Below are 72,089 nucleotides of genomic sequence, written 5' to 3'. Positions count from 1 at the left end.
GTGTTTGAGTGCATTGAACTCAGGCAATACTGGGCTTACAACTGGTGTGCTTGCCTGGGCACATTAGTGTGGCATGAGACTGGGACGCGGGTGGCGCTGTGGTCTAAACCACTGAGCCTCTTGGGCTTGCTCATCAGAAGGTCGGCAGTTCAAATCCCCGCGACGGGGTGAGCTCCCATTGTTCTGTTCCAGCTCCTGCCAACCTAGCAGTTCAAAAGCACGCCAGTGCAAGTAGATAAATAGGTACAACTCCGGCGGGAAGGTAAACAGTGTTTCCGTGCGCTCTGGCTTCTGTCATGGTGTCCCGTTGTGCCAGAAGCGGTTTAGTTATGCTGGCCACATGTCCCGGAAAGCTGTCTGTGGACAACCACTGGCTCTCTCAGCCTGAAAGCGAAATGAGTGCCACAACCCCATAGTTGCCTTTGAGAGGACTTTACCGTCCAGGGGTCCTTTACCTTTTACTTTTGTGGCATGGTGGAATTTGTTCATGCACTGCTAGAAATAAGTTAACTAATTCATTACGTTCCAATGAATCAAAATCTCTATGCATGCAGACAGCTGTCCAATGTGTTTTGCCACATCCTGTTTTAACTTTGCCTCTTTCCAATTAATCTGCCCTTGGGGTGGATTATGTTGTCCTCTGTCTGCATCAGGTGCAATTGGAACATTCATCCATTCCCACAGCAGACACACTGTTGTTACCTGTGCTCAAAGGATCTCCATCTGCATCCATTGTATCTCTTCATGAGTCACTGCTCAGACTTTCCTATCATAAGTAATCTTTGGAACAACGAAACATGGAGTGTAGGCCAGTGGCACTGGCATGGCAGGGCTTTGGGGCAGGGTCCCACTCAACAGGATGAACAGGAAGGCGCCCACAGGAGAAGGAGGAGTTTGGATTTGATATCCCGCTTTACCACTACCCGAAGGAGTCTCAAAGCGGCTAACATTCTCCTTTCCCTTCCTCCCCCACAACAAACACTCTGTGAGGTGAGTGGGGCTGAGAGACTTCAGGGAAGTGTGACTAGCCCAAGGTCACCCAGCAGCTGCATGTGGAGGAGTGGAAACGTGAACCCGGTTCCCCAGATTACGAATCTCCCACTCTTAACCACTACACCACACTGGCTCTCAGGAGAGTTGGCTAGGCACATTTTGAATTAAGTGAACTTGTACCCAAAATACCCTGCAAGACCATTACCCAGTGTCTAAAAATACCTAAGTGCACCAGTAGGGGTGGTTTCCTCTGAGACCAGGATTTTTTTTACTTAATTACACTCCCAAATTAAACCTTTTCAAACTGCCAAATGTAGCATGACTCCGATTGAATTTCAGAAACCAGTAAATAAATGTGTCAACTATGACACATTTGAGAAACACAGACCTGGGTTACATGTGTATTAATGATTAGTTTAGAAATCTGTTACTTAAAAGGGGGGAGATAAGGCAACATTAACAGTCTTTTCAATGTTATTTCAAACTAAGGAATGAACATTGCCAACTCAGAATGTCACTGAAAATGTTGTCCCCAGATTCCATTGACAAAGGTTTTTTATAACTCTGCATGTTTCATGTCATCTTAAAAAGATAAGAAAAAGAAACAGGGAGAAAAAGCTGCTAGTGGTTAGGTTCTCAATTGTACTGGACTACTTGAGTCTATGGCAGCACAAGCTGCATTTGAATTCCAGATCCAATGTTACCATTATTAGGGATTCAAAACAGATACACATATCACTTAAAAACACAGATAAAATCCAAGTGCTTTTGGTACTAGTTTTTTGTATTCAGGATACATCTTAGTGAAATCTGAGAAACTGAAGGGGGGAAGTTAGTAACTTTTCTGAACACTTAGGGTGTAATCTCACTGTATACAAGTTGTACAAGTGACAATAAAGTATTTCAATTTAGGGACTTGGCCAAATCATCCAAAGAAACAGATGAGCAGCAAGTCTAATGTTAATAATAATGAAAACGTGTACACTTTCTTTATTTACCTGAGGTTTGCAGCTCATGATTTGATTAATTTCAAAAAAAATAGGAGGAATGCTAATTTTGTCAAATCGCTTTTTGCTTCAAGAAAAGAAACAAAAAACCTCATGGAACTCACTTAAAGAGGAACCACCAATTGTGTTTCTACTTTTGTTGTGGGCAAAATCTCCAAAACCAAAATTAGATATTTCTGTATAGGATAGAAATTATACAACCAGGAAGAGTCAAACATATTCAGCAAAAGGGATATGAATAGAGAGTGGGATTGCATAAATGCAACTGAACTCTGCATTATATGCAGACTTTGGCAGAAACACAAATTAGTGTGTGGGCTTCTCAAACAGAAATTTGGATGAGCTTATTTGCTATTGTGTTGTGGGAAAGAGGTTTCTTTTCTCAGCTTTTTTTTAAATTGCACACAAGTTACTGGTATATTTGGTGCTCAGAACCTCTAACTTCACCCTAAAATATTGAAAATTTTCCAGTTCTGTATTGGATATTACTGGAACTCCACAATGATTTCATATATACTCTTATGTAGTTTTAATCTGCCATTAGGAAATTAGCCTGATCTCTTAAAAATGTAAGTGCATTCAATTTGATGCAAACTAGTTAACACAACTTTTTAAAAAATCATTACTGGTTGCCATTTAGAGAATGGCAGTTGGCCAACAAAGTACTCAATGAAATATTCTATATGTGCATCTTCCACTGAATCAGGTTTCCAATTTTTTAAAAAATTCTTCTTTGTAATGCAAATGTTCTTCCTCTCTTTTCTCTCTCCCTCTCCCCTCTCTCCCTGCCTCCCACCCACCATTCGGTTTCAAATTTTAGTAGAACATAAACAAACTTCAGGGGTCTAAACGGTATTGCAAAAGCTAACTGACAGAATTCAAACATGTCAATGAACTAGGAAATTATGTAAAGCATAATTAAGGCTTTCTGGGAGATGATATATAATGAAATGAAAAAGGTATTTAAATATACCTTCCTGAAGAAACCAGAGGCCTTTCTCCTGGGCATGGTCGGCCAATTGGTGCCAAAGAAGGATAGAACTTTATTTATGTACGCAACAACAGCAGCAAGAATACTCATCACAAAGTATTGGAAGACACAAGATTTACCCACCCTGGAAGAATGGCAGATGAAAGTGATAGACTATATGGAACTGGCGGAAATGACTGGCAGAATCCGAGACCAGGGAGAAGAGTCGGTGGAAGAAGATTGGAAGAAATTTAAAGACTATTTGCAGAAACATTGTAAAATTAATGAATGTTAAAATGATGTTGGATTGAAATTAAGCGGCCTTAGCAACAAGGTTAACAAGAATATGTAAAAAATAGATTGATATTGGATGAAAATATAAAGTTATAAAATGTTGAGATATAGAATTAAGATAAAAAGAAAGAGGGTAAGGATTTGCTGAATTAACCATGTGAACGGGAATACAAAAAAGGGAGGTGTGAGGAGGTCGGGAAAATAAACGAAATTTAAGATATGAAAAGATTGATTTGTTTTTAACTATTTTCTATTTATTTTTTCTGTACTCTGTATTTTTTTCTTTTTTTCTTTTTCCTTTTTTATTATGTAACTTTTTTCTTTTTGTAAAACCTTAATAAAAAATTTATTTAAAAAAAAGGAAATTATGTAAAGCAGTCTGGGGTTGGGTAGGGGGAGTTAAGGCAGGATAGCAGAGGTTACACATCAAAGGGAAGCACATAAACAATAACTTTTAAAAAATGTTCTGAGAAAAGAAGGAAGCAGTATGGAAGACTCAATTGAATATTTAGCTATCAGGCCTCTCAAATCTTAAAACAGTCATTGACTGATATGTCATCTTGTGTGGATGCTATGCATTAATTTATACTGGTATTGAGAACATGGCTGATGAAACTCAGCGAGTTTCTTAGGTTTATGCTCACCATGTATTCAATAAATAAAAGTAAAAAGATAAAAGACCCCTGGACGGTTAAGTCCAGTCAAAGGCGACTCTGGGGTTGCGGTGCTCATCTTGCTTTCAGGTTGAGGGACCTGGCATTTGTCCACAGACAGTTTTCTGGATCATGTGGCCAGCAAGACTAAACCGCTTCTGGCACAATGGAACACCGTGACAGAAACCAGAGCACACAGAAATGCCGTTTACCTTCCCACTGCAGTGGTACCTATTTATCTACTTGCACTGGTGTTCTTTCAAACTGCTATGCTGGCAAGAACTGGGACAGAGCAACGGGAGCTCACCACGTTGCGGGGATTTGAGCTGCTGACCTGCTGATCAGCAAGCCCAAGAGGCTCAGTGGTTTAGACCACAGGACCACCATCATATCAATAAATACCAGGGGTGGGGAGGAGATCATATTGTTTGGCCTGCTTCTTACCTTGGCATGGCAAGAATGGGCTTCTGCATGTGTAAAACTACATATGCATGGACCTCCCACATGACTGAAAATGATAACAATGACAGGTATTTTGGTTTTGGCCAGCTAAATATTTATTGTTATTGTTAAATGTATTTCTCTTCTATTGTTAACAATCTGGGAAGTTCCATTTGTGACCAACAGATGGGATAAAAATATAAGTAGTACAGATGCCATCCTGACTGATGCTGTGCAGAAGTCCAGTAAACAGAAGAGACAAAGACAAGCAAATCCACCATGTCTTTTCAACATCTGCCTCAGTACTCATACACCGCAGCATGCCAACTGTGAACCAAAAGTGAAGATTGGCAGTACTCCTATTTCTGTATCCAATGCTCCCTCACTGTCTAGCCCATGGTTCTGGCTAAGGATTTACTCTGGCTCAAAATAAATTCAGAGATAGTTTATGGAATTCTTGGCCTAGCTTGTTGAAAGAAGGCTGGGTGGAGAAGGAGAATGTCAAGTGGTCACCTCTTTTGTGGTTGTTGTTGTTGGTTGTTTAGTCATTTAGTTGTGTTGTTGTTGTTTAGTCGTTTAGTCATGTCTGACTCTTCGTGACCCCATGGACCAGAGCACGCCAGGCACTCCTGTCTTCCACTGCCTCCCACAGTTTGGTCAGACTCATGCTTGTAGCTTCGAAAACACTGTCCAACCATCTCATCCTCTGTCGTCCCCTTCTTCTTGTGCCCTCCTTCTTTCCCAACATCAGGGTCTTTTCCAGGGAGTCTTCTCTTCTCATGAGGTGGCCAAAGTATTGGAGCCTCAGCTTCAGGATCTGTCCTTCCAGTGAGCACTCAGGGCTGATTTCCTTAAGAATGGATAGGTTTGATCTTCTTGCAGTCCATGGGACTCTCAAGAGTCTCCTCCAGCACCATAATTCAAAAGCATCAATTCTTCGGCAATCAGCCTTCTTTATGGTCCAGCTCTCACTTCCATACATCACTACTGGGAAAACCATGGCTTTAACTATACGGACCTTTGTTGGCAAGGTGATGTCTCTGCTTTTGTGGTTGGTGCAATACAAGTTGTGTGCACGCATGCACACAAATAGGAGGGATGAGTTCATCTTAAAGAGGTATCACGCCTCAAATTAGAAACAATGGCAACAACAACTATTATCTTGGCCACCGTTTCCCACCTCCAAAGTTTTGTACTCCATCAATGCCAATGGTCAGGCATGATGGGAGTTGTAGTCCAAAACTTCTGCTGGACACCAGGTTGAGGAGGAAGACTGATCTCGACCCTTTACCGGTGATTTATCCAATAGATCACTGTACATCCACCTTGCCAATCATGGTGGTTTTCCAGTGTGTTTCATCAGGTCATTCCACTCTTCTACTTTGTCCCAATTACTGTTGGACATAACAATGCTGTGTAGTATAGACAGGGCTGAGGCTTAAAGAGGGAAACTCCATTCTGAATATCACTACACTGAGAAATTACAATGATGAAGACTTTCTTCCATTGCTGATGATTGTCATGCTATTTGCTATGTAAGAGTGTGACTGAATAGAAATGCTGCAAGATCGGTACTTCAAAATCGTGATGGATAATTTTATAAAGGCAAAGAATATGATTACTAGATTATTTTACCCTAGTTTTCTGAGTGACAGGCCATTCTCAAAAGGCATATGGATTAATGAATATATCTTGGGACTGCTTCTCCCCCCCCCCCTCCAGAAGGGCATGGCCATATTTGGTTTGCTTCAAGTGGTGTTTTTCAGTCTCATAATGCTATCTTTTGATGTGAAGTGAATGATTTGATGAACACTAATGTAGACCCATTGAGGACAATGTGACGTAAAACAAAAAAGCAAAAACCTGGTATACTGTATTTCTGATTACAGCAGAAATAGGAATGATTCATAAGTGAAACATTGACTTCTATTGCCCCATTCAACTGCTAGAAAAGAATATATGAATAATGTAATGATGATAAAGATAAGATAAGATGTCAACTGGCAGTCAACATCTGATGCAATTATCCAAAAGTACACTCTTCAATAAGGCAGAACATTTGACTAAATTGTCACCTAGAAAGCTGAGTAAAAGTCACCAGGCATATATGGTAGACCACCAGCGGCTCAGCAAACATCCTGTTTTTTCTTGCCTGAAACTGCAACAAATGGACATGATTATCACCTTCATTGTTAGCTTTTTGGCCGCTTTTCCATTGAAAACCACGCCCGATGCAGCTCAAAGGCTTGGCAAACATCAGGCAGGGCACAATACATGATTGGTAATCTGCATTCAGTTTGGTAGATCACACGTTATAGGCCTGTTTTAGAGGAAATGAGTGGGTTCTGCAATTGCAGAAATGCACATCAATTACTTAAAGTACAAGTTTTCTGCCAATATAAAGAGTAGGAAAATATCCCTGCAATTTTGCTGCCAGGTGCGGTGAGACATGGAAACATACTGTAGGAACAAAGGAAGATGCCTTATATTCCTCCATCTTACATAATGTTCTCTACACTGACTGGTAGTGGCTCTCTAGCATTTTAGAAAAGAGTGTTTTTCAATCCTACCTGAAGATGCCAGGAATTGAACCTAGAATTTTCTACATGCCAATCAGATGCTCTACCATTGAGTTACAACCCTTCCCCAATAGTATATGCTTAATATAAAGTACTTTGCTGGGAGGTGGTAATCAAAACTATTCAATATGCAATTTTTAACTGTTGACTTTGAGCTAATATGGGTTCCGGATGAAAGGCTGGCCTCAGATAAGAAAGATCTGAATTCAGGTCCTTGCCAAGTAAAGAATTCTCTCACTAGCTCTGGGCAGTTTGCAGTCTCTTGCCCATAGTTGTTCCTCCTCCTCCTCCTCCTCCTCCTCCTCCTCCTCCTCCTCCCAGTGGCGTAGCGTGGGGGGTGCAGGGGGGGGCCGGCCGCACCGGGCGCAACATCTGGGGTTAGGGCAAATCCATGGGTTAGGGGGCGCAAATCCACGGGTTAGGGGGCGCAAATCCACGGGTTAGGGGGCGCAAATTACTTGCCTTGCCCCGGGTGCTGACAACCCACGCTACGCCACTGCCTCCTCCTCCTCCTCCTCCTCCTTCTTCTTCTTCTTTTGTAAAATTGGGATTTACCAGGAGTCTTACAGGGTTTATCTGAGGATGATTGAGGTAATGCAAATAATTAAAGTGCTCTAGAAATGATTTATCATCACACCATCTGGGTTTCTTCTCTCAACTCTGAGTCCAGCTGCCACGGAAATTGAAAGATAGGCCAAAATATATGTTAGAATCAGGAAGCGAGCAACTAGTGATTTGCTAAGTCAGGAATCAACCTTGTTGTGCCCTCTAGATGCTGTAGATGACAACCCCTAGCCTGGACCATTAGGTCCAGTTGCAGACGTCTCTGGGGTTGCGGTGCTCATCTCGCTTTACTGGCCAAGGAAGCCAGCGTACAGCTTCCGGGTCATGTGGCCAGCATGACTAAGCTGCTTCTGGCAAACCAGAGCAGCGCACGGAAACACCGTTTACCTTCCCACCGGAGCGGTACCTATTTATCTACTTGCACTTGGCATGCTTTTGAACTGCTAGGTTGGCAGGAGCTGGGACTGAACAACGGGAGCTCACCCCATCGCGGGGATTCGAACCGCTGACCTTCTGATCGACAAGCCCTAGGCTCTGTGATTTAACCCACAGCGCTACCCGCTTGGTAGTGGTCTAAACAGCAGCAGTGGTCTAAGCAGCCCCATCCTGCATCCTCAGGATTGCAGCATTGAATTAGCAAGTTGTCTAACGTTAAAGGTGTCTCTCTCAGTTGGCCTAAGGCAATGCCTTTGCTTGCCTACACTGCAAAAATCCACAAGGTGGGTCGCCCTCAATTTGGTCTAATTTGGGATTAAGATCGGCAGCTATAGTTATGGAAATGCCTCTGAGTCTGAATTAGTATGGTAGTCATGAAAAAATACACCCTTTTTTGTAAAATCAAAGCTGGTGTTTAATAATAAAATGTCTGAAATTCTCCTTTCATGAGAAGTTGCAGAAGCCCCATTAAAGAAGACATTTAAATGGATTTGTGTGTGTATTTAAAATATATGTGTGTGAAAGGCAACTGCTTTAAAAGCAGGAGAGAGGAGAAATCCCTCACATCCCATTTGACTTAAATTTGAATTGAGACAGATTAAAAAAGACAGGGGAGCAGGCAGGGAATGACTGGTCAGCTTTTAAAATTGCATATATTTTGTTAAAAGACATACAGTTTGTTCCTGATGACCCAAGGATATGCATGTTCTCAAATGTTGCATTAACAGAATTGTTGATGATGTACTGCCATCTTTTGGCTATACAAATAACAAAAAATGGAGGGGGGGAGAGACGTTGCTGTTTCAGAAAGGTATGCTTCATTTGAATTGAAGATGTGAGTTTCTTTCCTGTGATATAAGTTAAATTAAATTTACTAGCAATTACTTTGGGGGCAAAAGGCTCTACAAACATCTTACAGACACAAAAGGAAGCAGTATGGCTCCATTCAGTGTGAGTGAATAAAATGGTAGCAATGCTCCACAGGCATAGATGGGGAATGGTCTTTGTCCAGAATACTGATTTTTAGACAGATATTTTGAGGCAAAATAGAGCAGTGTACATTATTCTGTCCCTCAGAGTTGCATGGAGCCCATGTGTGCCAAGCTGTGTCCCCCACACGACAATTAGAAGAACAGAAGTCCTGACTAAAGTTGCCTACAAAATTTGGCTTCAAACACTTGGTGGGTTCTTCCTCGGGCAAAATATCTGAGGAAGCCAATAATATTTTTATGAGATGAGGAGAGTTTCTCAGGGGAATTTCATAAACACAATAAATAAATTGATTTCATTGATTGTACTTTTGTATCATCTTTCTTTTGTATTAATATGCTTTTCACTGCTCTGGAGGGCTTTGGACCAAAAAAAGCGGTACATAAACAAATCATAACCTAATCATATAATCTGGAGTTACCAATTTATTTATTTTTCAAGGGATTAATGCATAGCCGACTGTTCATCTTGGAAGTAGCTGAGCATGTGTGAGTGATGCAACTGAACTCTTAACAGTGACATTGGTTGCTTTCAAAAGCGTGGATGAAGTCCTCACAAAACATCAGGACCCTTCCTCTGAATGCATACATACCCTCCAACATTTTTCTGGTGAGAATATTCAACAACAACAATAATTTTATTATTTATACTCTGCCCATCTGACTGGATTGCCCTAGCCACTCTGGGAGGTTTCCAACATATATAAAAACATAATAAGACATTAAACATTTTAAAAAACTCCACTATACAGGCCTGCCTTGAGATGTCTTCTAAAGGTTCTTATTTATCTCCTAAACTCGAGGGTCGGATAACTCCATACCCTCCAATATTTCTCTGATGAAAATAGGACATTTAAGGAAAAGGGGGACATTCCAGGATCAAATCAGAAACTGGGATGGCTTCTGTAAATCCAGGACTGTCCCTAGAAAATACGGACACTTGGAGGGTCTGCACATAGTTGTTGGAATGCAACGTAGATGGGGATGGCAGGATTAGTCCTGACCCATCCACCATATATTGGATGTAATTGTTGAGGGTGGCACTTGAACACCCCTATGGTTGTTCACAGTCCCTTGCCCCATGTTACTGCTTCTCTGCACTTGATTTTCAGAGCTACAGCTCTTCACTACTTAACCTGAGAAGGACTTGATATCTTCACTTCATATTTCTACCAATCTTAGTGGAACTAACATGCATACCTTTCAAGGTAAAGCACCCTTTTGTGTTTCTCATATTTCCCTAGCCTTCAATACAGCTGCAAGCTGTTATTTCAGGACAGCAGAATTTGCCAAAATGTTGTTAAATCCACCCTCAACCTTTTTATTCTTTCTAATGGCCTCTGTGTTTAATTTTGTCAATTAAATCACATTCAGTAATTGGGGGGAAATGCAAGAACTTATTCTAATGTGCACATTCTTTCTACATTAGACAGATACAAGCACCAACTAAATCACCAAGGTTGCATCAAGTACAAAACACAATTATGCCATTAATTGTGCTAGAATGGTAAAATTTTAAGTGCAATAGCCCACTATGACAGCTTTCGTTGTCACACCTACAAGGAGATTCCACAAGTGTACATCAGTATATGATGCACATACAACAGCAAATAGCAAAACAAAATCCAGAAATTAAAATCCTCTGACAATCATAGAATTGTGAACTAGCAAAGGGTATTTCAGCATGCTGCTGTAATCTGACTGGAGAGACCTGGCTTCTTCATATTCCCGATGAAACATGTGGCACAATTGCAATCCTATCCATTGTTACCTGGGAATAAGCTTCATTGAACTCAGTGGTGCTTAAATCCAATTGCTTAGGTTCAACCTTTAACAAATATTAAGCTTTAGCAAAGTGTACCCTTTAGCTTTGCGTGAGAAATACGAACAACCTTGTCATAAAGTGCTAGCATTTAATGTGCTAACATGAAGTAGGAATGCCAACAAAAGAACGGACACAAGTAACTAGCCTTTGCTTGATTATTTTCCTCATTATTGGGTTTACTGTATGCTAATGTGTCACAAACAATAGGAAAAATCGAAGCTTCGTTGTCACCTCATTAATTTGCCAGAGCAACAAGAGCCTGTCAATTATACTGGTTCTCTGGCAGAGGACATAATCACTTTTGTACTAAAAAAATAATCCGGGAACTCATCCTGCTCTCTTCATTCTTGCAACACTAATTGGGGTGTTTAGTTCTACTGTCAATCTTTTTTTCTTACCTTGAAATTCCTTGGATGTTTTGAGCAATGACTTAGCCTTTCCCAAGCTCTTTCGGGCTGTCAAAATATCACAGGTGTTCTGCCTGAGCAAGAATCTCAAAGTTTGCCACAAAACATACCTTCAGCCAAAATCTCTGTTCCCAAGTACTGCTAAAGGGATGTTTAGACAACCAGACATGAGAGAGAAGAGGTGGGGGCAGACTGGGCATCACCAACTATGTTGGCTTTACGGTTGGTTTATTTTAAAATTTGATTTGTATGTCATTTTGAATATTTACACATAAATAGACCAACCAGCCAGTCCTTCTGTTGATCTGGCATAATAAAATTAGCAGTGAATTCTAAAACCCAGTCCTGTCACATCTCTGAATGCCCATTTCAGAGAATCACATGTTCAGGTCCTGCTTTGATGCTTCCCATATGCATCTGGTTGGCAATTGAGAAAACAAGGGCTGAACTGCATTGGTACATTTCCAAAACAACATCAAACTTTACGTTACGTGAAATACATTCGACAAACACACAAGACGTAACCGGCTGTGCATTCACATAAACAATACTCTTCTATATATCCTTATCACAATATCAAATGTTCATCTTGCACATAAACAACACATAAAGTGCAATAAAATAGACGGAAGTCCCAATAAATCAGTTCATTCATAAAGACCAAATATCTGCTGGTTTCTGTTCCACATATGTTCATAAAGCCCAAATTGGAGCCTACTACAATAAAGGTCCGTATAGTAAAAGCTATGGTTTTCCCAGTAGTGATGTATGGAAGTGAGAGCTGGACCATAAAGAAGGCTGATCGCCGAAGAATTGATGCTTTTGAATTATGGTGTTGGAGGAGACTCTTGAGAGTCCCATGGACTGCAAGAAGATCAAACCTCTCCATTCTTAAGGAAATCAGCCCTGAGTGCTCACTGGAAGGACAGATCCTGAAGCTGAGACTCCAATACTTTGGCCAACTCATGAGAAGAGAAGACTGTCTGGAAAAAAACCTGATGTTGGGAAAGATGGAGGGCACAAGGAGAAGGGGACGACAGACGACTAGATGGTTGGATAGTGTTCTCGAAACTACCAGCATGAGTTTGACCAAACTGCGAGAGGCAGTGGAAGACAGGAGTGCCTGGCGTGCTCTGGTCCATGGGGTCACAAAGAGTCGGACACGACTAAACGACTAAACAACAACAACAACAACTGTTCCACAGTGTTCACAAGGATTTCCGGAATAATGCCTTGTTTCATCAGTGGTACATGTTCATATGTAGTATATCAAAGCCATGGAACTCGCCCTCCTGGGCTTCATTAGTTGTACATATTCTAAGTAATATAAATGAATATAATGTCGCAATTCAACATATTTTAACAAATTAAAATTATATAAACAATTGTGATATAGCAGTACATACCATATATGAAGTATCAAGATAATAGAACTTATTACATAGTGGTTTCTGCAGTGAACAACAACTGTTACAATGTAAGATGATATAGACAGGCGCAGCATTGATTTTGGTTACAGGCGACAGCAATCTGCAGCTGTAAGGTTTTCTTCTTAAAGTGACCCCTTTAAACAACAGATGTAAAACAAACTTTATCCATACACAGGTGTTATACATACAAGCATTAGTAATGACTCACAGAAAGCAACTATAATCAGTTACAGTATTCAAACCTGGGGGATTCAAAGAATCAAATAGAAAAATAAATCTAGTTTCTTTCTGCATAAGTATTTTCTTTGCTAGTTCTACAGGACCAAGATACACCCAAATTATGAAAAATGTCATATCTTCATCCAAATGCGACGCTTGAATGAAATGCTGTACTAAAGGAGCGTCAATTACATTGTTCCTTAATCCTAGACCGATGCTCTGATATTCTGAAGCCAGTGACGTCTTTAGTGTTTGTCGATTGGTACATTTCCAAGCACAATTCTAAGTGTTGGTGCTGACTTTAAAGCCCTAAACAATCTTGGTCGTGTATATCTCCACCCCCATCATTCACCCTGGCCACTGAGATCCAGTTCTTAGGGCCTTCTGGCAGTTTCCTCACTGAGAGAAGTGAGGTTACAGGGAACCAAGCATAGGGTCTTCTCAGTAGTGGCACCCACCCTGTGGAACGCCCTCCCATGAGATGTCAAGGAGATAAATAACTATCTGACTTTTAGAAGACATCTGAAGGGAAGTTTATAATGGTTGATGTCTTCTTGTGTTTAAATTTGTTGGAAGTTGCCCAGAGTGGCAAGGGTAACCCAGTCAAATGGGTGGCATATATATAATAAATTGTTGTTATTGTTGTTGTTAGCGTGGACCAGCAGGCTCTTCTTTCGCCCTGAAATTTTATTAGAGAGCATATTGACATCTCTTCTAGAAAGACTGGAGTATAGAGTAAGGTTACTCCACACATAAAAATATCTTCTGAAACTTGGTGGTCAAAGAAACTATATGAGTTCAGAGGGAAAAGAACACACACTAAATAATCCCAAGATCAAATAATTTTGTGCTTTGAGGTTCTGGACCAGTTTAACTTGCAACCACTAGAGCCATTTTAAAAATATGTGCTGTACAATTCTTGTGGCTGACAAAATCAGGAATCTGGGCGGTGAATTCTAGGCCAACACTGAACATCTTACAAGAGTCAAATTTAAAAGTTGCTGAGGTAGATATGACAGTAGCCCAGCAAGCTTTCCCCAAGAGAGGTTGCAACTTAACCTGATTCAGGCTAGGTTACCTGAAATTGTAGCTTTCATTTAATAAGTTACACTTGCCAACTTGTTATCACTGGCCAGCATTTATGGATCTGCCCCTGTTGTTAGCTCAAGCAGTTACCTGACAATAGGGGAACAAGTTGGAGGGTAATGAGCCTTTTACACATTTGGTGTCTTTTAAACTGATTGCTGGAATTTGTCCCTAGTCTCACTGAAGTTATCAAGGTTAGATAACCACCTACTCTTAACTGGTCTGCAGATCACAATAATATCATTTTAAAAAATAATAACAATAAAAAGCAGGTATTATTTAAGAAACAGTTATGCTGCTTGCACCCTGAAGCAGTATACAGACATGCTAACAAAGGAAATGAATCCCAGTGAATTGCAGGAAGAGAACTTCTGACGGTAGCGTATGGAGAAAAGACATCCAGCATACAATAAGGAAAGTTTTGCTCCAAACTATGCCTTTGCAGAGAATGTAGAAATAATCCAAAGAACTTTTCAGCAAAGCTTATTCTATGTCAAGAAACCATGTCTAAGAATACTTTTCAGAAGAGCTTATTCTGCGTCAAGAGACCATTTATAATACCTGGAGAAAGTGATACACACACATAGACACAAGTGAGACTTTCAAAAAAAAATGCTAGTGTGTTATCATTGGTCTTGATTGCATCTGCAGAAAATAGCAGCAGGAGACTCTTTCAGGTGGTTTGCAATTTAGTGGAACCACCTGCTCTATCGGGGCCCAGTACGGGCCACATGATCTCCTGCAGTGATTTTGCAAAGTTTTTTTGCAGATAAAATCGCTCAGATTTGGGAAGAGGTAGACTCCACTGTGGGAGCAGGGCCGGGGCAGGAGAGTGCTAGAGTCCTGTCTAGTAAAGTTGCATGGGATCAATTCCAATCTGCTACCTCTGAGGATGTGGACAGGCTGCTTGGACGAGTGAAACCAACCACCTGTCTCCATGATCCTTGCCCATCCTGGCTTATAAAAGCTAGTGGGGAAGGGCTGGGCGATGGGCTTTGCGGGGTGCTGAATGCTTCTCTCTGTGAGGGAGCCTTCCCAGACCTGCTGAAAGAGGCAGTCATTAAACCGCTTCTTAAAAAAACATCTCTAGACCCGGCCAATATGGCCAACTATTGCCCAGTCTCAAATCTTCCATTCTTGGGCAAGGTGATTGAGCAAGTGGTTGCTGAACAACTCCAGGCACGCATGTTAAAGAGAAAAACAACTACCAGACTTATAGAAGACATCTGAAGGCAGCCTGTTTAAAGGTAAAGGTAAAGGGACCCCTGACCATTAGGTCCAGTCGTGACCGACTCTGGGGTTGTGGCGCTCATCTCGCTTTATTGGCCGAGGGAGCTGGCGTACAGCTTCCAGGTCATGTGGCCAGCATGACTAAGCCACTTCTGGCAAACCAGAGCAGCACACGGAAACGCCGTTTACCTTCCCGCCAGTGCGGTACCTATTTATCTACTTGCACTTTGATGTGCTTTCGAACTGCTAGGTTGGCAGGAGCAGGGACCGAGCAATGGGAACCCACCTCGTCCCTGGGATTCGAACCGCCGACCTTCTGATCGGCAGGTCCTAGGCTCTGTGGTTTAACCCACAGTGCCACCCGTGTCCCTCTTTAGGAAAGCTTTTAATGTTTGACCGACTATTGTATTTTAATATTTTGTTAGAAGCCGCCCAAAGTGGCTGGGGAAACCTAGCCAGATGGGCAGTGTATAAATAATAAATAATAATAATAATAATAATAATAATAATAATAATAATAATAATTGTTATCATGCACTAATAGTTGTGTTCATGGTTCCACCCTAGCCAGCCAAGCTCTGCTTCATGTTACGCCATTCCACCTTTAACATCCCACTTGACCTTTCTCCATTTCCCATTATCTTCCTGTAGCTCATCGACAAGCTTCAGTTCTCATTCTGCTGGATTTGGGGTGGAGTGCTCTTTATTATTATTTGTATTATTATTATTTATAAAAATGTGTACACCTGCAAACCTCAGGGTTCCCCCAAGCATGCTGCTATTTCCCTTTTCTTTCTGAACAAGCTGAGAAAAGGACTTGAGTTCTCCATCACTTTCATCTTCCCTGCTGATAAAGCTTGATAAAGTGCATATGCTTAAAGTGAATCTTTCCTGTGTTCCATCTCTTCACCACCCTACAGCATGGTCAATAATTGGAAGAAAGGGGGTGCTTTCTTAGTTTCTCTATAATAAAAAAAACCAAATCACACCCCTAAACCCATGCTGCTGTCACCATCCCATTTCACTTACTCACCAATTAATTATTTGTATGCTAATTGTCCTAATTGATTAGATGTGTGTTATAGGAGTGGCACAAAGCTTGTCCGATACAGCTCTTATATTAAAGCTGTAAACATTTATCTGTTTCAAGATTGTGAAGTGTACATGTTTTTCTATGCACTTCTTATTCTGAGCTAATCTGAGGGCTCTGGAAAATTTCCAAGTGTTAGGGAGTTCCAGGAGTCCCTATGGTGGGCAAGCAAATGCTTCTGCTGCGGCTGAAGCCCTCACTCTTTAGACTTTGCCCACCATGCGAATTACTAAAGTGGTACATCAGTTTTCAAACGTAATCCGTTCTGGAAGACCGTTCGAGTTCTGAAACGTTCGAAATACAAAAACTCAATATGGAAGCCTCAAAACGGAAAGCTCAAAACGTAAAACTCAAATGGAAGCTGCGTGGCATGTTTGACTTCCAAAAAGCGTTTGAAAACCAAAGCATTGACTTCCGGGTTTACGGCATTCGAAAACCAAGACGTTCGTCAATGGAGACGTTCGAAAACCAAGGTACGACTGTACTATGGTCTCCTAACACAGCAGTTTGTAAAAGCTCTTGTGGACATCAGTAAGTAGGCACTGAAATATAGGATTCCAAAGAATCTGCTTGTGATAATTATCTTGGTAATTCTTATAATGTCTGATTGTACTTTGGAACAGGTCAAACAACCAGAATTCATTGTACAGTAGCACCTCAGGTTACGTTACCCTTGGGCAACGTAAACTTCAGGTTGTGAAAGCGGCAAACCCGGAAGCATTTTGCCACCTGCATGTGCAGAAGCGGTCTTCCGCTTCTCCTCGGGTTAAGGAAACCTCGGGATCTGGCTGGACCTCCGGAATGGATCCCATTCGCAACTGGAGGTACCACTGTATAAGAAACCAAAGATACCAGAAAAGCACAGAAAAGTAAAATAAAATGGGATAGTTTTCAACTGCTCTGTCTACCTCAACTGTTCTTGGTACGGAGGGCGGGGGGGATTGTTTTGCTAATTATTTCAGAAAATGTCTGGGAGGAAGATGCACTCTATAATTATTGATGCTCATTATATATTCACATTTCCTTGAACAGACTGAAGGGAAATTAAGGGGAGAAAGCACTATCAAAAGATACTCTGACTATGTGGTTGAAATGTAGTCAAGAGTGAAAATAAAAGTGAGCAGACAAAATCATCTCCTGCATCACTATATCATTCTGTGATTATCTTCACATAAAGCAGATGGAATATTTGTCTTCATTTGATGTGTGGAAAACATCTGTTTTATTCAACTTGCCTTCAAAGCTGGTGCATATTTTGAAATTAATACAGTGAGAAAGGGAACACAAACATATAAGAGACAGGCAAACATGTAATAAACAGACAAAATCAAATTTCCTTTCATTTCTTAGACTTTCTACTGAATTGTGCCTGATTTGTGAAATCCTGCTTAGGAAAAATATCAGTAGGATAGTTTCAAAGATAACTTGAAGAATGTTGATATAATTAGCAGAAATAAATACGTCAGTTATGCCATCTGAGGAGCCATGGGGTAAGGTAGAAGCCCAGATATGACAGTGAAATATGAGATAGTCTGTCACCATATATCATACAGCAGAAATTGAATTGGGGTAGAAAATGCACCCCCAAAACCATTACAGTGGTACCTCAGGTTACATACACTTCGGGTTTCATACACTTCAGGTTACAGACTCCGCTAACCCAGAAATATTCCCTCAGGTTAAGAACTTTGCTTCAGGATGAGAACAGAAATCATGCTCCGGTGATGCGGCAGCAGCAGGAGGCCCCATTAGCTAAAGTGGTGCTTCAGGTTAAGAACAGTTTCAGGTTAAGTACAGACCTCCGGAACGAATTAAGTACTTAACCTAAGGTACCACTGTAGTATGATCCTCTCCTCTCTTTTGTCCAGCATTAGATGAGGGTTAAAGTTTTTGTTTGCAGTTCTTTTTGGCAGGGCAGGGCTCTGTTTGCCCTAGGAAAACCAGTCTCCACTGAACTTGTGCCATGTTAACATTTTGAGGCAAATTGTCAGAGCTTTGAGGCAAATTTGTAGCAAAGTTTGTAGGACCTAACCCAGCAAAATATATGTAGGAACTATGTGGGAAGTTTAAGAGTTTCAATGAGATCAGTAACATTTCTCAGAGCAGGGGAATAAAATCTTTAAATGGAACTATTTTAAGTAGCTGAATATTTAACCTTGCCGAAGATGTGGGCAGCAAATGGATATGATGGTCAGACTGGATGCAAAATGTGTTAAATTGCTAATTAAACCTTAAATGCAAAATGCAGGCAGAAACAGAATATCATTTCCCCCCTCTGTGGATATTTCTCTCTCTCTGAGTGAGTCATGAGAGGGAAAGTAAAATGTGTAACTCTTAAAAATGGATGGCTACTCAAAATCAGATGCTGGCAGCCTGGTTCCCATGAAGTGTTCAATTTGCAAACACTTCCTGTTAGGGCGTACTACTTGTTGTGGTAAAGGTAAAGGTAAAGGACCACTGGACGGTTTGTTGTTGTTGTTTAGTCGTTAAGTTATGTCCGACTCTTCGTGACCCCATGGACCAGAGCATGCCAGGCACTCCTGTCTTCCACTACCTCCCGTAGTTTGGTCAAACTCATGCTGGTAGCTTCGAGAACACTGTCCAACCATCTCGTCCTCTGTCGTCCCCTTCTCCTTGTGCCCTCCATCTTTCCCAACATCAGGGTCTTTTCCAGGGAGTCTTCCTTCTCATGAGGTGGTCAAAGTATTGGAGTCTCAGCTTCAGGATCTGTCCTTCCAGTGAGCACTCAGGGCTGATTTCCTTAAGAATGGATAGGTTTGATCTTCTTGCAGTCCATGGGACTCTCAAGAGTCTCCTCCAACACCATAATTCAAAAGCATCAATTCTTCAGCGATCAGCCTTCTTTGTGGTCCAGCTCTTAACTGGACGGTTAAGCCCAGTCAAAGGTGACTATGGGCTTGTGGCACTCATCTCGCTTTCAGGTCGAGGGAGCTGGTGTTTGTCCACATACAGCTTTCCAGGTCATGTGGCCAGCAGGACTAAACTGCTTCTGGTGCAACAGAACACCGTGACGGAAACCAGAGTGCATGGAAATGCCGTTTACCTTCCCACCACAGAGGTACCTATTTACGTACTTGCACTGGCGAGCTTTCAAGCTGCTAGGTTGGCAGGAGCTGAGACAGAGCAACAGGAGCTCACTCTGTCATGGGGATTCGAACCGTCAACCTTCTGATCAGCAAGCCCAATAGCCTCAGTGGTTTAGACCACAGTGCCACAACATCAAGGGTCATGAGCATATGGCAGCATGAAGCAATCAGAATTTAGCTCCCTACAATAGTTCCTGCAACTGGACAAATTAACATGTGATGGTGCACCCCATCTCCATTGCCCTCTGCAAAACCAAGGGTGAATGTGTGAAGCAGGGAGTTTGCATCTGCTTGCAAAGATTCCTGCCATGATGCAGAAACATGGAAAACCAGGATTCCACTTCATGTGAAGAGCTTACATGAGCAGAAGCAGTCTTCCCAATGGAAACTGTTGGACTTGTTCCTCTAGCCCCTTACTTGTTAGTTTGGGACACTTGAAGAGAGGTTTTTATATTTCTGCCTCATTTTTCTCATTCATTCCTCATTCAAACACTTCAAGAAGACGGTTGCATACAATGACCGCTCCCCGCTTAAAACGGGGGGCGCCCTTTGCGTGGACGCGTGCAGCCCCTAGATCTGGAGCGGCTCCATCAGCATAGGCTTGGCTTTGCCTTCCCTTAGGTGGGATACCTGGAGGTCTCCGCCTACCTCAGTCAGTTGTCCAGTCCCACCTGGGGGAAGCGTTGCCAAGCAGACCAGGCCAGGTAGGGGAGGGATTACCTCCCCACACAATAGAGGGAGGATCTTACCTGGGAATCCTCACTTGGCTCCAGAGCTTCTCCCACCCTACCCACCCTCAGTTAATGTCTTATTTTGCAGGTTAACTTTTCTTCACAGGTTTTACAGGTTAACTTTTCTTCACAGGTATGCGGGCGCTGCTACGTTAAGGTCGCTGTTAAAGGGCCGGAAAGGAATTTCCCTGCATTGGCAGGTTTCGCCTTTCCCGTAGCAAAACGTCACAACTTTGGCGGTATCAGGCCTTGGGCGGAATCCTTTTGTCCATCTTCCTCTTTGCGGCGGCGATACCAGGGTTCCCCGTTAAAGGGGTTTTCTGAAGGGAGGCTTTGACCGTACGCCGAAAGGTCGTCATTGCTCTCCCCTGCGGCAGCGGCGTTACGGGGGCGGCTATCTCTGCTTGAACATATGTTCTCCAGAGCCGGCCCATCCCCCCCCCACACACTGGATAACCCTGATGCTCCCTAGGTCCCCGGCTGGGGACTGGGGAGGGAGAACGCCCAATGCCTGAGCCAAGGTCTACCCACATTTGAAATTTAATAAAGTTGTGGCCAATTTAATCCCATAGCACGTTGTCTTGAGTCGTTATTCCACATGACGGGGGGACCGCGCGGGATCTGGGGACTCCGCCTGTCCACGCAATCTCCACACTTCTTCTTTGGCGATCACTCGTAGCCGAGTAAGATTGTCTTCCATAGACACAGTTTTAACAGTGAGTCCGTAAGTGGCAGTGGAGGCCAATTCTGGACCCACACATCCTTCCACAGTGGGGACATTAGTTTTCGGGCAGGAGTTGATCACGGTGTGGATTTACCATGCGTGCCTTCCTCTTAGCGCGTTTCTCCCTTGCGTCCTGAGTTTGAGTGTCTTCAAAGCCCATGACACCTTTGGTAAAGGCTGTTCTCCAACTGGAGTGCTTGCAGGCCAGTATTTCCCAGTTGTCACTGTTTATACCATCATTTTTTTTAGATTTGCCTTTGCCTTTTTTAGATTTGCCTCCACACACACACACACACCAGCTACAATATTTGATTTGCATTAACTAAAGTGGGCTGACCAGAGGATGTCTCTTTAAGTTTTTCAACAGTGTAATTAAATTTCCTCCGTTTGCACCAGATAAGCAACTTGCCCAGTTATGAAAAGTACAAAATGGACATGCCTTGCAACTGTTATGACATGGGATAACTAAAATGGTTAGACTAAGTGAAATTTAATGGAAAATGCTACTAGAGTTATTTGGCCTCAGCACCTTTTTTTCAAAGTGAACTGACTTGCTGGAGGTAAATCAATTAGAGGTCACTGTTGACATGTCAGAGAGATTGGTGGTATCTTGAAATAGCAGCATGAGTTTTCGAGATAACGTTACTGTGGCACTACTAATCCTACTATCATCTATCAATATCCTACACACACACACACACCACAACTACATTTTAAGGTGACTTCTTGAGTTCTAAGACTGATCTGGAAAGTTCTGAGAAACCAGCCCTGTAATGAGATGCACAACCTACTCCTAGCTACGCTTACTTAGAAGTAGGATCCATTGATTTAAGTAAGATTGACTTCCATGTTTTTATGCATAGGAATGTAGATGTGAACCATAGATGGTTCCATAGATTTCCGCATAAGTGGGTACAGGTTTACATCTTTGATAGGATACATTGAAAAAGTATTAAATGACCTCTACAACTACTTGAAATGTTTGTTGTTGTTATCAGAAAACCATCAGAAGTGGCCAGAGGTACATAGAGAATGTTAAGAAATTATGGAATAATGTTGAGGTGGTGAGGAGGTCAGAGGAGGTCCTGTTGTGGTCAAAGAAGAGACTGGAAGGAGATATGATAGCCATATTCAAATATCTAAAGGGCTGTCACATGGAAGAGAGAACAAGTTTGTTTTCTTCTGCTCTGGAGGGTAGGACTCAAACCAATGGCTTCAAGTTACAAGGAAGGAGATTCCAACTTAACACATGGAAATACTTTCTGACAGTAAGAGCTGTTCAAGAGTGGAACAGTCTGCCTTGGGAGGTTGTGGACCCTCCTACCTTGGAGGTTTTTAAGCAGAGGTTGGACGACCATCTGTCATGGATGCTTTAGCTGAGATTCCTGCACTGCAAAGGGGTTGGACTAGATGATTCTTGGGTCCATTCCAGCTCTACGATTTTCTGATTCTATAATGCTATAACTCTTGAACATCCAGTGAAACTAGAACTCTTGAACATCCAATGATGGAGGATTCAGGACTGATAAACAAGTATTTATTCATATAGTGCATAGTTTTCATTCAATTCACTCCCATAAGAAACTGTGATGGCCACCCATGTCAATGCCTTTAAAAGAGAATTGGACAAATTCATGAAAGATAAGGCTATTAATGGCTACTAGTCACAATGGCTATGTTCTGCCCCCATGGTCAGAAGTGGTAATACTTCTGAATATCAGTTGTTGGAAGCCACAAAATGGGAGAGTGCTTTTGTGCTCAGGTCCTGTTTGCCAGTTCAATGCAGGGATCTGGTTGGCCAATGTGTGAACAGAATGCCGGATTAGATGAGACATTGGTGTGATCCAGCAAGCCTCTATGTTCTTCTACAGAAGATTTAATGCCTTCCGAAACAATCAGGCTTTTTTGAAAATTAGCATGCTAATCATGAGACTGTTGACATATGGGGATCCATATGGTAATCCATATAGACCAAAATAAAAACAAACATGTTTCTACCATATTTTGAAGTCACATAATGAGTTATTAAAATAATACTTAAATTTTTCATCCATGCTAATAATTGCTGAGTTAATAATTTATCCTGGAAAGCTGTACGTTAAACTTATGCAGTCAAAAGTACTGGAGGGCATGTATTTTGTGTCTAAATATGATACTCTTTGAAGAATTCAGTTTTCTGGTGGAGCTGTGCACCAGAATGGGGGGTAGTTCAAGAGTAGTATCAGAAAACTGGGTGTACCCCAAGGTTTTGCAAAGTGCAAAAAATATCAAATAGGAAACTTGTCTATATGGGACAAGGGATCCGATGTTGTGCACTACAGCCCAGGGCAATGGCAGAGATGGGCCATAATTCTTGACACGCAGAGTGTGGACAAATACAGGAATATTGAAACTGAACTTAGTAGACAAGGCAACAAAAAAGGCTTTTATGGGTATGTTCGTAGCAAAAGGAAGAACAAAGAAACAGTGGGATCACTCAGAGGAGAAGATGGTGAAATGCAAACAGGGGACACAGAAAGGGCTGAACTCCTCAATGCCTTCTTTGCCTCAGTCTTCTCCTATAAAGAAAACAATGCCCGACCTGAAGAATTTGGAGCAAATGATTCAGCAGAGGAAACACAGCCCAGAATAACTAAGGAGATAGTACAAGAATACTTGGCTAGTCTAGATGTATTCAAGTCTCCAGGGCCAGATGAACTGCATCCAAGAGTATTAAAAGAACTGGCAGATGTGATCTCAGAACCACTGGCAGTCATCTTTGAGAATTCCTGGAGAACAGGCGAAGTCCTGGCAGACTGGAGGAGGGCAAATGTTGTCCCTATTTTCAAAAAGGGGAAAAGAGAGGACCCAAATAATTACCGCCCAGTCAGTCTGACATCAATACCAGGGAAGATTCTGGAGCAGATCATTAAGCAAACAGTCTGTGAGCACCTAGAAAGGAATGCTGTGATCACCAATAGTCAGCATGGATTTCTGAAAAATAAGTCATGTCAGACTAACCTGATCTCGTTTTTTGACAGAATTACAAGCCTGGTAGATGAAGGGAACGCAGTGGATGTAGCCTACCTTGATTTCAGCAAGGCATTTGACAAGGTGCCCCATGATATTCTTGTAAAGAAGCTGGTAAAATGCGGTCTTGACTATGCTACCACTCAGTGGATTTGTAACTGGCTGACTGACCGAACCCAAAGGGTGCTCATCAATGGTTCCTCTTCATCCTGGAGAAGAGTGACTAGTGGGGTGCCACAGGGTTCTGTCTTGGGCCCGGTCTTATTCAACATCTTTATCAACGACTTGGATGATGGACTCAAGGGCATCCTGATCAAATTTGCAGACGACACCAAACTGGGAGGGGTGGCTAACACCCCAGAGGACAGGATCACACTTCAAAACGACCTTGACAGATTAGAGAACTGGGCCAAAACAAACAAGATGAATTTTAACAGGGAGAAATGTAAAGTATTGCACTTGGGCAAAAAAAATGAGAGGCACAAATACAAGATGGGTGACACCTGGCTTGAGAGCAGTACATGTGAAAAGGATCTAGGAGTCTTGGTTGACCACAAACTTGACATGAGCCAAGAGTGTGATGCGGCAGCTAAAAAAGCCAATGCAATTCTGGACTGCATCAATAGGAGTATAGCATCTAGATCAAGGGAAGTAATAGTGCCACTGTATTCTGCTCTGGTCAGACCTCACCTGGAGTACTGTGTCCAGTTCTGGGCAACACAGTTCAAGAAACTGGACAAACTGGAACGTGTCCAGAGGAGGGCAACCAAAATGGTCAAAGGCCTGGAAACGATGCCTTATGAGGAACGGCTAAGGGAGCTGGGCATGTTTAGCCTGGAGAAGAGGAGGTTAAGGGGTGATATGATAGCCATGTTCAAATATATAAAAGGATGTCACATAGAGGAGGGAGAAAGGTTGTTTTCTGCTGCTCCAGAGAAGCGGACACGGAGCAATGGATCCAAACTACAAGAAAGAAGATTCCACCTAAACATTAGGAAGAACTTCCTGACAGTAAGAGCTGTTCGACAGTGGAATTTGCTGCCAAGGAGTGTGGTGGAGTCTCCTTCTTTGGAGGTCTTTAAGCAGAGGCTTGACAACCATATGTCAGGAGTGCTCTGATGGTGTTTCCTGCTTGGCAGGGGGTTGGACTCAATGGCCCTTGTGGTCTCTTCCAACTCTATGATTCTATGATTCAATGAACAGCTTCTCTTTCTCATAAATTACAAGGGATAAACGTGTAGTTGGGGGCCCTGTGGATATGAGTTTCAGCTGCTGAATAGAGGCAACATCTCTGTCCTGATTTTCTTGAGAATCAAGGCCGCAAGGGCTGAATTTCAGTCCATTTCAATTGGACTTAGATTCACTTACTTTCACAGGATTGTACTCAAAGTTCTCAGAGTTCTGGCCGCCCATTGTTTCCAGTTACATGTAGCTTATATCTAGATCTCCCAGTCCCTTAAAGTAAGTGTAATATCATTCTGGCCTGTGCCATTTGCCAGAGGAACAATGGCCACTGGACTTCTCCCTGCTGAACCATCACAAGGGGAAAAAACAGTCTGACCTCAGACATTGGCCAAAGAGGGAGCAGTAGCAGATATCTTCTCCCTCCCTTCTAGTACTTGAATTATGAAGAAGAAAAAGAAGAGGAGGAGGAGGAGGAGGAGGAGGAGGAGGAGGAGGAGGAGGAGGAGGTTTGGACTTGATATCCCACCTTTCACTCCCCTTAAGGAGTTTCAAAGTGGCTAACAATCTCCTTTCCCTTCCTCCCCCACAACAAATACTCTGTGAGGTGAGTGAGGCTGAGAGACTTCAGAGGAGTGTGAGTAGCCCAAAGTCACCCAGCAGCTGCATGTGGAGGAGCGGGGAAGCAAACCCAGTTCACCAGATTACAAGTCCACCGCTCATAACCAAGAGCAAGAGGATTGACACCTGGCAAGGATTGTCACAAGATGGGTGACACCTGGCTTGAGAGCAGTACATGTGAAAAGGATCTAGGAGTCTTGGTTGACCACAAACTTGACATGAGCCAACAGTGTGACGCGGCAGCTAAAAAAGCCAATGCAATTCTGGGCTGCATCAATAGGAGTATATAGCATCTAGATCAAGGGAAGTAATAGTGCCACTGTATTCTGCTCTGGTCAGACCTCACCTGGAGTACTGTGTCCAGTTCTGGGCACCACAGTTCAAGAAGGACACTGACAAACTGGAACGTGTCCAGAGGAGGGCAACCAAAATGGTCAAAGGCCTGGAAACGATGCCTTATGAGGAACGGCTAAGGGAGCTGGGCATGTTTAGCCTGGAGAAGAGGAGGTTAAGGGGTGATATGATAGCCATGTTCAAATATATAAAAGGATGTCACATAGAGGAGGGAGAAAGGTTGTTTTCTGCTGCTCCAGAGAAGCGGACACGGAGCAATGGATCCAAACTACAAGAAAGAAGATTCCACCTAAACATTAGGAAGAACTTCCTGACAGTAAGAGCTGTTCGACAGTGGAATTTGCTGCCAAGGAGTGTGGTGGAGTCTCCTTCTTTGGAGGTCTTTAAGCAGAGGCTTGACAACCATATGTCAGGAGTGCTCTGATGGTGTTTCCTGCTTGGCAGGGGGTTGGACTCAATGGCCCTTGTGGTCTCTTCCAACTCTATAATTCTATGATTCTATGATTCTATGATTCTTATTGTCTGCTATCCTCTTTTGCTCACTGTTTTAGAAAGTTATACATTGGCTAAAATTGGGGGAAGTAAAGAAGCATCATATCATTGTCATGTTTCTACTACTTGTTGGAGGAGCAAGTCAAGCTTTTTTGGGGGGAGGGGTGTGTGTGGAGGACAACCTAGAAGTCATTTCCGTTATTTCAGAACTTCAGTGTCCATGAAGAACAAACATTAGATTTACAATCAGAAAGTAGAAAAATAGAAAGATGTTATAATACTGTCCAAAGAAAAGAGAAAGCCAGAGTCTTTGGAGCTATGAGGGATAAATCCCTAAACTTCAAAGCAACCATGTGGCTTTTAAAGGAGAAAATTGTTATATGAAGTAATGTAGCACAAAATCAGAAAGGTCATTTTATTAGTCCCTAGATGGATTTAACTAAAGTACACTGGAGGGTACTGGATAGCAATGGTGATTATTGATATAGCCATAAATGACTCCACAAGGTGCAAGGCAATAGGAGAGCAAGCCCTAGATCTTGAGACAGAGGATTGGGTGGGGAATGTCACTCGCTTGCTGTGAACACAGCTCTGAGCAATTTGAATCAATGATCTTGCTTCATGGTTAACCAAGAGAAAATCCGACACGTTTGTGGCTACAATAAAGAATATCACTTCTAAGTGACCTTCCCAGAAATTTGTATTTCTGAAAATCAAGCTAAACTGCAGGGGGTGGGGAAAATGATTCAGATTAAATTACCTTGGTTAAGAAGAAAGTAGAGAAAATGTGGACTAAGGGATGAGTTTCCAAGGGTTTGAAAGTGAAGCTATTACATGTATTTCTTCCACAGAGTGCAGGGGGGAAAGAATCCAAGGAAAAGAGTTGTATGTGTTCCTAGAAGGAGTTAGAGGAAGCTGTACCATTGTGTGGACAGGTAGGAGAATTTTGAGAGAGTCAATAGTGGTGAGGAAAGAGGACATATTGAAATATGTGACTGTGCTTGGAGAGCAGGGAACAGAAAGAAATGGAAACAGGAGACAGGAGAGTCACAGAGCTGTGGTAAACTAAGTTCTAACACTTTTCTGGAACTCATCTCCAGGTCCAGAAATAAAGAGGTAAGGCATGGGTTTAAATAAAGGCCACAATTTTATCCATTTTAAAGGGCTCTGAAACAAATCAAATCTAAATATTTAGGTTCAAAACTCACTTGAGTGGAGTGCCTTAATTACTGCAGACCCGACATTTAGAGTGACATCATCGTGCTTTAGTGTAATTTGTCATCCTGGCCTTTTCCAGCCACACCTTCTATGTGACAGAATCCCGTTCTCATCACCACAACCTGAACTTTGGATGAATGAGTCAGGCTGTCCTCAAAGTGCCTACTCCCTGACTTCCTGAGCCCAGTAGCTCTAAGTCTCTGATTAAGGCACCTTAACAGCTGCCTCTGGGTACATAGTGACATCTTTTCATCCAACACGACATTCTTTTATCTGTACTGACCCTGCCAATTGTGAGCTATTGCACCTTCCACTGATCTTCCCCAAACCAACACACTGGTCTCACAGCACAGAGCGAGCAACTTCTCCCGGTCCAATGGCAAATTTGAATCAAGAGGGAATCATTACTTGGCCCCATAAGTTCACACTTCAGCATTAGCTGGCTAGCTGGGAGGGGGCAGAATGCAATATTCTCAATTAGAGAGGGGTTAGGAATTCATGCTACCCTGGTGCCTGGCTTCTGTTGACCAGCCACTATGAGGTGAGAAGGCCATTGGATCCATTCCCATGTCCTGGCTACAGGATACGAGTGTACTTCCCCTTGAACTCTTCCACATACACTCAGGAGAAATGTCCACCCCCTCCATTCTAGTCACCCAGGAATGAAACTGTGTCTCAGTAAATTGACACAAGGCAAATCCAAATGACCAGTGAATTGTGAAAGAGATTGTGTGATGACAGTGACCGGTTGATATTTTGGCCCTTCAAATTACATTCAGCAAAAGGAATCAGCTATAAAGTAAGGGTAAGACCACCTCCTGTTTATGGCCATAGCAATTTGAAATTCTCTGAATTTCGCAACACAATTTCCCAGCAAAGTAATGTGTACATAAATGCATCTACCAATTAAAATAATCTACAGAAACACACTATAGTTAGGGAAATGGCTCTTCAAAAATATGCATGTCAGGCAAAATGTGCACTAAAATTCTAGAGAATTTCCACATGTTCTCTTCCCCCCGCCCCCGCAAAAAAAAAAATAATGAAGTGGAAATGCCAAGAACTGAATTAAAACAATTCATGGTTTCAGAACATGTTACTAAGCATAGAAATAATAACCATCTATTACAAAGGAACACCATGGAGGGGGAAAAAATAAATGCACTTAACAATGCTGACTTTTCTAGTTCGGCACTGATGTTGAAACACAAAGAGGATGTCGTCAATACAAAAATGAGCTTTTGAAATCAACACATTTTAAGCCAGTCAAGTGAATATAACCTTGCTCTCAGAAAGCAAATCAGATTCCAAGCTGCCAAATGGATCTAGAAAAAGGCTCTACTTGCAACATTTGCTTCTTATAGGCTTCAAAAAATTAAATCAAGTCACAGCCAGACATAGGGAGCAGTAAAGCACCTGGACACATTATGATACAATATGAAATAAATAAGCTTCTAGTTGCAATATCCAGACCCTTGTTAGCCAACAAGTAATGAAAAATGTCAAATTATCCTGAACAGCTGGGAGGAAGGAAACAGTTACAGCATTATTCTATTGAAAGAGTGTTTGCTTTTGATGTCAAGCATGTTATATCGTTGAGGGGTTTTATTGTACCCATTAGTCCTGAATTGTTGTTTCTGAAGGTTAAACTTTCTGTTGTGGAAGCAGTTTTGAGTTTGCATCTTCATTTGACACCTTCTATAAAGCTGGTCAAAAGGAGGGGCACTTTTTCTGAACATTTAGGTCCATGGAGAACAGCCTCCATGTTTTTAACAATATTTCAGCTACAATGGAGAAAGAGAGATGATGTGTTTGTCCACTGAAGGCTATGCTAGTCTGTGTCCTCAGTGATATCAACATACTGCCAGCTCTGGTTCTATGTTGACAAAGTGTCCTTTGGTTTTTCCCCACATGGCTGGTATTGTCCATGTGTCTATTCCCAGGAAGTAGAGCACAATAAACTATGATATCAAAGCAACAGCAGATCAGGGAAAGGAGAAAATTGGACAGTGAGAAGCATGCATGAAGAAGTCAATATTCATGTTGAGTAGGGTTGCTATACGTCTTCAATTTCCTAGAATGCAGTAGTCAGTAACAGTGTCAGGGTGGAAATCACTGAGATGTCTGGGAAAATTTGGTGAATTTCCTTAAAATGTTGAGGAAATCTTCCACTGTCCCAACAGTTCTGCTGTTACCCACAAACACAAAATGGGTGATATCTGGCATACTCCTAAGTACATATTGGCAGCTGCCAATATGATGCCTGCAGTTGTTGTTTGACTCCAATTCCCATCAGCCACAGCTACTATGTCCAATGGCCAAACATACAGAGCTGAGCTGACCTTCAACATCATCTTGAGGACACCCTATTGCTCCCCCTCAACTAAGGTCACTGGAGACCTTTCTGAACATTTTCCAGGGGAGGGGAGGAAATATATTTGAGTATTGTGATAGCTCATAGGCTGCTATGATTGGTAGCTCTTCTTCTGAGGCTATGATTATATATATATTTTTACAGTGTGTACTTTCTTTAATGGTCGGTTGACTGTGATAGATATCTGACAGACTGATTGATGCTCGGTCGGAACATTTAAATATTTTGACTCAGTGTGGTGAGCAAGTGTAGCATATTGGTTAAGCAGGTCAATTTAGGACTTGGGAGATTCTCTCTCAACCATGAAGCTCACAAGGCAGCCTTGGGACAGTCACTGTCTTCTAACCTAAGTTAGAGTCAGGTGATAGAGTTGCTGCGAATAAAATGGGCAGGGGGAGAGCCATGTGTGATATCTTGAACTCCTTGGCAGAAAGCAGGATGCAAAAGCAATAATTAATTAAAATAGATAAATATATTTCATCAAAATTTTAAACAGCAGAATTATTAGGGTGACCAGCTTTCCCTTAGTGTAGTAGTAGGGTGTGACCACTGAATGTCTAATCTACCTTGGGTGACCAGACACAGTTATTGACAGGGCTCCAGCCCCTTCCACATGTCTGGGACTCAAAGACTCAAAGAGAAAACATTATGGTCAAGGCTGGGACCTAGTATAGTGACTGGCGTTTCTGTGGGTTCAGCTATCAGAAGCTTCTTCAGATGCTCAGTGAATAGTAATTATTGTTACTCTGCATCTGTTTCATATATGAACATTTCTCATTATGCCCTTGGAGAGGAGAGAAACTGTACTAACACCAATATTAATGAAAATATTCCTGGAAGCAAATGTTTGTGTCTGTGTGCTACAGGTGTTAGGGCAATATAAAGATAGAACTTCTCAACATGTAATATAGCCAATACAGTGGAACATTTTAATTTGTGATTTATTTATTTATTACACCAATTGGTGTGTACAAAACTTTTAATTTGTGTAATTAATAAATCAAAATTTTTAGCACTCGTTGAAAAGTTAATATGCTTTGGATATACTGTAAGTTGAGAAGTTATCAATAGGTACCAACAAAATAAATAGGTTGGGGGCTGAGTAGTGGGATTCCCTAACCACAGACGTGCATCTGGCACCTTCACTTTACGGCTTTCAGAGAATGCCGAACAGCGTTTCCAAAACTTGGGTCCCCAGTAGTTTGAGGACTACAATTCCCATCATCCTTGACCACTGGCCTTGCTAGCTAGGGACGATGGGATCTGTAGTCCAAAAACAGCTGGGGACCCAAGTTTAGGAAACATTGGCGCTGAAGATGCACGTATTAATCTGTAATGTGTCTTTTCTGTTTCTGTGACTGTCATTTGTTTTAACTGCTTTTAATGCTGAATTTTAATTTTTTTGTAACTGAGCCTGGGACCTCCTGGTAATGGACTGGTTCTTAAATGAGGAGGAAGAGAAGGAATTAGGAATGGGGTAAAGAATCCCATATCATAGCTATTGTTCCTTTAACAAAGCAGTCACAAAAAAAGTGACTGTGCTGGTTTTTAGCTAGTGCTGGACCAAAATATTATGCCCAGGCCTTTTCCCCCCCTTTTTCTTTTTGCTGCAATGGTAGTTTAAAAATAAGAAAGCCAATCAGGTGCTTAGAGGAACCCATAAGCAAGACCTGAGTGCAACAGTGCTCTCCACACTTGTGATTCCTAGAAACTAGTATTCAGAAACATACTGTTCTTGATAGTGAAGACAGGGTCACACACCCCCTGCCCCCCCAAAGTTAATCTTTCTGAGATCAGAAACAATGGCCAAGCTTCTCTGCAAGACAGCTTGCCTTCCATTAGTGAACTTTCCCTATAATGTGTAGCGAAAGTGGAATGTCCTATTCTGGGGCAAACTTTCAGTTCATGCAGGGCAAAAGTGAGGTTCAACAGCTCTGGCCAATAATAATCCCCTTTGTGAACTGAGTGCACACCTTGGAATCCAATCCAGTATTGGCTGCAGAGTACGGAGGTTGTATAGGCCACAGGTTCATAAGAATGATCATTGTGGAAAAGATTCCTTTCAGGTAGAAAGTTTGAAAACCACTCTGTTGGAATGCCAACTCTCAAGAGGAGAGAGAAAACTGATGCAACCACGCTCTTCAAACAAGTAACATTTTTTGCTTATAAAAATATTTTGCAGCTGTGACTTTATATATTTCTCATTGCTTCGTGCTTCTTTTTGAAAATGCTCCTAATCTTACTCTCTGATTAGCCAACTTGAAAGCATCATAAGCACTTCATATTAATTTGCACAACATTTAAAAATATTGCCAAGATACCGTCATAGAAGGTCTCATATAGTAATATTATAAACCATTACCTCTCACCCTAGCATTCCTATTCCATTTGTCCAAATGTCTGGATGTCTGCTCTTTTATGATGGGTTTTATTTAGTGCAATAAGTCACAAATATCACGTAAGCCTGATTAAATGGGGGGTGACTTTTAATAAATGAGCACATATAAACTTGGGTTTTCTTGAATGGTACCAATAACAACTGTCATCTGAGTTGCAAATACAGGTGCCATAAATCATCTGGTTTACTTTGTGGATCTTTCAACCTTACCAATCACACGTTGATGCTCTTAGACTGTAAGCTGCATTAATATATAATTCAGGCAAGGATCTGTATGGCATGAGTTCTTATCCTAGATTTCTTATATGTCTTTCCCCTCAGTTTTCAGGCATTTAATGACAAATCACAACTCACTTTATGTGAGTCCCGATGTCTGCAGGTTAAACTCTTCATTTGACATTTCAAAGGGAAGAGCTTTAGGATTAGCATTCGTCTCCCTCAAACTTTTTGCAAAGTGGAGCAAGACTTTTTTCCCCCAAAGCAGCAAGGCTGAACATACAAACTTGGACCAAGTCAACCTTATAAAAACACAGCAAAAAAGGTCAGCCTGTCCGATGACACGGTTCAAATAGAGGAATTTACCTGCTGATCCTGGAATGTGTAAAGTGATCCTGTGTCCTACATTACTGAGGACAGTCTTTTCGTTAAAGAAGCCCTCTGTTTACATAGCTCTCTAGTCCACATCCAGTTTAAAGATATCGTAAGAAGGGAAACCAGGAACCTTGAAGTTGCTCATCAATGGTTAGCACCTAAATAGAGGGCCTTCTCAGTAGTGGCGCCCGCCATGTGGAATGCCCTCCCATCAGATGTCAAGGAAATAAACAACTATCTGACTTTTAGAAGACATCTGAAGGCAACCCTGTTTAGGGAAGTTTTTAATGTTTGATGTTTTATCGTGAGTTTAATATTCTGTTGGGAGCCACCCAGAGTGTCTGGGGAAACCCAGCCAGATGGGTGTGGTATAAATAATTATTAATTAATATTATAACAACAATAATTACTACAACAGCCCACAGACTAAACAGGCACATAGGTGATCTCATTCTTCCATACTTTGTGAAGATCTGTTTTTTTCTATATAAATTATTTCTAAATTTGCCTCTCTATATATGATAATCCTAATATTATGCAATTTTTGTTTGTCATGCATTTCCTAGACTTTGATTATATGTGAGTGGCACTCTAGATCTTGACAATTTTCCAGCCACTATGTTTCTTGATTCATTGTACATGCTTATACATGCACAATGTGTGTGTGGGGGGGCAGATTTGCCACAAGTGGGAGAACCAAGCGGGTGGCGCTGTGGTCTAAACCACTGAGCTTCTTGGGCTTGCCGATCAGAAGGCCGGTGGTTTGAATCCCCATGACGGAGTAAGCTCTGGTTGCTCTGTCCCAGCTCCTGCCAACCTAGCAGTTCGAAAGCACACCAGTGGGAGTAGATAAATAGGTACTGCTGTGGTGGGAAGGAAAACAGTGTTTCCGTGTGCTCTGGTTTCTGTCACGGTGTTTTGTTGTGCCAGAAGCAGTTTAGTCATGTTGGCCACATGACCTAGAAAGCTGTCTGTGGAAAAACGCCTGTTCCCTCGGCCTGAAGGCGAGATGAGCACTGCAACCCCATAGTTGCCTTTGACTGGACTTAAGTGTCCAGGCATCCTTTACCTTTCTTTTACCTTTTTACACATTTCTTAGTATAAGAAGAAATGGCAACTAAAACTAGGACACCAATAATGCCTGGAAACAATAGAGAAAGGTGTGGAGGCATGATGCAGAAAGGGTAGAAAGAGGTGGCTCAGCTGAGTAGCTGGGGAAATTACTGTAGATGTTCTGATGTGCAACTTTTAGATGAGCAGCGATTCTGTTGGGGGGTGGGCAAGGGACAATCTTGGATGGTACACCAATATCTGAAATATTTTTCAACATTCCTCTCCTGCTTTCTTTCTTTCTTTACCTGCACAATACTGGGGTATTATATTGAAGAAGGCATACAAAAGAGATGTTCTAATCATTGGCACTTAAGCCTTGTCCATATTCCTCTCTGGTTTTACAAGTCACCTGCTCACTGATCCTTCCATCATATTTATTTGAACCTAATGAAAATCTTGAAGGCTCTGATTGAAATAAAAATATAGCTTTCTTACTATGTGGATGGGTTGCCCCCTGGTTCAAATCAATATGTTCTGTGCTGCAAGGCAAAACACAGAATACTTGCACGAGCCTTTCCGAACCACAGGGAAAACATTAGTATACCACAATAAATCTTCATCAGCAATAGAGGAGCCAGGATTCCCTAGAAACTGGATCAGCCAGTTAATGGGAGCACAAAAAGAAAGCTAAATATCAGAAGAAAGTGCACCATTGACAAAATACTCAACAAGTTGGGAAATAAAGTGATGGCTTTTTTTCAATCTGGGAGACCTGAAGGCATAACCATTTTGAATATTCCTAGTTCATCTTCTGAGTTATGACAGATCAGTAGGAGACTTGCAGTCGCTTGAAGAGCTGGAACAACTTTTCTTGTCACACAAAGTGGCATGCTGAATTTCTACTTTGCAGGGTTGGCTGACATGCTTATTATATATATGATGTGTGTGTGTATATATATACACACACACACACACACAAATGCACCCCCTTTCAGCAGATATGTTACTACAATTTTATGATATCATTGGAGAATACTGCTATTAAACCCAATCATAATATGTTTAAAGTTTCATGTCCATCAGTTCAGGTTTTCAAGAAGCTGTAAGCCAAAGTTTTATTGTATACGCTGTTGCAGGTGTTATTGTTCATTTTGTTGAAGGCTATTGACTTAGGCTGAATGAATGAATGAATTTATTTATTATTTCAGTCCCAGACAAATTCCAGCTCACATACAATATCAGAGAAATCATAAAACACGATGGGGATGAATTTGAATATACAATTAGGTACAACAGGGACAATACAAATATGGCAAAAGTTAAAAATATAAAGGTTAAAACCTTAGTCACTAAAATATAACCTAAAATTGTTGTCTAAGACCTTAATCATTAATGTTAGCACAGCTTGTTCCCTAAGTTTTATGGCAATCGCACAGAATTTGGCCACTGAGGAGCTCCAGGGGATTTATTAATATTAATAATAAAGGAGATGAGCTGAGAATTTTATTTAAAATAATAATATTTGTAATATCTTGAGCTCTCCAGTGCCCCACAGGCAGTCTCCTGGTTGACTACCCTTTTCAGAAAGCCCCCTGGAGCTTATCCTGACGTAGTGTTTTGCCAAAAGAAAAAGGAAAAAAAGCATTCCAAGAAATGGGTAGAATGAGAAGCTGGCTGAGTAGCCAGGAGAAGTTACTGTTCCAAAATTGTTAAAAGCAAGAATATGTATCACAACACCCACTTCTTGTTAATGATTTTTAGGTAAGAGTAGCAGGAGATCCATGCCCATGCACACACACATCACCACTACACCATGAAAAAGTGATGGGGGGAAAACCACTGATTTCATTACCAGTGGCATAGCGTGGGGGGTGCAGGGGGGGCCGGCCACACCGGGCGCAACATCTGGGGGTTAGGGTTAGGGGGCGCAAATCCATGGGTTAGGGGGCGCAAATCCACAGGTTAGGGGGCGCAAATTACTTGCCTTGCCCCGGGTGCTGACAACCCATGCTACGCCACTGTTCATTACGGGTGAATAGCTTCACAAAATAGGATTTTAGGATTAAGGGCTACTTCAGGTGGTTCTCTGCAAATTTGTGGACAAAAGTCTGTACCAGCAACTGGGGAGAAGCTGGAGTGCTTAATCCACCCCTCAGATGTTAAGTGAAAGATACTCAGAGTTGAGTGTTGATTTCATTCTCTTTATTTCAGCTCATGGTAAACAGTGAGTGCTTTCTCCCAAAACCTCTGGTTATATATACATTATTTACACAATGGGTCCCGTGTGATTGGCTGATTCAACTCCCCTCCTGGAGCCTGATTGGACTTTTCCTGCAGGCCAATCAGGTTGCTGATTCAATTCCTCCTGGAGCCTGATTGGGCTGCTCCTGCAGACCAATCAGGTTGCTGCCTTCTAGCATCCTACCTGCCTATTGTTCTAGGATCCAAGCTCAGTACATGACATTAACTTTACCCCTAAGGTAGACAACTGAAGAGAACTACAGTAGCACTGTGGTCTTTTAAACCAGTTTTAGAACAGCCCCAGGGAATGAGCCTCTTCATGTTCAGTGAAAAACGAGGGCTGTCTTTAAGTTCTGTTGTGAACAGCTGTGAATTATTTTCAGCAAAAGCAGAAACACAGATAACATTCTGAAGAAAAGCCGCAGTTGAATCAGGATGGCATTAATATCTCTTTACCTAATGGAGGTTAGTCAACAAGCAATTATGGTATTCGTGATAAATGTGGCTCGTGAAGACAAATGAAATCAGTGGTTTGAATTGGACTGAAAGGTCTGAATTACAAGCTGAGGCATACATCCAGCAAAGACTTCCCTGTCTTTTCCATAACAAGGAATATGCGTTTTTTCATAAGGTGGCTTTTTCCAATCTCCTTCGACTTTTGAAAAAAATGTTGGTGATCTCAGAAAGCTTCATAATCTGCATGTGCCCAGTGAGGTGTAGCTGGGGAATAAAGTCATGCATTAGGATTTTCTACAGCTTATTTAAGTCTGTGTTGTGAACTGAAGTGGCAAGAAAATAGACATTCTAATCAACTGACATCATGTCACTTTTACCGGAAAGGTACAGCAACCCAACTTCTTACTTTTATTGATCATCCTAATGCATGTTTTATATTTTATGTGAACCACTTAGTATTTTTTTAAAAAATAAATAAATGGTACACTAATTACGTGGTTGTTGTTTTTTAAAAAGAAACCTAGTTCAGCAGTGCCTAGTTCAGAGTGGCTGAGGAAACTCAGCCAGATGGGTGGGGAATAAATAATAAATTATTATTATTATTATTATTATTATTATTATTATTATTATTATACACTCCTCCCTGCCATTACTTAGAAGGGAGTTCAGAAATGGAAGTGAATTGTGTGCATTATTAGGTGGAATGTGCTCCACCTAAATAATTCAGTTCAGAACCTGCTTCACCGCTTGAGAAAAGAGCAAGATTAAGTCCAAAGCATTTCAAAGACTGACTGACTGCATCAAAATCACAATTGGGGGGGGGAGACTCTGTTGCTTCCCCATTCATTGTTATGGAAAAATGAACACACTGTCTCTTTTTGGAAGCTAGACATTGTCCTTCACAAAAGAGTTAAGAGTTCTTTCTTCCCCTTCTTCCCATTTTCTTCCCAGCCTGGTGTTTATAAGGATATAACAAGCTTGGAGAGAAATGTTTAAATTTTTTTGTAGAAACAAAATCTGCACAGAAAGAAGAAAAAAATCCAAATCTTTGAGAAACTCCAAAGCAAGTCAGAGGTTGGGACACTTAGAGAGATCCCTCATTGGATAAGACAAGCCCCAAATGTGTCTGAAGTGGCCCCACTTTGCTTCATGATTTGGGATTCAACTAACTCTTTTGCACACTCCAGTTCATTAGCTTTGCTCTTTGATAGAATTCCCCTACTGCCAGTACAAACAATTCTGTTTTGAATCTTTATTGGAAGCAAATCTTTGCATGATGCTTCTTGTGATTTCCTAGTCTGCAGACATCTCTTGGGAGAAAGAAACCATAGTTAGGTCATGTTTAATATAGTGTTTAGAGAAACTGAAGAAAGAAAGAAAGAAAGAAAGAAAGAAAGAAAGAAAGAAAGAAAGAAAGAAAGAAGTGAATATTTAATGTTTCATCATGAATCTTCACCAGTAGATCTATCATTTTCTTTTAAAAGCAAACTCAAATTGCTGACTGCCTTCAGTTGGTTCTGAAATAAAACAGGGGCATCCAAAAGTAAGGTAGAAGCACTTGTGTGATTTCTCTTTTTCTTTCTAAAGAAGGATGTTCTTGCCCCTTCCTTAATGCAATGCCATCTAGGTGAGCTGGTAAAGGAGACTGCCTGTGCTACCACTGTTTTGTGTTAGTAGCTAGGTAACAGATTTTCAAAGTGGGTTCTCTGAGAATTGCACCTGGATAACACTTAAGGTTGTGTATGAATAGCCTCACAAAATTACTTTGTTTTTGTTGGGGGCAGGAAGAGAGGTTATTGATGCATTGACAGCCCAGCTTCTATAATCCTTCACAAGGTTCCAGACCTATTACCACTGTTGAGCATAACAGGGGGAAATGGTGACTTTCACAATAACTGAAATTTAAATTTAAAAACTGGAGAATGTTTTGCAGAGAGGGAATGTGCATAGTGACCTTCTTTCATGGGAAAGGATAATGGAAATAAAATTAAGTCCTGACCAGAGGAGAATGGCAAATTAAGTCGGTGGATTATGCTGAAATGGCTAAAATGACCGGAAGAACCAAAAATCAGGAAGACAAAATTTTTAATAAAGAATGGGGGGAATTTATAATTAATCTTAAAAACCATTTTAAACAGCTAAAATCGTTAGTAGGATTGAAATAACACTTGTAGTTTAATGGTGAATTTTGGATACAATGGAGCTATAAAAGTTTTGGATTATCATAAAAGATGCAGGAGAAAATGATTAACAATTGACCCACAAAGGGGAGTAAGGAAGTCCAAGAGATTCCCTGGAATCTTGTTTTTATGTTGTAAGTTGGATACGTGGCTGTAAAATTTTAATCTGAAAACAAATAAATTTATGTAAATATAAAAGGATGAGGGTAGAGAGAAAAATCTCAGAAAAGGTTTCAGAAAAATGTCTTCTGAGAAATGCTAGCTCAGTTTTTGGGAATTGTACAGTGTGGTCCTATGCATGCTTACTTGACGGCAAACTCCAATGTGTTCACTGGGGCTTTCTCCCTAGTATACCTGTGTTTAGGCCACATTTTTAGGTACACACTTAAAAAGTAAACCTATCGGAATACACATAAAAAAGAATGCGCCAAGAGATCTTTGCTATTTGGACCCAAGTGTCCTGTGAAAGTGAAGCATATTATGCACTGTGCCATACTTACCTCAGGAAACGTCTGTGAAGTTTTAAAACCAAAATGGATTCCTTGCAAGGTAATAACTGCAACCGAGAAGAGCATTAACTTGACTTTTGTGAATGACAGGGCTTGATGCAAAAGTTACATCACACTACCGGTGTTTTGCACAGATTACCTCAGGGAAATGCGGAAAATATGCAAATAACATAATGCCTCATCCTATGTACCTGCTGGTTGAGTTTTGATTTACTGTGCTGTCTCTGGGAGATTTTCTTGTTTTTTTAAAAAAATCTCACTTTGAGGGGGGATAGACATGCTGTTTTCCTATCAGTAAAACTGGAGGGGGGAGGAGTATTTTGCTTCTTCAGACTGTTCAGTCTTCTACCTCAAGTGAGAGAGAAAAGTCATGTTAGCAGTTTAACATTACAAGTGACATTTTTACAGAGTTAGTAGGTGTCAAACACAAGCCATGTCACTTGCCGCCAACAGAGAGGTCTGTTGTGGAAAAAAAAGTCAGATTAAAATAATAACACTCATTATATTTCTCAGAGAAATGCTCTCAGCGTGTCAAAGTGGAATCAGAAAGTCAGGGAAGACCTCAGCACAGCAGTGTGCTGTCTGCATGGTAATGCAATTGGAGACCATAACATGTTGTAATGAGTGCTAATGAAATCGTGTACGGAGAGCCTGAGAGTGAGGCACGAAGGAAGAATGATAAAAGGGATTCTAAGAGGAGCTCATATCACATGTAGAGAATGATCAATCAGATAAGGGCTGCTCAAGTTAAGCAAGACAGAGAGAGGTGAGTCCCTAATGAAAGCTCAGTTTGTCTAACAAGATATGATGATTAATAATGACAAGCATGGCTGAAGTATCCACTGCTAATAAACAGGCCTCACCAGGGGCAAAGGAACACCAAGTTATGAGGCCATAGGTGGAGCAGCCAAAACACTCTCCGCAGCCCAAGACGGATTGCTAGGAAGGTATGCATTGGCCACAAGAAACATATGACATGTCACTGGTGACCTTAGCTACAAAATTTTGGAACTTGGGAAGCAAGCCTACAACTAAAAGCAGAGAAAAGAAAGAGAGATGTAGTTTGTTTTACAGGACACCCTATTATTGTTTAGCTAATGGGATGCACTTTGTTATCTTGATGAATGTAAGGACAGCTTCACTTGGGAAGGCCAGAAGCTGGATCTGAACACAATACAACAGTATCTCCTTTGGAGCTTTCCATCCTCACTGTTGGTCAATTGTAGCTGTACATGGCAGAATAAGCATGAGGTATCTTGTGCACACCAATGGCTGGTTTTGTCACATTTGAGTTGAGTTCCATGACATGCCCCTTATCCCTTTCTCAGGTTGCACTAACTAGTAAACGTGGTACTTATGGAAATGTGTGCAGGGTACTAAAAGCCTTTCCCCTTTCCTTTTAAACTAATGCCTTGTATTCATTCGTTTGTTCATTCGTTCATCCGAAGCCTGGGGAGGGGCTAGAGCCATGCCACGACCCCAGCGGGAACCCAGGGGATGCTCGAATTGGTCCACATCAGTGGGGCTCTCCCTACTGGTGGTTTACCTTTACCAGACCCCCTGCAAGGCAGGCAGGAGTCAGATATAGTCTGTGGATGCCAATGCTTAAGCCAATACGGCTCACATTCTGTAACCAATAAAGTTGTGGCCTAAATTTTGCCCATTAACAGTAACCTAAAATTCTGTGTCCTTGTGTCTTTATTCTCATGGGGGTGGCTTGGGGCTTTGACACGCAACTAGTAAATGTGGTAGTTATGGAGATGTGTGCAGGGTACTAAAAGCCTTTTCCCTTTCTTTTTAACCTAACACCTTGTATTCGTTCATTTGTTCGTTTGTTCATTTAGGAGTATTTATATCCCACCTACTAATTGAAGATCTTGAGCTTCTTAGTATATATATCTGGACACACACACACACACAGAGAGAGAGAGAGAGAGAGAGAGAGAGAGAGAGAGAGAGAGAGAGAAATAACCATAAATAAACAATAAAAATGTGCACCCTACCACTGAGGCCATTCCATTGTAGCTATCCAACCTCCCAAAATTTCAAAACCTCTCGTGATGGTTTGACCCCTTTCCGTTTTAACAGTACAAATTCTACAAACGCCCTCCATATCACCTCAAAATAATTTCTCCTGCATATTCCCTGTCTTACCTTAATGGCACATGTTAATTTATCATTAATAGCTATATCCCACACATCTTTATACCATCTTCCATTTTAGATTCTGCTTGCCCCTTCTACTTCCTAGCTATAATAATTTGTGGAGCTGTCAATAAATTTGTGAGCAAGTTCTTCATAGCCTGTGAACCTTCCACCCCATTGTAAATTGATAATAATGCTACCCTCTGGACTTTAGGTCAGCTTTAAGCCAGTGATTTCTGTCATCTCCTTAAACTACCTCTGGTTGCCTGTGGGAAACTAGGGAGCAGAACATGAGCACAAGAACCTTTTCCCCTTCTGTGGTTTCCAGAAACTGGTATTCAGAAGCATTACTGTCACCAATTGTGGAGACAGAGCATCGTTGAGTAAGTAGCCAGTTGAGCTAGTAGTAACCTGAGAATGCTTACTGTGAATGTGGATAAAAAGAAGCACTTTTCAAAGTTTGCAAAAATGTGAAATGAGGCAAATTCCCAAATATATGGCATATGGTGCATTTCATTTAAAATGTTCAAACTCAACCATTCCCAAGCTGATTACATGGGCCCAAAACTAGCATACATTTGCCATAGATTGCAGGGACTAAAGGTAAAAGGTAAAGGACCCCTGGATGGTTAAGTCCAGTCAAGGGCAACTATGGGGTTGTGGCGCTCATCTCGCTTTCAGGTCGAGGGAGCCAGCGTTTGTCTGCGGACAGCTTTCCGGGTCATGTGGCCAGCATAACTAAACCACTTCTGGTGCAATGGAACGCCGTTACGGAAACCAGAGCTCATGAAAATGCTGTTTACCTTCCCACCGCAAAGGTGAAGGGGACTGAAGAGAGGTGGGGCTTCACTGATCTCAGATGAATTAAATTTTAATTTTAGAAGCTGAACAAAAGTTGTGCCCAAGACTGGCATCTGCCTCTCTCTTGTTTTCTGCAGTTTGGCAGCTATTTGTATACTCAACATTAGCATTGAACATAATAAGATGCTGCAATAGAATCTAATACTGAACAGTATCCAACAGCTGGCAGGCATTTGCAGTCAATATATTAAAGTACAAATTAGCAAGTCTGTATAGATTATATTCATCATTCAAATATAAGCATTCAAAACATGTTTTGAATGTTGGCGGCTAATTTTGATTCTGGAATCTGAAACTTTGAAAGTGGTTGCAGTTTTCAAAATGCTGCAAAATGTTATTTTGCATCTGCCATTTAGTTGGAGTCTAAAAAGGTAAAGGTAAAGGACCCCTGACAGTTAAGTCCAGTCACAGATGACTTTGGGGTTGTGGTGCTCATCTTGCTTTACAGGCCAAGGGAGCTGGCGTTTGTCTGCAGACAGTTTTTTTTGGGTCATGTGGCCAGCATGACTAAGCCGCTTCTGGCACAACGGAACACTGAAACCAGAGCAGCGCATGGAAACGCCATTTACCTTCCTGCCGGAGAGGTACCTATTTATCTACTTGCACTTTTGGGCATGCTTTCAAACTGCTAGGTTGGCAGGAGCTGGAACCGAGCAACAGGAGCTCACCCAGTCATGGGGATTCAAACCGCCAACCTTCTGATGGGCAAGCCCAAGAGGTTCAGTGGTTCAGACCACAGCACCACCCACATCCCCTAGCTAGAGTCAAAGGGTGCCTAAATTTTGTGAGGAGAACCTGAGCTTACAGGGTTAAACAGCTCAGAGAGTACGTCCTGCCTACTGTGGGGTGGGGGGAGATTCTGCGTCACTTCCAAGAGTCTCAACCCTTTGTTCTCTTTTTCTTTCGCTTTTGAAGAGAGCAGACGTGTATTCACGATGTTGTGCACTGTATTAGACAATGGATAGTTCTGCTATAAATAAAGCTGCTTTTAGTTATTAGTAAGATCTGTGTGAGACTCTGTTTAGCACACTGAAGAAGCACAGAAGGCAGCAGCTTTCTCTGACCGCTGCCGGACTCTGTTTTTGCTCGGAGCATTGGAATGTGGACTTTGGAATGCGGAGGCCTGGCGCAGCGAGAGCGGGCTGGACGCCAGGCTTATCTGAGCAATAAATCTTTCTCAGGTTGTTCAGTGTTGTTAACTCCAATTGCTTACTCTGACTGCTTCCCGTAAACCTCGTTCTGTGCCAATAAGCACAGGGCACCTTTTCCCGGAAGCACTGCGGCTCATAAAGGTAAAAGGACCCCTGACCGTTAGGTCCAGTCGCGGACAACTCTGGGGTTGCGGCGCTCATCTTGCTTTATTGACTGAGGGAGCCAGTGTACAGCTTCTGGGTCATGTGGCCAACATGACTAAGCCGCTTCTGGTGAACCAGAGCAGTGCACGGAAATGCCGTTACCTTCCCTATTTATCTACTTGCACTTTGACATGCTTTCAAACTGCTGGTTGGCAGGAACAGGGACCGAGCAACAAGAGCTCACCCCATCGTGGGGATTCGAACCGCCGACCTTCTGATCGGCAAGCTCTAGGCTCTGTGGTTTAGACCACAGCACCACCCACGTCCTCGGCCCCACTGGGGCCCATAGATTGCAGCAAAATCTTGTCTGTGCAATGGGTTCATGGGGAGAAGCTGCTCCATGAGCCCTTGCAAAAGTGAGGGGAAAGCTTTAAGAAGGCTGCTTCCCCTGGAGCTCAGAGTCAGTTCACCTCAAGAGCTCCCCACTCACCCTTCCTCTTTTAGGCGAAAGGAGGAATGGCATTGGGCAGGCCCAACATACTATAGCCCCCCCATAAGGAGCCTGAGGGGAGGACTGACACAGCACCCCCAAACTTGGGTTGGGGTATGTGCCTGGTTTGAATCTGCTCCCTGGTCACCCAAGGAGACCTTGTGTGCTTGGCTTGTACCAAAGCAAGATTCAGCACTGACCGACTCCCATTGAACAGGTTTGAGGTGGTCCAAAGCCAGCAGACCCATTCCACCAATGTGGGGTTATGGAATGATGAACTGATCTTGGCTCCAGTGCCATTCCAACACTTATTCTGCTTGCTGCTGTCAATAAAGATTTGGTCCGATTTTCTCCCATCACCATTGTACAGTCCAGTTATTTGCTGATCTCTTGGGTCAAATAATGCCTGGGGAAATCATTTCTAGTACCAAAAGCATTCCCAATCAATGGAAGTTTTTGCCATGAGTAAAAAAGAGTTTATTAAACCTTAATGGCAATAGAGCTTCCATATACAGTGGTACCTCAGGTTACAGACACCTCGGGTTACAGACACTTCAGGTTAGAGACTCCGCTAATCTGAAAGTAGTACCTCAGGTTGAGAACTTTACCTCAGGATGAGAACAGAAATTGTGTGGTGGCAGCGGGAGGCCCCATTAGTGGTGCTTTAGGTTAAGAACAGTTCCTGGTTAAGAAAGGACCTCTGGAACGAATTAAGTTCTTAACCAGAGGTACCACTGTAGTATAAGCTAATATCCATTTTACTGTGGTGTGATAGCTACTGATTTGGCAGTAAATTACTAATGATGCAATCCTATATATTTCTACTTCGAATTAAACAGAGCTCAATGGGACTTACTACAGGTTATTGTATAAAGAATTTCACCTTCTGGATTGTATCCAACTAAGTTTTACTCAGAGTAGATATGCTGAAAATAACAGACATAAGCCCAGAATTGTGAATACCTGGAATATATTTGTATTTATAACTTTTTGTGTGCACTTTCAATAAGCAAAATGCGAAAACATTAGCAAAAAGAAACAGTTAAATCACCAGTGATGTGTGACAACCCACACTTACGCATGATGGCTGTACATTACATTTTCATTACACCCCAAAAGGAGAGGCATGCAACTAACTCATTGAAATAATGCAAGCAAATGAAAATAGAGAGAAGAATTCTGGTAGATGAATAAAAGATAACAGAAACTTACAAAACAAATACAGACAAGTATAGCAGAATGTTGTTGAGTATCTTTCCCCCCTCAAGTAATTAGATTAAAATAAAATCAACTTTCATTAACTGTGTATAGGAATGGCAATAAGAAACAAACAGATTCAGAGAATTCCAACACAAGCTGTGCAAGGAAATATCTGTTAATAAGACATTTATCAATAGGTCTCACCCAATCCATCAAGCAACCCATTTAATTTTTTAATTACTTGATGGTGGAATGGCTCCATAGCTGTCAGAATATTTCAAATTTTTTTTGGGGGGGGAGAAAAAAAGGTAAATTTTGGTGTTCAGTTTTTCCCCCCATTTGTGGGTGATGAAGCATGCATTGTGATGTTGGGCAAATTTCAGGTGTCATAAATTCAAAGATGGTAACTCATCAGTCTACATGCATCCAGAGTTTCTGATGGTAGGGGCTGGAAGAATCTTTAAAACACATAATGAATTTTCCTCACCCCTCCAAAAAAATAAAAATAAAATCTCCCATACCCATATTCATGGGGGATTTCTCTCTCCATCTCCTCAAAAACTGAGCCTATTTAAAGTTAGGAGAGTGTGCACTTATCATGCAAGTTGGGCTTCGCTTCAGTGATGAAACAATTTATTTAAGATTCAAATGGTCTTTAAAAAAATAAAGGAAAGATGCAGATGGGCATGCAACATTTGTCTACTCGTACAGCTGCTCACCTCCATTAACATGACAGAATTCAAACTGCCCTACTTCATAAATCAATTATTCATCTTGCTCAATAACTTGCCTCGGGGTGCAGCCAATCCCGGGGCTTCAGAGATAGCCTTGCCACAGGCCAACTGGTAAGAGGTCATGACCTAGAGAGCCAGCTTCTCATTTGTTGCATATAATCCACACTTCTATCCTCGAGAGAGCTTTCGTGTGGAGATCTAATATAAGTGTTCAAAAAAGGAAAATGGCAACAGCTTTTCCAAGCAGCACATTCGTTGCTCTTGGGCTGGTTGTGTAGCTCCAAGAAGTGGTCTTGTAACCCATTTGATTATTCTGCACCTAACCCAGCTCCCAATGGTTCAGGCAAAACTTGTTGCCATCACCTCCTCCTTTTTTGGAAGACAATGTTCCAGGGATAAAACCTGGGTTTTATTTTATTTTTTTGCACGCAAAGCATTTGCTCTAGCCATGCCTCCATCATAGAATTGGAGCTGGGTTGGCCCATGCAGATGAGAATAGCTTGCATCCAACTGCAGTGAACTTAGAGACAGGAGAGAAATTCAATCAAGTTTGCATTTAGAGGGGGATCTTAACCAATTTCCAAAACAATATGATAATTGAAAAGCAACCATCCTTTGAAATTTGCACTTATTTGAATTTTGAAATGCAGTTCTCCAACCAACCAATCTTTACAAAAATGCATACATTACAGGAAAGTGTGTGTAAATGAATATATTGGTAAAAATAACATGACCAAAGGCATTGTATTAGGAAAAATTGCAACTATGTGCCTCTAACTTAAAACCACATATAAAAATGTGTTCATTAGGAGAAAATTACACTAAAAGCTGAAGAATATGCATGATAGATAGATAGATAGATGATAGATAGATAGATGATAGATAGATAGATAGATAGATAGATAGATAGATGATAGATAGATGGATAGATAGATGGAACGGCAAATCATTGCTGAAATACGGTGGTGAATTGCACAGTTTAACTGTGGAACATTATAGAAACAGCCTGGGATGTCAGGCATAAGGTAAAGGTAAAGGGACCCCTGACCATTAGGTCCAGTCATGGCTGACTCTGGGGTTGCGGCGCTCATCTCGCTTTATTGGTCGAGGGAGCCAGCATGCAGCTTCCAGGTCATGTGGCCATCATGACTATGCCGCTTCTGGCAAACCAGAGCAGCTCATGGAAACACCGTTTACCTTCCTGCCAGAGTGGTACCTATTTATCTACTTGCACTTTGACGTGCTTTTGAACTGCTAGGTTGGCAGGAGCTGGGACTGAGCAACGGGAGCTCACCCTGTCACGGGGATTCAAATCGCTGACCTTCTGATCGGCAAGTCCTAGGCTCTATGGTTTAACCCACAGCGCCACCAGCGTCCCTATGGGATGTAAGGCATAGCTCAGCCAAATGTGAAGTTTTGCTTTAATGAAGTTGCAACTCAACATTAACCAGCTCTCCTCTTACCCTAGTGAGGCCCAACTCTGTTTACATTATCTTACATTTGCCCTCATCTCTGTTCACAAAATACTGATGTTCGGTGGGGTGTGCGTGTGTTTGTGTGCTTAAGAGAAGACATAAACTTAAAACTGGAGTGTCAAGTCAGGAGCAACAGAAAGATGCATATAGCAGAGCAGCTTGCCTTGTTGTCTCCAGGGAGACAATTTTCATTTCTCTCAATTGCCTAATATTCACATTTTTTTTGCAAAAAGTTTTCAATTAGAAATAATTGTGCCTTGGATTAACCTACGATGTTGCCACTGCAATGGGAAAATTCAGAGAAGTTTGGATTTCAATGGGGGGCTGCGCTTTCATTCCTATCTTGTTTCAGAAAGTGCAAATGATATAAATTCACACTTATATGTATACCCAATCTAATTTATCCTCTATTACTGCAAGCAAATAAAGGGACGTGGGTGGCGCTGTGGTCTAAACCACTGAGCCTCTTGAGCTTGCCAATCAGAAGGTCGGCGGTTCAAATCCCCGCGACGGGGTGAGCTCCCGTTGCTCTATCCCAGCTCCTGCGAACCTAGCAGTTTGAAAGCATGTCAGTGCAAGTAGATAAATAGGTACCGCTCTGACGGGAAGTTATATGGCGTTTCTGTGTGCTGCTCTGGTTTCGGTGTTCCATTGCCCCAGAAGCAGCTTAATCATGCTAGCCACATGACCTGGAAAAACCATCTGCGGACAAACGCCGGCTCCCTTGGCCTGCAAAGCGAGATGAGCGCCGCAACCCCAGAGTCATCTGCGACTGGACTTAACTGTCAGGGGTCCTTTACCTTTACCTTTTTTTACTGCAAGCAAAACAATATCATTTACAGATTCATGTTTACTCAGAAGTAAGTGCTGTTGGGTCCTATTTCCAAGTGAGTATATTTAGGATTGTAGTATTCTTATTCTTGTTATTGCTTCTAGGTTTGTTTCTAGGTTTTCTTGCTAAATAAAAAAAAGACCACCACCAAGTATGGAATACTCTGACTGAAGTTTGTTGGGGGTAATTAGCAATGGCACTAACCAAATACCTGCCCTAGTTAAGAAACACTTCTTGTTCCTCATTAACCAAATTACTTTCAGGTCATACATCACATCCTTGACAATAATGCCATTTCCATGCTTAATTGCTTAAATAAATGTGTAATTAATGTCTAGTAACGGGATTACAGCTGTCTGGAAACAATGTCGCAACAACTTGCAACCATTACTTTTCTATAGCTGACTGCATCCCTCCCTCTCCCCGCCCTAAGACACATACATATTACTTAATTAAAAAATGGAAATGTCTAATTTAATAACATCCTGTGGGGAGTTCAGAAATGTTTCCATTAACAACAAAAAAAAAAGTCTAAAGCATTGCTTTATGGACCATTTAGGAAAAGGATAATATTTAGCATACAGCCGTAAATTGATGCTGAACTATGATCAAAACCTGCTCACCAAACAATTAGTGCAATTTCTAAATTGCTGTGATCTGTTTACAAGTAAGTCACAATAAATGCAGAGAGAAACCATTGCTTCACAAATCTAAAGAGTTGTGAATTGGAGGGGGGAGGGGACCAGATTGACGAATAAATAAATAAAAATAGAGAATGGGAGGAAAGAGGGGAGAGAGGCTTCCTCTGGAAAAAAGGCCCTTCCTAGATATAAGAAAGGGGAAAGATTATTCCTCCTTCCCATCCAACGCTAAACAAATACTTGGACTAGAATAAAGGGAAGAAGGTGGAGGAATTTGACCCTGGGACATATGGGATTTGGGTGAACCACTACCCTAAAGGGCAGCAGAGAGCCAGTGTGGTGTAGTGGTTAAGAGCGGTAGACTCGTAATCTGGTGAACCGGGTTCGCGTCTCCACTCCTCCACATGCAGCTGCAGGGTGACCTTGGGCTAGTCGCCTTCTTTGGAGTTTCTCAGCCCCACTCACCTAACAGAGTGTTTGTTGTGGGGGAGGAAGGCAAAGGAGAATGTTAGAAGAAGAAGAAGAAGAAGAAGAAGAAGAAGAAGAAGAAGAAGGGGAGGAGGAGGAGGAGTTTGGATTTGATATCCCGCCTTTCACTCCCTTTAAGGAGTCTCAAAGCAGCTAACATTCTCCTTTTCCTTCCTCCCCCACAACAAACACTCTGTGAGGTTAACTGCTTTGAGACTCCATTGGGTAGTGATAAAGCGGGATATCAAATCCAAACTCTTCTTCATCAGAAAGACAGAGAACAGGCCCACTCAAGCCCAGTTGATCAAGGCAGTTGGTGTGATATGGTTCCAGTCTCCTCACTCAGGCAGAAGGAGGGACAGGAAGGATAAAGATCAGGATAGAGATCTGCTGATCTAGTAAGATTTAAGAAACTCACCAGCTGAACAGATTCCATAGAGTGTTTGGACCCTCCAGTGCAGGCGTAGGCAAACTCGGCCCTCCAGATGTTTTGGGACTACAACTCCCATCATCCCTGACCACTGGTCCTGTTAGCTAGGGATGATGGGAGTTGTAGTCCCAAAACATCTGGAGGGCTGAGTTTGCCTATGCCTGCTCCAGTGACTAGAAAAGGCATGCCATGGTACACCTCCATCAGCCTGACCAGACACCTTCATCTGCCCCAGCTGCAACAAAATTGTCTCTCCTGTATCTCTCTCTACAGCCACAGCAGGCACTTTAACTTTCAAATGGTTAGACTTCAGCCCCAAAGGTCCACATTTTCATGTTGTCCCAACACAGATGGATGCCAACCACAAGGTGGTGATACAAGAACTAGGAGACAATATAATCTTCCACATTGACCAAAAAGCTTTTCAGGAGGAAAAGGAATGAGAGATGGGGACAGACAAAAGAACCATTTCCTTCCCTAGATTAATCTGTTCCAGATAGTTATATACACTACACTGAAGTGCAAAGGGAAAAAAACTCTGGTACATTATATTTTAAAGAATCAACAATGTTGTGGGAAAAAATAATGAATACAAAGAATAATGAAATACAGGTGTATACACACATAACTTTATTTGTATGTCACCTTTCCACAGTTTAAACCATGCTCAAGGAGGCTTGCAACATGAAAAAATGCATCCTTACAAAAGTAGTCGTAAACAATAAATAAAGCATTTAAAAATGCATAACCAAATGCAACAATTTCCACATAAATCACAGGATAGAGAAAACAAACAGCAACAACAGCAACCCCCCCAAAAAAGCCAGAAAACCCAAACAACACCCCAGGCCAAGAATCTGTTCAACAGCCTCAGCTTTTGTAGTTGGAGTCAGTCTGGGCCCAGTCTTCCCAGGCCAGGTGGACAAAAGCCCACAAGGCAGGAAGCAGGACTCACAGCCAAGATAGCAATAGCCAAAGTAGATATTAATACAGGTTTTGAATTATCCAAGGGACAATTGCTAGATCAAGGTATACCCAGTTCAGCATTTTAATCTGCATTATTTTATGTTTATTAATATGCTGCTTTCAAAAATAGAAGATACTTCCCAAAGAGGCTCATAAAAACATTTCTCCACTGTCCAAAGGGCAGCTTCCAAGTTGAAAAACATCTTCATGTATGCAACAACGGCTGCGAGAGTTCAGGTAGCACAAGGATGGAAGACTGAAGAAATCCCAACTAAAGAATCATGGCAAGAAAAACTGATGGACTATGCAGAACTGGCAAAACTGACATATAAGCTACGGGACAAGGATAACTGTGACTTTAAGGATGAATGGGAACCTTTTACAAAGTATCTGAAGATGCAACAAAGCGAACTGGACTCCTTGGCAGGTTTTGAATAAACATTCACAATTTTTTTTTTACTGATAATAATCAGCTAAACAGTTTGAGGATCTATACAACTTTTTAACATGCAGAAAACAACATTATTAGAGAAACCAAAGACTGGAACTGAGGGAAGTCGGGGGTGGGGTGGGGGTGGGGGGTTCTGTGTGGGAGGTGGGGAGGTGGGAGGGAGAAAAAATGGGGGGGGGAATAAGGATGATATGTTTTTGGATAATATGTCTTGTTATAATTTTGAATAATAATAAAAAATGTATCAAAATTCATCTCAGCCCACTTGAATGTCCAATAACATTAAGCAATTCTGTCCAGCTATAAGCAGGTTTCTTTTTTTAAAAAAATGCAATGGGTCTTGTTTCCTGAAACTAAAAAGTTACATCATTTACACACACAAAGCACACATACACTCACCCATTCATTCCTGATCCTCTCACATGTTTCCATCAACCTTCCAGTCGCCACACTTAAGAATCTACGCAAGTCAACAAAACCAAGAAAACTCGTTTTCTTGCCCTCCTTCTGCATCCCACCCCTCATGACAGAAAGTCACACAGGAATCGTACCTAAAACAACCCCAAACCAACTGACAGAACTAACTGGCAGCTGTATATGTGATCGGGGGTGGGAGGGGAAGATTAGAAGCAAGGTTTAGGATGCCTGCAGTTAAAATTCAGTTCACTCTGGCAGCCAAGGGGTGGGGAGTTCAGTGCTCCAAAAATACACAATTAATGTTGTCAAAACACAAGCAGTTATGTAGAACAGAAGCAACTCAGGAACTGTAGCTTGTAAGGATGCTGGGATCTGTGAACTAAAGTTCCCAGGATCCTTTGGGATGAGGGCTTTAAACGTATGGTGTGTCTATCAGCTCTCCAAAGTCAAGGGACATGTTTTGGGGCCATTTCAGTATCTGGAACCAAGGCAAAGAATGAGATGTGGGTAGATTAGATTGGGGGGACTCTTAAGGGTATGTGGTTGAGATAAACTAGAAGCATGACCTGGCAGGAGAGATGTTATGCTAGATTAGGAGACCCTGGCCGTCCAGATCTGCCCTGTGGGTCGCAAGTTCTCCACTATGGTTTTATTTTATTCCCACGTGTAATTGAGTATTTATGTGTGTGTTACTGTTAGTGTGCTAAACTCTGTGAATTTCCCAGCAGTACTCTGAGTTTGCAGTGGGAAATAGCATAATAATTCTGATATTTACCAGAAAATTGCAAGAACAGATAAATGCCTTTTCCCCAGTTACCAAATGCCTTCATACTTTTCATGATTTACAAACTGTAATAGCAGTTAATAAGGAAAGTTGGAACAACGAACCACTTGTAAAAGTAAGAAGAATATTAACGTTTCAGAAGAGTAATGTATTCTACTTCAATTTGTCCTTCAACTATGGTAAATTTTCGAGTTTCAAAACCGCTAGTAATTTCTGTTGTAGCTGCTGTCTGTCACTAGTAAAAGGAAATCAACAGGTCAGGTTGAGCCTGAATGGGAGAAAGAGAGAGTGACTGTGCTGACTTTCAGTTTATTTAGCTTGTCTGTTTGCTAAAGAGACTAACATGTGGGAAGGTTTGCTTGAAGCCCAAAGCCCACTTAAATGGTTGACATGGGGTTTTTTTCTTGGAAAGAGTAATTGTTTGCTTGAATACATGTGACAGAAGAAAATGGTTTCCTAAGGACACAAATTGTGATGGAGAAAGCTTCCTGGAAATGTACAGGTGAAACTCAGAAAATTAGAATATCGTGGAAAAGTTCATTTATTTCAGTAATTCAACTTAAAAGGTAAAACTAATATATGAGATAGACTCATGACATGTAAAGTGAGATATGTCAAGCCTTTATTTGTTATAATTGTGATGATTATAGTGTACAGCTGATGAAAACCCCAAATTAAGAATCTCAGAAAAGTAGAATATTAAATGAAACCAGCGAAACAAGGATTGCAAATAGAGCAACAATAGCTAGTCATTCATTGTTGAGCCTTGGCTTCCTCAGCTATAGAACCTTCTGAATAGTACTAATATAATAATATAATTAATATAATATAATATAATATAATATAATATAATTTGTGGATTATATGTCCCACTCATCACTTTGTTGTGGTGAGTGGGCTTGCATGTTCCTATGACCCTTGTGAGCGAAGCTATCGGCAATCCCGTACTTCCAGCAGGGTCATCCAAGGCAGTAAGGTCAAAGGGAAGGAGCTAGACAAAGAATGATCCAAGAAGTCCTCAACGACAGAACAGGCGGATGATAACAAGCGGTATGTCCCCACTGTGGAAGGATGTGTGGATCCAGAATTGGCCTCCACAGTCACTTACAGACTCATTGTTAAAACTGTGTTTATGGAAGACAATCTTACTCGGCTACAAGTGATCACCAAAGAATCCTGTCATCTGCCAGCATTAACCTTTAATTCCTAATTTTCTACTTCTGGTACATTAGAGTCTGCTTTGTGTTGGCCCCGTGGTTCTCCTGATAGCTGTGCAACTGCGTTGTGTCATTCTACCCTTAGCTTCACCCACTCATTTGCAGGAGTTTTCATCTGAGAAATGTCAGAAGGTATAGGGAGGGCTTTGTATAATGGGAATGGCATATTGCAGCACACGTCGACTGCATTAATTGCACCCTTTTGCATGTTATCATCCTTACTGAATGCTGATTGTGTTGCTGAAAAAAAATCTTTAAAACGAAACAACAGCTCTGCATTATGCTGATGCAGCACAGTGTGTCAGCAATGGGAGAGGGAATGGAAACATTGCATAAGATCTATAAGGAGAACTATTACACATCCTGCTCTTTGAACACAAAGAGGCAAAAAAGTTCCATAAGACGTACCGTTGTTATAACATCAATACGTGAGTCACTTTATAGAGCAGCAAAATAATATATAGGTTTCAGCCTCAAGGAATCCAGATTTGAACTAGGAAAAGGGGAAGGGTGATAAGAGATAAATGCAAGTGATAAGAGATAAATTGCTGGGTTTCTTGCCAGTTGCAGATGATAAGTAAAGCTGCAACCCTTGTCCCATTTATTTGGGCGTAAATTCATTAAATGCAGTAGGACTTGATTTTGATTAAATGTGATTCGGATTGCAGCCTAAACAAATAAACGAAGGGCTTCATGTTTTTTGATGTTGAAGAAAAAATGAGGAGCAGCATCATATAGGTGTTCTGGGAGACACTCTCACACACAAATACATACACATACACACACACACCACCTTGATATGAGTCATTTACATTCCAGCTCATTGCAAACCTAGCACTATAACAAAGTATCGGGAATAGCTATCACAGCAAATTTGCTCCAGCACTACCATTTCTGGTTTGTACATATTGATTTAGAGTGCATGAAAGGCGAACTACATCAAATGATACGCGATGAATAAATTATTCATTATAAAATTTTGACAAACATGTGTAAAAATAAATAATGCATGGCAATTTATGGCAACACAGTTGAACTTAATTTATTCAAAAACTTGACTCTATAATCTTGCATGAATTTTAATATGCCCTTCTATGCCTTTGTATCGTATGGAACAAAGTGACTGCGAATCTTACATCTTCTGGAAAATAAGCATTGAACTTACTTTGAGCCTCTCCTGTTCGTTAGTGCTATGATACTGAAATCTGGCAATCAATGACCTAAAAAAAAGATAGAAAAGTAACAGCACTTGGACATGAGATTTTAAGAACGCTTCACTGATTCTCCCATGAAATGATTACCCAATATAATTTGCTGCAGTAACATTTTTGTATGACCATAACATCCTATATAGCTAAGGCTCGTCACAATTTAGAGAAATCCTTCTTTCTATCCCATTCTGCATAATCTCAGAGATCCACTGAGGACATTATGTTACTCATCCTATACAGGCGAAACTCAGAAAATTAGAATATCGTGGAAAAGTTCATTTATTTCAGTAATTCAACTTAAAAGGTGAGACTAATATATGAGATAGACTCATGACATGCAAAGCGAGGTATGTCAAGCCTTTATTTGTTATAATTGTGATTATCATGGCGTACAGCTGATGAAAACCCCAAATTAACAATCTCAGAAAATTAGAATATTAAATGAAACCAGCAAAACAAGGATTGCAAATAGACCAATATTGGACCTCTGAGAAGCAGAAGCATGCATATGCACCCAGTGCTTCGTTTGGGCCCCTTTTGCATCAGTTACTGCCTCAATGTGGTGTGGCATGGATGCTATCAGCCTGTGGCACTGCTGAGGTGTTATGGAAGACCAGGATGCTTCAATAGCAGCCTTCAGCTCTTCTACATTGCTCAGTCTCATGTCTCTCATCTGTCTCTTGGCAATGCCCCATAGATTCTCTATGGGGTTCAGGTCAGGCGAGTTTGCTGGCCAATCAAGCACAATAATCCCATGTTCAACTTCTGCTTATCCAGCTGGCCCTGCCTACCCACCCCAACTTCCCCTGAACCTTGTACTGAGGTTTCTCCCTTCTTCCAGCCATCTCCCACTAGTAACTGTCTCTTTCTCCTCAGCCACCCTGCCCATTTGTGACATCACAGGAAGTTTGCAGCCCACGGCAACTGCTTAGAGATGCATCTGCACAGCCTCCCATCCTGGTACTGGAAAGGGGAATGTCATGAATGTTACTTAGATGTATTTAGAAATACCTTGATTTAGAAGTAGAAGATGGCTTGCTTAAGCTCCGCTGTCCCCTTCATTGCTGCTTTCGGGGAAAGCCTCGTCGGCTTGTGACATCCATGAAAGGCAAACACAGATTCATTGAGGGGAATGGCCCTCGTTCAACAGTTATCATCCAGGCACCTCCACTGGCCAGCCTGCCAACCTCTGCTGGCTTACACCCATGAATATCCAGTGGTTCATCCACCCTGAGCCTGAAGGACAGCCTACACCACTATCTGAACATGCAATTCCCAGGCATTGCATGTCTGGTGGGTGATCTATGTCCACACTCTCCATTGATACTTACCCCAGCATCAACCCACAAATATCCACACAGCTTTTGTCAATGGCCTTCTGTAGGTGAATTTCAACCAGCTTACATGCACAAACTTCATCCTCCTTCAGCCCTGCAGCATCCCGGGCTTCCACATGCTATTCACAGCTTCTGCCAGGTCCATTGCCAGCTTCCAACCATGGATGTCTGCTGCTTTCAAGCTGAGGTCCTGCTCAGCAGGTACACTTGCCTTCTCATTGCTCCATAGCATCTCATTGACGTATGGTGGCCTCCTTCCATTTGCCACTTCGCCTCCCTGCGGAAGGAGATCGCCAAGTACTGAATAACACAACTGTTGTCCACTGTGTCCTTTTCAAACTTCCCCTTGGGCTGCTTTTGTATATCCACTGAGGTGTCATGTGCTTATGTGACATCACAGGGCGTCCACAGCCAATGACAGCAGCTGGAGAGGCATCATCATAATCACCTCCTCAGGCCTCACAATGGTGAGTGCAGCTCAGCAGCCCTTTGCTAATTTGCTATGTACAGCTCACTCCTTATCTGTAATGGCATCAGAGAAAGCCATGCCATAAATCCACCTTCCTGTTTTGATTCTCTGGCATTCCATCTGCATAACCTAGCAATTCCAAAATATAGACGGGCTTTTACTCTGGCAAGATTGAATGTATTGCCCTCGGCTGCACTTGAGGGACGATTCCAACAGATTCCACACACAAAACACTTATGTCCCTGTGGAGAAGGCAGTACAGACTCAGTGGCGCATGCCCTTCTGGCTTGCACTCTTTGTAAAGACTTGAGGAATGAGACGATCACCCCTCTTTTATTGTCCATTCCAGGTCGCCCAACCACTGCCACAGTGTCCTTTCTCTTGGCAGATCAAGATGAGCAGGTGACAGCAAAGGTTGCAAGGCTTTTAGCTGGGACAATCAGAATAAGATCCACCATTTGACTGCTGATTCAGTACCCTAAACTGTGTTTTATATAATCAACTTTTTATTTCTGTTCTCTGTATATTGCAATGTTCTTTTGTTGCTATGGCCTATGGCTGACGCAAATAAAGTTTTATTCGTTCTCTGTTTGACAGAAAGGGTTTCTGGAGACAACTCAAATCAGCTATAACTATGCTTTTCAGAAATATATTAGAACTATATATTAGAGAATAGCTGAGGAGACATATGCTATGGATCACCTGGGCTGCTTCTAACAGAATATTAAAAACACGATAAAACATCAGACATTAAAAACTTCCCTAAACGGGGCTTTTTATAAAAGTCAGATAGTTGTTTATTTCCTTGACACCCGATGGGTGTTCCACATGGTGGGTGCCACTACCAAAAAGGCCCTCTGCCTGGTTCCCTGTAACCTCACTTCTTGCAGTGAGGGAACTGCCAGAAGACCCTCGGAGCTGGACCTCAGTGTCCGGGCTGAAGGATGGGGGTGGGAGATTCAGGACAGACATAATAGAGGACTTCTTCACATATAGGCAGGTAAACTATGCAATTTGCTACAATAAAATGGACTGGTGATTAACCTGCACAGCTTTAAGAGGTAATTAGATAAATTTTTCCCAGTAGTGATGTATGGAAGTGAGAGCTGGACCATCAAGAGGGCTGATCGCTGAAGAATTGATGCTTTTGAATTATGGTGCTGGAGGAGACTCTTGAGAGTCCCATGGATTGCAAGAAGATCAAACCTATCCATTCTTAAGGAAATCAGCCCTGAGTGCTCACTGGAAGGACAGGTCGTGAAGCTGAGGCTCCAATACTTTGGCCACCTCACGAGAAGAGAAGACTCCCTGGAAAAGACCCTGATGTTGGGAAAGATTGAGGGCACAAGGAGAAGGGGATGACAGAGGACGAGATGGTTGGACAGTGTTCTCGAAGCTAGCAGCATGAGTCTGACCAAACTGCGGGAGGCAGTGGAAGACAGGAGTGCCTGGCATGCTCTGGTCCATGGGGTCACGAAGAGTTGGACATGACTAAATGACTAAACAACAACAGATGAATTCATAAGGGATAGGTTTGCCTCTGTAAACCTGTTTTGGGGGGTCACAAGCGAGAGAGTGCCATTGCACCCATGTCCCTCTTCCAGGCTTCCCTTAGGCTTCTGTGTGGCCGCTTTGAGAACAGGGTGGCCTTTGAATCCAACATCACAAATGAACAGAACTGTGTTATAACTGTGCTGAAGTTAATTTTTTCTTATGCTACTGAAATAGAATTTGGCCATTTCATAATTTCAAATTGAAAGTTGTAGCCATCTCATGAAACAAGAGAGCACGAAACAACTGTTGCCCATAATTTGGACCCTAAGAATTTTCAAGAAGGAGGACATGATCCTGTTCTTATGGATATCTGAGGGGCTTCATCCATTGCCCCTTCCCCCAATGTGCATTTAAAGTCATGAGAAGGCTCTCTGCCGATTTCGTCAGATAAGATTAAAGCCTAAGCCGGCAGTCGGAATGTATAAGCAGGAGACCTCAGGAAAACATAATAAGATAGCTTGATTTAGAAGCAGGCATTTAATGGTCTGAACACTGCACATAAACATGAATGATTACATGATAATTCACACCCTGTCATGTTTTATTAATTAGATATCGGAAACCATCTGTGCAATGTGCTTTAATGATATGAGGGGAGCAGGGGGGGGAAATCACTGTTGCTTTTGCTGCTTAGTAAATGGATCTAACATTTTTGTTGCCTTTAATACATGGAAAATAAGCACAATCAGCCACCATGAGAAATCCAGTTCAGACTTGGGCTGCACCCCAATGCGCCCCTGAATTTCACAGCCTTGTTCACCATTGGAAACCAGTTGCGGGAATTGGGTGCATCTTGAAATCATCTGCCATTAAGGTTTTACTGGTTTTGATTTTGTCTGCTGTTCTGGAAGCTTCAGCTGAAGAGGGTCTACTAAGTGTCTAAACAAAAGAGCTTCTCTGAACTGCAAGCTTCCTTTAGCATGGGGAACTTGTTGCTGAAAGAAACCTGTCCACGGTACTTTGGGCATTCACCCTGTCTGCCTATCTTCAAGGTGCTTGACTGCCCTTAGACCTGAGTGTCTGACAGATATGTTAACTTTTTTTCTCTTTTGTCTATTGGCTTGTTTATCTACTGAGATAGCCATTTGTAACCCAAGTGAATCCTGCTCCATAAAATTTATTACCAGGAAATAAAGTGTACTCAGACTGAATTTTAATTGCTTTCATTATTCTTATTGATTAAAATTGCCCTGGATATCTGGAATGAACTGTAAACAACAACCAGGGCTCTTATTTTCATGGCCACTATCAATTATTCTGTTTTAGCAGCCAGATCTTTCAATTGGTCTGTGCTGGCCGCAATCTTTGTGGAAAAGGTTGCAAATTTCTAGAGAAGTATTATTAGCGTGTTAACTCCGTATTATTTTGCAAGTTACCTTTTTTGAATAGTGTGCATCTTTCCCTTCTCATTATCTAACAAGATAAATTATGTATTGATCTTTGTACCATGAAATTGTTTCCTTCCCAACTCATTCATATTTAGATTAGAAAGGTATTGTTGGCCTTGGACACCCTCATTATTAGAAAGAAATGTTTACAGCCGCCTCAGCTGTGACAGCAGATAGCTCTGACTAGTTCTGTTCTTTAGGATCAGAAGAGATAGTCCAATTGCTTTGACTCTAAAGGCGATTAGAGAATAATGAGAAGAGCAGGAGGAAGAAAACCAGTGGTGTAAATGGCAGTGAAGAGGAAAACTCACTGTAGGAGAAGGAGGTCTATGGAGGGTGTTTTGTCCAATATATGACACAACATTTAATAAAATGAAACATTCTAAGAGTACATGGCTTTTTGGATGTTCAGTGAAAACCATGCTGGCCAGTTGACAAGGAGGGAGGATATTTTAGACAGGTTACAGCAAACCTATCTCAGAGATCAACAAACTCCTTTCCACCATAGCTTTAGAGAGACTAGAGCTCTCCAATAGATAATTACCCACACTTTACCAAAATATAATTCCTAGAATTCCGTTGGAAGAAACCATGACAGTTAAGCTGGTACAAACTAATACCAGCTTGTAGTGCAAGATATCCCCTCACTCAGGAGTGGTTCATCCTGTTTTGCCACCTGAGGTGAAATGGGAAGGTGAAGCCTCCCTTGCCTTGCCGAAATCTCAACTCACTGGGGTTGCCTGGTGGGAGCTTCCAGCAATATCTTGCAAGGTTTCAATGTGATTGTGGCGATCACACAGGGTCCCCACACATTTCACCGTCTATTGATCCCTGTGCCACCACTTTATTTCTCGCTGCCACCACCCAGGCCCTACCTGGTACAATACTGAGTCCAGTCAAGGTTAAATTGGAACATAAACTTTTGTTTATTTATTGCATTTTAACAAGCGTGTGGTTTCATAAACAGTATTGGTCAATTACAAACATGGGGTGCCTATCCAGACCTATAACTTCCGCTACCTGCTCTCCCTCACTAAACCACCTCTCAGATATTTACTTGTCTTCCTAGCCCCTAACTGTTCCTGACTCAGCTTATTTCTCTACACTAACTCAACCTACCCACATACTCTATCCCAATTCACTCCCACTCCATCCAACCAACCACCCAACTCCCAACGAACTCCTCCCTTTGCCCCTCCCAGAGCTGGTTTTATACTCCCTCTGACTCCACCCCCTGGGTTCTGATTGGGTAACCTGTTTAACTATTTCACCTCCAGCACTCTCATATGTTAATGTCACAGTGATCTCAGGAGATCTTCCCAGAAGCCGGTACTGCTGCTCCAGCAGCAGCAGCAGCTGCAACAGGTGGGGCACCCAATGGAGCATCACCCTGTGATAGTCTGCTGCTCAAGGCAGCTGCTTCAGCCTGCCTCATGAGAGGGGGAGCCTTGCCCTCACTGAATATTGTTCTTGTTGTACATTTCAAATTGCAGCCATTTTTTGAAAAGGGGTATGACCTTGCCAGTTAAAAGAGGCAGTGTTGGAAAAGCAACAGCCCCAGATGTACTTTCTCACAGATAGATTATCGTAATCCACAAACTGAGCTTCATCTATGTAGGTAATGAAAATGATGTGAAAATTCATGCTCCTAGTACAGTTCTTGATCAATATAAAAAGGTGTTCAGATAATAATATTATCTGCCTCCCTCCTTCCCTCCTCTTGCTACCTATCTAACTCTGTTTCATATGTTCTCACCAAACTGGAAGTTACAGGTTTGAGGCTGGAGGCTGGATGGCAGCTAACAGACTGAGGTTGAATCCTGACAAGACAAGTACTGTTTGGGGGACAGGGAGTGGGAAGGTGTGGGGGACTCCCTGGTCCTGAATGGGGTCACTGTGCCCCTGAAAGACCAGGTGCGCAGCCTGGGAGTCATTTTGGGCTCACAGCTGTCCATGGAGGCACAGGTCAATTCTGTGTCCGGGGCAGTTGTCTACCAGCTCCATCTGGTATGCAGGCTGAGACCCTACCTGCCTGCAGACTGTCTCACCAAAGTGGTGCATGCTCTGGTTATCTCTCCCCTGGACTACTGCAATGTGCTCTAAGTGGGGCTACCTTTGAAGGTGACCTGGAAACTACAACTAATCCAGAATGCAGCAGCTAGACTGGTGACTGAGAGGGGCTGCCGAGACCATATAACACTGGTCCTGAAAGACCTACATTGGCTCCCAGTATGGTTCCGAGCACAAAATAAGTGTTGGTTCTGACCTTTAAAGCCCTAAATGGCATCATCCCAGTATACCTGAAGGAGCGTCTCCTCCCCCATCACTCAGCCTGAGGTCCTCCTCTGAGGGTCTTCTGCTGGGAAGCAGGCAGAGGGCCTTCTCAGTAGTGGTGCCCTCCCTGTGGAAATAAACAACTATCCGACTTTTAGAAGATATCTGAAGGCAGCCCTTTATTGGGAAGTTTTTAATGTTTGATGTTTTAGTATGTTCTGGTATGTGCTGTGAGCTGGACAGGGGAAGGAGAAGGAGAAGGAGAAGGAGAAGGAGAAGGAGAAGGAGAAGGAGAAGGAGAAGGAGAAGGAGGAGAAGGAGTAGTTCATTCTTGGTGGTTGCTAATGAGCAAATTTGAACCCTGATTAGAGGGACTTAGTTAACATTGGTTTAGTGCCAGGGAACTGGCCAAGTAAAGACAAAAATTTGTTGGGTCCTCAAATTAACAACCCCTCCCCTTCTGTTTCTAGGCTTGATTTACTGGACGAAACAATGCAGCCCATTTTTCTATTATGATACAGAGGGAAAAACAAGTTGATATAGTAACAGCAACACCTGCTGAAGCCCAAAAGTTTTAAATTGGCTACTGCTGCTGTTAGATACTTCAGGCCAAATTGTGTGCTGGCTCATATTTCATGCCCACTCATTCATCTTAAAGCTGTGAACACATGTGGAGTGCTGCCATTTGTTAAGCTGAAACAACATTTGGATCACATTTTGTATCCGACAAGGAGTGATTTTTAAAAACAAAACCTCTAGAATTCAATCCAAATAGAGCTCCAGATCTGCTTATTATATTCAAGTAGACAAGAAGTTTGCAATTGCATAAATGTGAAAAAGCCACTCTAAGCACCAGCTAAACACAGGAGTCCCCCCCCTTCTCCCTCCCCCTCATTTTTCTCACTTAGTAAACAGGTGTCTAAAAATGCAATTCATCTGAACACATATGCTATCGTATTCAGAACTTAAGAGGAGAAGTGTTAGGGAAAACAAAATAGCTACTGGCTAGGATATTTCTCCACCAAGTTTCTATATGGAAACAAACTGCATAATTATATAATGTTGACATCGAAGTGAAGTCCCATGGTACTCTGTTAAGTATTGCTGGCTCCACCCGCTCAGAGCACCTAATTTCCATCACGTCTGCTTTGAGGGCAATGTTCACAAACTCGAGTTCACAGAAGCGCTAATTACGTGAACTACCTGCAGTCATGCTCTCCAGTGTGTGGCAAGGCCAGGATGGGGGAAACACAATCACCAGCCCCGTTCCAAGTGCATATATAAGAATGGCTGTGCAGGGAAACAGCATTACAGTACTTTTACGTTGCTTCTCTCTTTCTGAGAAAACCAACATAGGCAAACTGTGTTCCGGCAACATCTGACGATTTTGTGGATTTTGAAAATACAGGTAAATGATGAGGAATGACAATGTGGGGTGGGTGGAATAAATTTAATAAACAAACACAATCTTTGGACTTTTAAACTGTGTGGGTGGGCATTCCTTGTGTTACTTACTATGCTATATAGCTTTTTGTTTTTATATTGTAAACCCACCCCCGGGTGATCCTTGGATGAATGTCAGTACAGCGGTACCTCAGGTTACAGACGCTTCAGGCTACAGACTCCGCTAACCCAGAAGTAGTACCTCGGGTTAAAAACTTTGCTTCAGGATGAGAACAGAAATCGCACGGTGGCGGTGTGGTGGCAGCAGGAGGCCCCATTAGCTAAAGTGGTACCTCAGGTTAAGATCAGTTTCAGGTTAAGAACAGACCTCCAGAACGAATTAAGTTCTTAACCCGAGGTACCACTGTATGGAAATTAAGTAAATGAATTAGAAACTTCAGCAAATGAAAATGCAAGACCTGCCCCTCTATGCTGTAATTCTACCTGATTTGAATTCTAACACAGAAACTGTGCTCTGACCACGGGTGCCATCTGGAGGGGGATGGGGGGCTGAGCCCCCAAACAATTTTTAAGGAGATGTCTGGGCCCCCTCAATATTCCTGTTGGGGCTACCTGCAGCCATGGCAGGTTTCGTCAGGCCTTCCCGAGGCAATCCCGGGCCCCGTCGGACCTATCTGCAGCCACAGAAGGGCCCATCAGGTGTTCCAGAGGCCGCAACAGCCTCCTCTAGGCCTCTTCTTGACGCATGACATCACACATGCGCACTGGGCCCCTTCAAAAGTTGAGCAGAACCCAGTGCATGTGGCTGTGACTCTATATTTTTATTTGTACACAGTACAAATGTCTTTATAGCAGAGGCAGCCTGGCACACTGCCACTTTTAAAAAAACAAAAACAGAAATTACCTACCTGTTTGACACCTTTGTAACAAAACAAAATGCCAGGAGCATTATCTGCAGGTGTTTTTTGATGCATTGAATAGAATGAAAGTTTATGAGTCATGGTGGAGGGGAGAGCATGTGTACAAATTGAACAGGGCTTTGTTTATTTGTTTGTGTGTTGCTATTTTTTTAATGTTGTTAATACTGTTTTCTAGATATGAATGCTGTCATAGTTTGTGAGTCCAATAATATGATTTTTGGTGTAACTGATGTTTAGCTTATTTTTTAGTTCTTCTGTTAATAGTGTTTGATTTGGGATTTAGGGTTGTTTTACTGAAGATTTGTTAAGTATTCTATATGATTTGTGCTGTATTCGTGATGTTCCATTTTGTTATTTTTATCTTTTATTTGTAAGCCGCTTTGGGATTTATTTGAATAAAAGCAGCATAGAAATAGAATAAAACAACAACAACAACAACAACAACAACAACAACAGAATTACAAACTCAATAAAATAAATGAATCTGGAGTAAACCCAGATTGGGACGAAATATAGAGTTATACATTTGTAAAAGCACATGCACACAAACATAAGGTACATTATAACATTTTTGTTTGCTTCATAAAGTGCAGTAGGTTGCAGAGGGGAAACACACACACACATACACACACAAATAAATACCAGTGTGGTGTAGTGGTTAAGAGCGGTAGTCTCGTAATCTGGGGAACCGGGTTCGCGTCTCCGCTCCTCCACATGCAGCCGCTGGGTGACCTTGGGCCAGTCACACTTCTATGAAGTCTCTCAGCCCCACTCACCTCACAGAGTGTTTGTTGTGGGGGAGGAAGGGAAAGGAGAATGTTAGCCGCTTTGAGACTCCTTAAAGGGAGTGAAAGGCGGGATATAAAATCCAAACTCTTCTTCTTCTTCTTTTCCCAAAAACTTATGTCTTTACTTGCTGACTGGCATTTGTATTTTAACCCTGAGTGTGTTAGCATTCCAGATAATACAAGCTCTTAAGGTAAAGGTAAAGGGACCCCTGACCATCAGGTCCAGTCGTGACCGACTCTGGGGTTGCAGTGCTCATCTCGCTTTATTGGCCGAGGGAGCTGGCGTACACTTCCGGGTCATGTGGCTAGCATGACTAAGCCGCTTCTGGCAAACCAGAGCAGCACACAGAAACGCCGTTTACCTTGCCGCCACAGCGGTATCTATTTATCTACTTGTACTGGTGTGCTTTCCAACTGCTAGGTTGGCAGGAGCTGGGACTGAGCAACGGAACTCGCCCCGTCATGGGGATTCGAACCGCCAACCTTCTGATCGGCAAGTCCTGGGCTCTGTGGTTTAACCCACAGCGCCACCCATGTCCCAATACAAGCTCTTACTTCATTATTATTCAGCTAATTTTAAACAAGCATTGTAACTCCTAGAACAAGCTACCTCAACTCTTTTTTAAAGACTGGAAGAGGGTAGACTAAACTTTATTCAGAGTATTGTATTCTAGGGATGGCACAAAATTTCTCAGGAAATAATCTTCTGATGTATTACGTTTTTAAGAACGAAAATAGAGCCTCGTTGGGACAGATTAAAGGTCTATCTAGTTCTTCCAGTGCCAACCAGAAAACCTATGGGATATCTGCAAGCGAGACACAATAACAGTAACACTCTCCCCACTTGTGATCCCAGATTATTATTATTATTATTATTATTATTATTATTATTATTATTATTATTTTGCAGTTTTCTCATGTCTGCAAATTTCAGACAAATTGTCCACAAAACACTGGGGGAGATTGATTTTTGGTGCACCTACCCAGAAGCTTTAATGGCTGTCACTGCAGCAAAACCACTGCAGCAATTGTTCTGAAATTGGGCCATATTCATGCCCTCAGGGGGGCTGAGCTAGTCTGCAATTTTAATTGAATTCTGCCTGAAAATGAAGAAGATAATGGCATTTTCTTTTAAAAACAAATCGGATTTTAAAGTTGCCCAGTACAAAATGCCATGGGCCTATTTGTCTCCAACTTGGCAGTCTTTATCCACTCCAGACGGGCTAATAGACTTGAAACCACCACTTCAAAATGTTTTTTCCCCAATAGTGAATGCAGTGCAAGATTTACGTATAAGCTAAACGAGCTATAGTTTAGGGCCCCACTCTATTGGGGGGCCCAAAAAAAATTAAAGGGAAAAAAACCTGGATGTACATTTCCAAAATATAAGATAAAAAAACAAATAAAATCAAATCTGCATATGGTGAGAGCTTAATTATTATTTCACTATTAATATACTTCTTAATTGTATTTCAGTTCAACAATTACTTTGATAAGATACATATTTTGTTATGTGCACATGGCTTTAGATACCTATTAGGTCCATAATTTATATTATAGCATATATTCAATACAAAAAAACAGTGACAATTTGTTGTTGACAAAGGACAGCTGGACAAAGAAAGGGCCCCATTACCTTCAGTAGCTTAAAGGTAAAGGGACCCCTGACCATTAGGTCCAGTCGTGGCCGACTCTGGGGTTGTGGCGCTCATCTCGCTTTATTGGTAGAGGGAGCCGGCGTACAGCTTCCGGGTCATGTGGCCAGCATGACTAAGCCGCTTCTGGCGAACCAGAGCAGCGCATGGAAACACCGTTTACCTTCCCGCTGGAGCAGTACCTATTTATCTAATTGCACTTTGACGGGTTTTTGAACTGCTAGGTTGGCAGGAGCAGGGACCGAGCAACGGGAGCTCACCCCGTCATGGGGATTCGAACTGCCGATCTTCTGATCGGCAAGTCCCAGGCTCTGTGGTTTAACCCACAGTAGCTTAGGGCCTCATCAAACCTAAATCTGGCCCTGAGTGAATGGGGGATGGAGTGGGGAGAAAGTCTTGGAATGATCCCAGGTCATATCAAGCAACTTGGACCAAGGTCTTCTCTTTTCTGAAGCACTGACTCGGGATGAAAACCAAATTTTGTGATTCTAATCTATATGTATAAATGAATGCATGCACCTTTTATTAAATCTGCATCATCTTTCCCACCCCTTTGACATGTTCAAGTAGGAACTCTACTGAGAAAAGGGCAAAAACGGAGGAAACAGTAGGCAGAGAGGAGAGCTGCGGAACTGAATGACTTGAAATAAGCAGCCAAATATTTAAATGCAGGTCTCGAGTACGCTTTGTGGTGTGTATGTGTCTCTTGAACTCTATGTTTTTCATACAGCAGAGAGCTAAAGAGGCTCCTATTTATAACCATAACCGTATAATACAAAACCCACTCATAATTATATGTTAATGGGCAAGCTCTTCTTGGCTGGGATGCACAGAGATGTATATTACCCAGGCTCTGCTTCAATACCTCACAAAAATATAATTGCATAGAGGGCTGCATAGCACTGTCCTCTAATAGGCTTATGACTATTTTATGAATTGATTGCAACATTCCCAGTGCTCCAAGAGTAATCCGACCTACAGTTTTACTACAAGAGGTGTATTAGGCTGGGCTGCCTGCAGAATCATGAAAGATTTACTGCCCTTGTCTACATAAAAAAGTAGTATTAAGCATCACTCTTCATTTTAAAGAAAGCCTATGCAGTGCTAAAACACACTATTGATTTCCATTGTTTTTTAAGGGGCATGTTAACATTAACAAAATACAAAGAGACAGAGCTTGGGGAGGAAAAGGCACAGAAGATCTAGTGTCTGGGATCATAAAAGTTCCAGCCAAGCTTTCGTTTCCATTAACATCAAGAGTTTATTCCCAATGAAGAACGATTCACATTTTTTTGCACTCTATAGTACGGTACAGTGCTGAAATTAAAGATGTCACACATTAAAGATCATCTAATTTCATACTGCCTAAAAGTTGTCACACTCCAGCATAGGTAAATGGCTTTTTATTTCAATAGGGAAATTCTCACTTTCCCTATTGAAATAAAAAACCATTTACCTACCTGTTCTCGCTTTAGTAACAGATTATGGAAATGTAACCTAAAAGAAAGAATCCAAAATTTGTACTCGGCACAAAACACAAAACTCAATAAAAAATGTTCAAATCAGCCCTGAGCTGTGCAAACCCAAGACATAGAATTTGTTTTCCATTTTGCGGCATGTGCAGCTACATTTGTGGGTTCCAGTTTGCATCCTTTTTGGAATTTCATTGTTTTTCCTTTAAAATCCTGAAAATATGTGCTCTCTCTCTCTCTCTCTCTCTCTCTCTCTCTACTGCTCATAAACATTTTCACTCATTCAGCTAGTTTATAAGAGTTGATAGAGTTACATACACCACCAGAAAAAAAGAACCACCAGGTATATAACATGGTTTTGGTTTTTTTTAATGGAAGCTTATAAATTTACTTGATGAAGTCAGCAACTAGGTTTTCTTGGTGGGAGTACTTTGAGTTTGGGCATGATGGATAGTGGGTCAGGAACCCTTCCCTCCCACAGAATAGACTGCCAGCAAGGTCTATGGCTCCATCTATCTTTCTCCCTGGCCCCTGAATGGGAAGAAGGTGAGGCAGCTATGCCTGACAAGTACATTTCGGGGTGCTTGATTTAGCCTCGTGGCCTCTCGTTCCCGCTTTCGAGTAAGGTTGCTCCATTTGTTCTGAAAATGGCAAAGCTTAGTGAACTGGGAAGGGAAAATCAGCGAAGTCGCGTTTACATTTTGGGCTTCCGTCACAACTTAAACCGTAATAGGCTGCCACTGTCCCTGGACTTTTCCTACCCACATAAGAAGAGCTAAATCAGGGGAAGCAATCCAAGGTCACAACTGATATTGCCTTTGCAGCATTGATAGCACTATGTGGCAGGACCAATACCTTTCTCTGAAGCATTGAGTGGCTCACGTAGCTAATGGATGACCTTAAATTCACTGTATCAGGCCACAAGAGTGACACATTTATCACAGGAAAGCAGTAATGTAGTCTGAGTCAGAAGGTTCTCCCTGCTGCCTTTGGGCTCAACCATCTCTAGATACATGCAACCAAAGTAGTTTATGTTGTGAGATGGTGACTGGCCCATGCTATAATAATAATTTATTATTTATACCCCACCCATCTTGCTGGGTTTCCCCAGCCACTTTGGGAGACTCCCAACAGAATATTTAAAACATCAAACATTAAAAACTTTCCTAAACAGGGTTGGCTTCAGATGTCTTCCAAAAGTTACAGTAGATAGTTGTTTATTTCTTTGACATTTCATGGGAGGGCATTCCAAAGGGCGGGTGCCACCACCGAGAAGGCTCTCTGCCTGGTTCCCTGTGACCTCACTTCTCTCAGTGAGGGAACCGCCAGAAGGCCCTCGGAGCTGGACCTCAGTGTCCAGGCTGAACGATGGGTGTGGAGACGTTCCTTCAGTTATGCTCACTCGGTGGAGATTTTAATTCTGGTCTCCTCCATCAAAATTCACCACTCTGGATGTGACCAACATCATGAAGTAGTTGTAAAGAGTGCTGAGATCATGTCGGGGGGAGGCTTTAATGCTTGAAAGCACTATTCAAATGCTATGCGATTATTATTACTGGACTTGGACTACTGCAACGCACTCTACGTGGGGCTACCTTTGAAGGTGGCCCGGAAACTGCAATTAATCCAGAGTGCGGCAGCTAGACTGGTGACTGCGAGTGACCACCGGGACCACATAACACCGGTTCTGAGAGATCTGCATTGGCTCCCAGTACGTTTCCGAGCACAATTCAAAGTTTTGGTGCTGACCTTTAAAGCCCTAAACGGCCTCGGTCCTGTATATCTGAAGGAGCGTCTCCACCCCCATCATTCAGCCCGGACACTGAGATCCAGCACCGAGGGCCTTCTGGCGGTTCCCTCATTGCGAGAAGTAAGGTTACAGGGAACCAGGCAGAGGCCTTCTCAGTAGTGGCACCTGCCCTGTGGAACACCCTCCCAGCAGATGTCAAGGCAATAAACAACTATTTTACTTTTAAAAGACAACTGAAGGCAGCCCTCTTTAGGGAAGTTTTTAATGTCTTATGCTGTATTGTTTTTAATATTCAGTTGGAAGCCACCCAGAGTGGCTGGGGAAACCCAGCCAGATGGGCGGGGTATAAATAATAAATTATTATTATTATTATTATTATTATTATTATTATTATTATTATTACTATTACTGCTTTTACTATGTGCCTATGTGCCAATGTTTTGCTTCATTTCCCGACGTCTATATTGCTGTTCTTCATAAATTTGAAGTGCATTCTATTCTGCAAAACACAAAGTCTGCTAGGACTTTTATAAATGTGATGACCGAAGCTCATGAACAGTATGGACATTGTGATTCATTAAAATGCAGAAGAGCTGATGACTTTTGGAAGAGTACCGATTCTTGCGGGCATTGTTGTTGTTGTTGTTGTTGTTTAGTCGTTTAGTCGTGTCCGACTCCTCGTGACCCCATGGACCAGAGCACGCCAGGCACCTCTGTCCTCCACTACCTCCCGCAGTTTAGTCAAACTCATGCTGGTAACCTCGAAAACACTATCCAACCATCTCATCCTCTGTCGCCCCCTTCTCCTTGTGCCCTCCATCTTTCCCAGCATCAGTGTCTTCTCCAGGGAGTCTTCTCTTCTCATGAGGTGGCCAAAGTACTGGAGCCTCAGCTTCACGATCTGTCCTTCCAGTGAGCACTCAGGGCTGATTTCATTAAGAATGGATGCATTTGAACTTCTTGCAGTCCATGGGACTCTCAAGAGTCTTCTCCAGCACCATAATTCAAAAGCATCAATTCTTCGGCGATCAGCCTTCTTTATGGTCCAGCTCTCACTTCCATACATCACTACTGGGAAAACCATGGCTTTAACTATACGGACCTTTGTTGGCAAGGTGACGTCTCTACTTCTCAAGATGCTGTCTAGGCCTGTCATTGCCCTTCTCCCAAGAAGCAGGCGTCTTTTAATTTCGTGGCTGCTGTCACCATCTGCAGTGATCATGGAGCCCAAGAAAGTAAAATCTCTCACTGCCTCCATTTCTTCCCCTTCTATTTGCCAGGAGGTGATGGGACCAGTGGCCATGATCTTCGTTTTTTTGATGTTGAGCTTCAGACCATATTTTGCACTCTCCTCTTTCACCCTCATTAAAAGGTTCTTTAATTCCTCCTCACTTTCTGCCATCAAGGTTGTGTCATCTGCATATCTGAGGTTGTTGATATTTCTTCCGGCAATCTTAATTCCAGCTTGGGATTCATCCAGCCCAGCCTTTCGCATGATGTATTCTGCGTATAAATTAAATAAGCAGGGAGACAAAATACAGCCTTGTCGTACGCCTTTCCCAATTTTGAACCAATCAGTTGTTCCATATCCAGTTCTAACTGTAGCTTCTTGTCCCACATAGAGATTTCTCAGGAGACAGATGAGGTGATCAGGCACTCCCATTTCTTTAAGAACTTGCCATAGTTTGCTGTGGTCGACACAGTCAAAGGCTTTTGCATAGTCAATGAAGCAGAAGTAGATGTCTTTCTGGAACTCTCTAGCTTTCTCCATAATCCAGCGCATGTTTGCAATTTGGTCTCTGGTTCCTCTGCCTCTTCTAAATCCAGCTTGCACTTCTGGGAGTTCTCGATCCACATACTGTTTGAGCCTTCCTTGTAGAATTTTAAGCATAACCTTGCTAGCGTGTGAAATGAGTGCAATTGTGCGGTAGTTGGAGCATTCTTTGGCACTGCCCTTCTTTGGGATTGGGATGTAGACTGATCTTCTCCAATCTTCTGGCCACTGCTGA

General features: G+C 42.1%; 1 protein-coding gene across 2 annotated transcripts; it reads right to left on the bottom strand.

Moving 5' to 3' along the window:
- Window positions 1-36,743: 36,743 nt before the first annotated feature.
- On the bottom strand, window positions 36,744-56,807 carry LOC310770292 (uncharacterized protein). 2 transcript variants are annotated; one of them, XM_083630889.1, is made up of 4 exons: window positions 55,865-56,807; window positions 55,024-55,078; window positions 53,522-53,632; window positions 36,744-37,027 (listed from the first exon to the last, which is right to left on the bottom strand). In XM_083630889.1, exons 1-4 carry the CDS (start codon window positions 55,912-55,914, stop codon window positions 36,932-36,934), a joined length of 312 nt encoding a protein of 103 aa, XP_083487015.1. In that variant the 5' UTR covers window positions 55,915-56,807; the 3' UTR covers window positions 36,744-36,931. The 2 variants fall into 2 exon arrangements, 1 of the variants encoding a protein (XP_083487015.1); XR_014552027.1 differs by lacking the exon at window positions 53,522-53,632.
- Between the last annotated feature and the right edge of the window lie 15,282 nt (window positions 56,808-72,089).

The sequence above is a fragment of the Podarcis filfolensis genome (assembly GCF_964270895.1).
Source record: "Podarcis filfolensis genome assembly, chromosome: 9".
Taxonomy (NCBI): Eukaryota; Metazoa; Chordata; class Lepidosauria; order Squamata; family Lacertidae; genus Podarcis; species Podarcis filfolensis.
The sequence above is the reverse complement of the archived record's forward strand: the minus strand, read 5'-3'. Positions and strand labels throughout refer to the sequence as shown.

What these genes read in the sequence shown, in the direction of transcription:
- LOC310770292 (XM_083630889.1), bottom strand. Translation starts at nt 55,914, where the DNA reads ATGGCTGGAAGAAGGGAGAAACCTCAGTACAAGGTTCAGGGGAAGTTG. An exon ending in AAGGTTCAGGGGAAGTTGGG is followed by an intron (nt 55,079 to 55,864) that starts GTGGGTAGGCAG and finishes TCTTTTTTTTAG; the next exon opens with GTCATTGATTGCCAGATTTC. An exon ending in AGCCCACTCACCACAACAAA is followed by an intron (nt 37,028 to 53,521) that starts GTGATGAGTGGG and finishes TTTATTCCCCAG; the next exon opens with CTACACCTCACTGGGCACAT.